Here is a 60,310-nt window from a genome sequence, read left to right on the forward strand (position 1 = left end):
AATATTAGTTTGTGCTTATGAAAGCTACTTCTCCTTATTCTCTTTTCAACTATTAATTTTGATTTCAATAGTTTCAAATTGTTAACTCCTAAACACTCTAACTTATTCATAAATCAATACTTATTTTTTAATAATTATATTTCAGCACCTTTATATCAGTTATAACGCTCTCAAACCAAGCCTTAAGGTAGAATCATTTATGATTTTCTCTTGTACATTGGAGTCCCGTGAAGACGGGGAAAATTGATTAGGAAAAACTTGGCCTTGACAGACTTCCATAAGCATTCCTGGCCCATGGGCCATGTTTTTGGGTTCTCTTGGACAGCAAAAGCAAAAGCCCAGTGGGCTGTCCTGCTAGATCGGCCCAATTTTTCTCTTAGTGTTTCCTGTGGGTCCATTGCTGCCAGTAATGGGCCTTAGTGCTGAACATTTGAGGCCCAGTTTTACATATCCGGCCGGCTTGGTCTGTGGAAGGACATATCCTACGGCCATGTGCAGGAAGGGACGAACATCTTAGCTCTTGGTCAGTTGGTTCCACACTAGCTTTTAATCGGACGGCTCATATCGTCCCAAACACGTCACTCATTCCGAAGTGCTCCATCGTCCCCTCCGTTTACCTTCTGGTGAAGCAGATCAGACTGAAAACTCTCTCACTGTCTCTTTCTCTCTCCTCTCCGCTCGCCGGCGAAGCAAAGATGATGCCGCCGGAGCTCCAACCGCGCTCCTTCCGGCCCTACATACCGTCGTCCATCAGCAGCCCGGCCTTCTCCTCCTTCAGCAATGGCTCTCCTTCCTTCTCCCCTTCCCAAAACCCTAGCCCCAGCACCGGCAGCTTCTCCGGCGGCTCCAGCTCCAGTTTCGCCTCCTCCCGGTCCATCAAGGGCTCCTCGCGCTTCTCCCCCACGGCGTTCGCCCATAACGCCCGGATCGCCATCGCCCTGGTACCCTGCGCCGCCTTCCTCCTCGACCTCGGCGGCGGTCCGGTGGTCGCCACCCTGACGCTCGGCCTGATGGTGGCTTACATCCTCGATTCGCTCAGCTTCAAGTCTGGCTCCTTCTTCGGCGTCTGGTTCTCTCTCATTGCAGCTCAGATCGCCTTCTTCTTCAGTTCGTCCCTCATCACGACCTTCAACTCTGTCCCCCTCGCTTTGCTTGCAGCATTCCTCTGCGCCGAGACGAACTTTCTGATCGGCGTCTGGGCCTCGCTGCAATTCAAATGGATCCAACTCGAGAATCCATCGATAGTTCTGGCACTCGAGCGGCTCCTATTCGCATGTGTCCCATTTGCAGCCTCGTCTCTCTTCACCTGGGCCACAGTCTCCGCTGTGGGCATGCACAACGCTGCTTACTATCTCATGGCCTTCAACTGTGTGTTCTACTGGCTTTACTCTATCCCAAGGCTTTCCTCATTCAAAGCTAAGCAGGAGCTGAAGTATCACGGAGGAGAGATCCCCGACGAGAATTTAATTCTCGGGCCACTCGAGAGCTGCGTGCACACGCTAAATTTGCTGTTTTTCCCGTTGCTGTTTCACATTGCGTCTCATTACTCAGTGATGTTCTCATCGGCGGCTTCTGTCAGCGACCTGTTCTTGCTCTTCTTCATTCCATTTCTGTTCCAACTGTATGCCTCCACGAGGGGCGCTCTCTGGTGGGTCAGTAAGAACCCTCAGCAGGTACAGAGCATTCGTGTCGTAAATGGTGCTGTTGCTCTTGTGGTCGTTGTCATCTGCTTGGAGATTAGGGTCATTTTCCACTCGTTTGGGAGATATATTCAAGTGCCCCCGCCTTTTAACTATCTGCTCGTGACGATCACAATGCTTGGGGGCGCTGCGGGTGCTGGTGCCTACTCCCTTGGAGAGGTGTCTGATGATTTTAGCTCCATCGCCTTCACTGCTTTGGCTGTTGTCGTCAGTGCTGCTGGAGCAATCGTCGTGGGATTTCCCATAATGGTATGTCTTTCAGATACCTTGTGCTTACTTTCTGTTGTAAATTTGATTTATGAATTTCTGAGTGGGCAGATTTTATGTCGTATCAAATGTTGAATTTATGGACAACTTATAGCTTGGTACTCGTTTCCCTTTGAAGAAATTTTGGATGGAAATTTCTATTGTATTGTGTACAGAAATGTAGCTTTCATTTCACAGGGGAAACTTGAAGGATAAACTGGGGTCAAGGGGCAATTACGTTGATGTATGGGCAATTATGAAACGTGACTACTTGATTTGTAGATTTGGAAGTCAGTTTAGGGGATATACTGAATGTGACACATGATGAAATTATGTTGATGTATGGGCAATTATGTGTTGGTTATGGTTTCTGATACGATCCTCTTATCTACAGTTTGTAGCATTAGCTATTGAAATATTTATTCTATAATTGTTTGCAAGGGTCTTTTATGTATATCTGATCCATGTGCTTGTGTCTATGTGTTCAACAGTTCTCATTTTCCTTTATAATCTTTGTTTTTTCAGTTCCTTCCACTACCAGCAGTTGCAGGCTTTTATTTTGCACGGTTTTTTACGAGGAAGAGTCTGCCATCATACTTCGCATTCGTAGTGCTTGGGAGCTTGATGGTCGCGTGGTTTGTAATGCATAATTTTTGGGATCTGAATATATGGATGGCAGGCATGTCACTGAAATCTTTCTGTAAACTTCTAGTTGCAAGTGTTGTCGTAGCCCTGAGTGTTCCTGGTTTAGCTCTTCTACCACCAAAACTTCATTTTCTGACCGAGGTTGGTTTAATCAGCCATGCATTGCTGCTATGCTATATTGAGAATCGATTTTTCAGTTACTCCAGCATATACTATTACGGGTTTGAGGATGAGGTGATGTATCCTAGCTACATGGTTATCTTGACGACTTTTGTGGGCTTGGCTATGGTGAGAAGACTTTCTGCAGACCATCGAATTGGACCAAAAGCCGTTTGGATATTGACTTGCTTGTACTCTGCAAAGCTCGTTATGCTGGTTATCACATCAAAATCTGTAGTTTGGATGTCTACTATCCTTCTACTGGCCATTTCTCCTCCACTGCTGCTTTACAAGTATTGAGATGACCTTTTCATCAGAGTAAATTCTTTTCAATGTTTCTTTATCATGTTGAGCTTATTGCATCATCAATACTCATGGCAGGGATAGGTCCAGAACTGCATCAAAAATGAAACCTTGGCAAGGTTATGCGCATGCTGGTGTGGTTGCTTTATCTGTTTGGTTTTGCCGTGAAACAATCTTCGAAGCCCTCCGGTGGTGGAATGGGAGACCTCCGTCTGATGGTTTACTTTTGGGTTTCTGTATTGTTCTGACTGGATTGGCTTGTGTACCCATTGTTGCTCTCCACTTTTCTCATGTCATGGTATGTATATTTCTCTTTAACTTCATTTTGAGTGGCTAAATAATGCTTTTAACTCGGACATAGGATTGCTGTATCTTTTTCCTTTATATATAGAATTTCTATATTATTGCTCTTAGACTGGATGTCAGTCTCGGCAAATAGATAGAGGCATCGAGAGTAGTGCCCCAGTTGGGGCCCTTTTTTCAGACTGGCTGACTGCGACTACTATGTAGATTTACCCCCAAAGAAAAGGCCTCTGAAGCACAATTTTTTTTTAAAAAGGGGTAAAAAAATATAAGGGTCCAAAATGAAGATACTTGGGTACTCTGTTGTGTTCTACTATGATTTTTTCTTGTTAAACTAATGGGACCATTATATGCTGCAGCCTGCTAAGAGGAGCTTGGTGCTTGTAGTAGCAACTGGACTACTATTTATCTTGATGCAGCCCCCAATTCCAGTCTCATGGACTTACCGGTCGGACTTAATTAGAGCAGCCCGCCAATCTGCTGACGACATTTCTATTTATGGTTTTGTGGCGTCAAAGCCCACATGGCCATCATGGTTGCTTATTGCAGCTATTCTGCTCACACTTGCTGCAGTAACATCCCTCAGATCTATGAAATACATTGTTGAATTAAGGACATTCTACTCGATAGCTATGGGAATTGCCCTCGGGGTCTATATATCTGCAGAATTCTTCCTCCAAGCTGCGGTTTTGCATGCCCTCATTGTCATCACCATGGTCTGTACCTCTGTATTCGTTGTCTTCACCCATTTCCCATCTGCTTCGAGCACAAAGCTCCTGCCTTGGGTATTTGCTTTGCTTGTGGCTCTCTTCCCAGTGACATATCTCTTGGAGGGTCAAGTGAGAATCAAGAGCATTCTTGGAGATGGTCTTGCTGGGGATATGGGAGAGGAAGACAAGAAGCTGACGACTCTTCTGGCCGTTGAGGGTGCTAGGACCTCCCTGCTCGGCCTCTATGCAGCAATATTCATGCTTATCGCTCTGGAAATTAAGTACGAATTGGCCTCATTGATGCGGGAGAAGGCAGTTGAGAGGGGCAGTGGGATCAGGCACAGTCGATCAAGTCAAAGTAGCAGCAGCTCTTCTGCTTTCCCTCGGATGAGATTCATGCAACACCGTTTGGCCTCTAATGTACCTGCCTTCACAATCAAGAGAATGGCTGCAGATGGGGCTTGGATGCCCGCAGTTGGTAATGTTGCAACCATTATGTGCTTTGCAATCTGCTTGATCTTGAACGTAAACCTCACAGGTGGATCAAATCGGGCAATCTTCTTCCTCGCGCCAATACTACTACTTCTAAACCAAGATTCAGATTTTGTTGCTGGATTTGGGGACAAGCAAAGGTACTTCCCAGTGACTCTGGTAATTTCAGGCTACTTGGTCTTGACTGCCCTATACAGCATATGGGAAGATGTGTGGCACGGGAACTCAGGCTGGGGTCTGCAGATCGGTGGACCTGACTGGTTCTTTGCTGTGAAAAATGTGGCCCTCCTCATCCTTACATTCCCAAGCCACATCCTCTTCAATCGGTACGTATGGAGTTACACGAAGCAGGCCGATTCGATGCCGCTGCTTGCCCTGCCCCTTAATCTGCCATCAATTTTGATAACCGACGTTCGGAAGATTCAGATACTGGGGCTGCTTGGGATCGTTTATTCCTTGGCACAGTATCTGATTTCTAGACAGCAATACATATCTGGACTGAAGTACATTTAGGTCGAATGCAGACTTTGTACAATATTTGATTTGGCAAAATTTTCAAGCAAGAGATCCAGTAGCCCAGGTTTGCCCCCTCACTCCGAATCATATACCTCGCCCAGGCTCATGATTGCACTGGATTGCCTGAACTGTCTCTGGATAAGATCCTTGTTGAGTTATGATGACTGTCTTCCTATGTTTCTCTTCAGAACGTTGGGTAGCCCTTTGGTCAATAGATACAGCAGATAGCTTTTACCTGAGCAATCTCAGTTGTAGTTCTCGAACTTTTTTCTGATTTCCATGATTCGGTTGCAACCCAGGCGCCGCTTGCTATCTATTCACATCTCATGCATAGTCAGTCACATGTACTTTATTCTATAGTTAAGATTCCAATTCGAGCACCCGAGCGCAGACATTCTTTTCTTTTAGTGATACTGTTAAAACGACTATGGAAACTTCCTGTTGAGTTTGACTGTAAAAGTTGGTGCGCTGGGCGGGATTTTGTTCCATTTTGATGGTCTGGCAGTCTGTTTCTTTTTCTTTTTTTTGTTGCTGTCAATGGTGTTCGGTGCCATAGCAACTGACTAGTCCATCGGATGCTGTATTTTACGGTCTGGGGCCCGCCATTAAACCTTAGATGCTGACCCCCAAGAGAATCAAACTCTGAATGTGGACCTGACCTAAAGCTTGTTGTCATTTTAATTCTGTTTCATTTCTTATTCCACCAAAAATAAGGAGTCTTCTTTCGGAAATCTACATGCGCTGGGAGCATGCAATAATTCCCAATTGTTGCTTATACTATCATGTAAAAAGCATTTAACAATGCATCGCTTAAATAAAATAAATATAAATAAAAGAAAGAAAAACCGCCACTATATTTGTGGGCCCTACGATATAGGCTAGGAAGGTGTTGCATGCGAGTGCGCCGGGCTCATGCAATAATTTCTGGACGGATCATATAGAGGCGACTGCCACGTACCAATGTTGGTGCTCTTCTCATCGAATAAGCCACGAGACGCCACAGGCAGCAATTACCACCACAAGGAAGGAAACAATGGCCTCTCCTCAGCTCCGACGAGTCCCAGTCTTCCTCACCCTCATGTTCTTCTACATCACCTTCGCTCCCTCTACATCCTGGCTGGTCGACGCCGGCGAGGACCCAGTCCCCGCGGTGTGGCCGGAGCAGTTCCATGCCCTGATGTTCATGAACTCCAGCGGCAACCTGTCCCTGATCGACCTCTGGTACGACTGGCCCAACGGCCGCAACTTCAACATCATCCGCGACCAGCTCTCGACCTCCCTCTACTACGACCTCGAGTGGAACAACGGCACCTCCTTCTTCTACAGGCTCGACCCCGCCTCTGAGCAGTGCCGCTCCGTGCAGCTCGAGGTGGGCATCCTCCGCCCCAACTGGCTCGACGGCGCCACGTACCTTGGCCAGCGCCGAGCGAACGGCTTCCTCTGCAATGTCTGGGAGAAGGTTGACTTCATCTGGTACTACGAAGATGTCGCTACCAAACGCCCCGTTCAGTGGGTCTTCTACACAGGTGGGCTGGACGGATTGATTTCAATTGCCAATTCATTGATCCAATCAGGTTGATTTGGGTGGAATATAGAAAGATTCGAGATTTGATATGGCGGTTTTGTCGAGTGAGATTCCCCAAATTCAACGCTGCATCCGTGCTCCGTGAATAAAATCTTGGACTGGTTCGAATATGGCATTGGATAATCGAGAAGTGCCTCTGTTATTGATGTTAAAACATTTGAGATTGAGGACGTTGATTGTTGAATGCTGTATATTGCTCGAGTGTTCATTTCAGTCTAGCTAATGCTGCTGCTGTGGTTTTCGGTTCCCTCATGGGTTAATTCGTGCAGGGAGAGAAGCTCATGTGATGGCATATGAAGTGGGTGCTGTTCTCGAGGATGCTAAATGGCAAGCCCCGCCCTTCTGTTTCACGAAGAAAGAAGCTGTGAAAGGACAGGACCCTGAACTTGCCATAACTGGGAGTTCTGGAGGGAATCCACTAGAAGGAGCGCTGAGAGGTTTTATGAATTTGTGAGCGTAAATGCTCATCTTTGTTCTCTTGAAGTTCTTTCTTTTCCTCTGTTGAATCGGTCTGTCCAGGTTCCTATTATGCTGTGGAATTGCTCTCTTCAAGTTATTAGTGGAAGCCGTAGGAAAAGTCGTTTTGTTTGCTTGATTATGCCATGGGGCATTTACTAAGAACAGCAAATGCCAAGAACTTGTCAGATGGCTGTCTTTATTCCAAGGAGTTCTAATAGGATGTGGAAGTGCAAACTCATGTAACAGTAAGAAACTTCACCATAGTAATGCCTTCTGAAGTTCCTTTTCTTCTCTCGTCCCTACTTTTATGGTCGGTCGATGCAGTGTACTGCTATTGCATATACATTAGGTTATTTTGCTGTGATTCATTTGCCCCAATACTAATTTATTTATTAAGAACATAAGTGACTATGGAGGAAAGTCAGCCACTATCGCCGGGCTAGAGAAGCAATGGCATATCCTTAGCTCGGACTAGTCCACCTGTTCCTCGTGTCTTCTTTATCTTCACTTCCTGTTCCCTTACCTCCACATGCCACTCCATCGTCTGGCTGCCTTGAGCGAGCACAAAGACCATTTTCTGTGGCCGGAACAGGTCCATTTCACTCCCTTATTATAATGAGACTCCAGCAGAGCACTCTCTCCTGTCATGACTTCCCAGTATGGTTGGCTTACAGGCCCGAACTTCAGTGCCGCACCTTGCACTTCGAGGTGGGTGTCATCCGCCCTGAGTACCTGTCTGGGGCAGTGCCAGGTGAACGGAGTACCCTGCAATGTGTGAGAGGAGGTTAACTGCAATGTATGGGAGAAGGTCCACTGCATCTGGAACGACAAGGATGTCATCACCAAGCGCTCATACTCTGGTTCTTCTATCCCGGTACTTAATCTCGACTAATTTGCAAATTGAACTTTTGTTATGTTATCATTACCAATCTGACAATGTTTCTGAAGGCATTCTTTAGAGATGTAGAGACCAGATTTTTAAGTTTGTTAGATGCTCTTTTGGAGTAAATAAATTATAATTAGTCTACCGTTCACAGTTTAATCTCCTTGACGACATCTGTATTTAAATATGACCAGATTAAAAACGGTTTTCAGGAAGTCCAACACATATTGCTCTACACTTATACACTAATGCGCCATAAATGAAACCTATGTATCTTTCTTGCAAGCCCATGAAACTTATTGACTTGTTCGATGTGGCAGTGGAAGATCAAGAGCTACTATTGACAGATTCCTGATGGCACCCGGCGATTTTTTCCTGGTGAGAGAAATTTATGTGATGAAATACCAAGCGGGAGCTGTCCTAGCTGACGCAGAGCTGAAGCCTTCATCTCACTGTTTTGCCGAGGACGGAACTGCAAGCAATTAAAATCCCAATCTCACCGGTGCAGCAATTTCCATGGAGGATCTGCTAGGAGTGTTAAGCGGTTTAGCAATCGTTTCGATGTAAATGGCCGTCTCTGGATAACATCATTGTTGAGTTATGGTGACCATCTTCCATGTTGCTTTTCAGAATGTTGAATAGCCCTTTGATCAAATAGATACAATAGAGGGCTTTTAGTTGCGCAATCTCGGTTGTAGCTTTCGAACTTTCTGACTTCCATGATTCAGTCGCCAACAGAGTAGTTGCATACTATCGAGTCACATCAGGAGCCCTTTTGTCAGTCCCTTGTTGTACCTCAGCTTTACTTAAGATTCCGATTCTGACACCCTACTTGTGCTTCACTTGAGTGTGTTTGTTTTTTCAAAAATATTCAACTCAACTCAACTACACTCCACTTATCTTAAATTCAACATCACAATCATTATTTTTTTTATTTTTTAAATTTTTTTAACCATTCAATTCAATTTTTAATATTAAATTCTCTCAACTATTCATTACTTTTTTACAATTCAACAACATAATCATTACTTAATCATTTCTTTCTCTCAATTATTTATTACTTTTTCACACTTTTTCTCATAATTCAACAATATAATTATTATAAACCAATTAAAATCAAAACTCAACTCAACTCTAAATCCAAACGCACTCTTAATATTCCAAGTTTGAATGATACCGAATATTACGAAAGCTTGTTTTCGAGTTGACCGTTAAGAAATGGTGCAATGGGCAGGATTTTGTTCCATTTTGTCTGTCTAATGTCACAACTTAGTCGGCAGTTTTGTATTTCACTTGTTACTTTGTCTTGCAAACGTGTACATTCTGCACGTGCACCGGAGCATGAAATAATTCGTATTCATGTCTTGGATTAGTTGAATGAAGTTGGGCTTTTGAATAATACGGTACATCAAAAAAAGAAAAAAAAAAAGTAAATACAAAGAAAAGTGATTGCGTGGGCCAGATGCATAAGGGGGAGAGGATGGCCTACAAAATCGGTAGGGGAGGTTACCTCATGCCTGCGCCCGGCTCATCCAACTATTTTATCCACAAAATGCATATGCCGACGAAGTTGCCACGTGTCAGAGATATCGTTGCGTTTCTCATCGTATAAGCCACAGATAGCAAATCCCCGCCATTCAGAAAGACAAGAATGGCGTCCCCTCGGCTCCGGCTGGTCGTTTCCTTCCTCTTCATCGTCTTCGCTTACCGTACATCCTGGCCGGTCGATGCCGGCGAGGACCCGGTCCCCGCGGCGTGGCCGGAGCAGTTCCACGCCCTGCTGCTTATGAACTCCAGCGGCGCCCTGTCCCTGATCGACCTCTGGTACGACTGGCCCAATGGCCGCAACTTCAACATCATCCGGGACCAGCTCTCGTCCTCCCTATACTACGACCTCGAGTGGAACAACGGAACCTCTTTCTACTACAGGCTCGACTCGGGCTCCGAGCAATGCCGCACCCTGCATTTTGAGGTGGACATTCTCCGGCCCAACTGGCTCGACGGCGCCACGTACCTTGGCCAGCGCCGAGCGAACGGCTTCCTCTGCAATGTCTGGGAGAAGGTTGACTTCATCTGGTACTATGAGGATGTCGTTGGCAAGCGCCCCGTCAAGTGGGTCTTCTACACAGGTGAGCATGACAGATTGATTTCAATTGCCAATTCACTGTTACAATCAGGTTGCTTTTAAGGGGATAAAGAAAAGATTTGAGCTTGATACAGCGGTTCTGTTGATGGAATTCATTGAATCAAATGCTTCATCGGTTGCTCCATTACAGTTGGGAGTTGAAAAAAAGTACGGGTTTTTCATGCTTGTGCACAATATGAATCCTGCTCGGGTTCTGTATTAGGACTGTAATACTTCTTGGACTTCTTTGAATGTAAGACTGGAAAGTCAAGAAGTGCCTCTGCTGTTGATGCTCCGGCATTTGGGATTGAGGATGGCGAATGCTGTAATCTGCTCTGAGTGTTCATTTCCTTATAGCTGATAATGCTTCTGCAACTTTTTAATCATTCTTGCAGGGAGAGAAGCCAATGTGATGACATACGAAGTGGGAGCTGTTCTCGAGGATGCTAAATGGCAAGCCCCATCTTATTGTTTCTCAAAGAAAGAAGCTATCAATGGACAGAACCCCGAACTCGCCATAACCGGGCGGTTCTGGGAGGAGTCTACTCGAAGGAGTGCTGAGAGGTTTTACGAATCTGTAAACATAAATGCTCATCTTGTTCCTCCACTCTCTCGACTACATTTGCATTGATTTTCTCTCTTCAAGGTCTTGTTTTTTGCTACGGAATTGGTCTGTCCAGGTTTTTCCTTTGCTGTGGAATTGCTCTCTTCAATTTATCAGTGGAAGCCTTATGAGAAGTTATTGCTGCTTTAGGACATTTAGTAAAAACAGCAAATGTGAAGAAGGAAACTAGTCAGTTGTCTGTCTCTATTCTGAGGAGTTGCAAGAAGATGTCGAAGAGAGCACTCATGTAACAGTACGAAGCTTCACCATACTGGAAGTTCCTCTTCTGCTATCATCAAGTCATCCCTGCTTTCATGATCGATCAACGCAGTGTAATACTGCTACAGTGCTACTGCATATGCATCAGGTTTTTTGGGTTTAATTATTTTATTTCCTTCTTGTCTTTATTTTTGGTCGAAGCAGAAGTTACCTTGTGGCCCTGATACTAATTTATGTATTAAGAAAGATCATAAATAGCCATGGAAGGAAAATCAGCCACTTCCACCACCCCAGAGAAGCAATGGCATTTCCTTGAATTACATCAGTCCTTGTCTTCCTCCTCGTCTTAATTTATATTTACTTCCACTTCCCTTATCCTGGCTGCCTTCTGTGGTGAGTGCAAAGACCTTGTGCCGTTGTCGGAGCGGTTCCACTCCCTCATCAGTCACCATGATGAGACTACAATGGTGCTCTCTCTCCCGACGTGACTTACGATACGGCTTTTGAAAAGAAATATAATTTATATATATTTATAAATATTATCTAACCTATTTTTAAAAATAGATATATAAAATACCAGATAATTCATATATACTTTTTCTTACTATATATACTAAAGGTTGTCCATGACCGATCTTGAAAAAAAAAACAAAAAATTAGTAAAAAATAAAAGAATGAAAATTTTCAATAAAAATGAGAGCAAAATCAAAGTATAAATTTAATCAACTCACTTGTATTTAAAAAAAGATATAGTTTTGAGAGCTCAAATCTAGCCGTAAACGTATTTTTTTAGAGCTGAACGGACTCATATTTATGTGTGATAATTAATATTTATAACTATCATACAAAATATAGATAAAATATAATTTATTTTTTGAAAAGAAATATAATATATATATATATATATCTATAAATATTATCTAATCTATTTTTAAAAATAGATATATGCAAAACCATAGAACTTTCGGTCGAGGTTTGTGGAGGTTCAGCTGAACACAGAGCGGTGCCAAGTTTGCTCTTTTAGCCAGAATGGTGTAGCCATCAACTCGGAGAAGAGGGCTGATTTGGCTAGCCGCGTGGCTAGCCGCGCGACGAATCATGTCAGCGGTGTAGTATTCCCACGACAATTCGTGGATTCTTTAGCCAGACAGCAATAGTAGAAAAGGAGGCTTTGGATGGTTTAAAATTTGGCTCCCAAAGACGAATAGTGAGGAATCTGTAGTTGATGAACCAGGGCTCGTCTCGGAGAGCACGGTCTCTATTCGCCTTGTTATGAAAGGTCGAGATGTAGAAACCAGTCCCATTATCAACAATGTCGAGACTGCCCGTTGGTCGCCAGAGGTTATGAGAGGTTTCCCAAAGAGCTGGATGATAAGGGATTCTCTCCATGGGGCGCGAATCCGCAGTGTCTCCTTCCTGGTCAGGAGTACTCGGGGTTCACCATCATCGTCCTCCTCATCAGGTGCAACATCATCATCGGTGTCGTCATCGGAGTGATGATCCGATGCAGAAGGCTTCTTCATAAGCCCCGGGGATGACTCCAGCTAACTTATCTTTATAGGAGATGTTTGATTGCAGTGAAGAAGAGATAGCAGAAGGAAGACGGAAGCTGGGAGGAAGAGGAGGGAGGGAGAGACGTCATTTCTTTTTATCTTGCTTCCATATATATATATATATGCATATATAGATGTGGCAATATTACGCGGTAATCATCCACTGTCTTATTAATTATGTGACCTTAATTTCGTCACGCAGGACACGTCGTCGTTAGACAGCGCAAGCATGTCCGATATAGTTATTCAATAATAAATGCGGAAGGCGGGCGACCTAATAACATCATGAGTACAAACAGAATGCGCAATGCGCACCCCTGCGCACGATAACCGGCAAACCGCAAACCGCCTATCTGCTGAAACAGTGAAGCTGAAACAAGAAGCTTCATTAGCTTATAATGACGTGATTAATGGCGGTATAATACTCCGACACACTGTTGCTTTCTACACCAAAAGAAGAAGAAGAAGAAGAAGAAGAAGCGGAAGCAGAATCGAATACCCATTGAGCTTAATTAGCTTTTTCCTCTGTAAATTACGCTGCTCTCTCTCTCTCTCTCTCTCTCTCTGTGGCCCCGATTCTTTCTGTTCGGCTGTACTTGCCTCCTGCTTGTTTCTCGGGAAGGTTCCGAGGATCGGGCGTCGCCCTCATCATCTGGTGGGCTGCGAGGTCTTCGCCCCCATCGTCCGTTTCGGGGGAGATCTAATCCCCGCCTTCCCCGCACAGTCTTAGTTGAGCTCGGGGTGAGTCAATGCTGCTTTCAGCTCTCTGTCAAATTCTTTCTTCTTCGCTCTCTCTCTCTCTCTCTCCCCCTCTGCTGCGAAGTGTGTCAATCCATTTCGAGCTTGGGAAATTTCGGGCCTTTCTGCTGTTGGGTGAGTGAAAATGGGATTCTGTCAGTCAGTCTATTTTTCTCCTGCACTTGATTGCCCGATGGAGCTGAATTGGATACAGTACTTCTCGAAATTCGAGCTGTCAATGACTTGATCGTTTTGGTGCATTCTCTGTCTTGGTTTGAGATTAAAAAATGGGTTCCACACCCCACCCCCCCAAACAACATGCTGTTTGTTGTATGGGACTTGAGTTTAGTGATGCTGTCGATATAAAATTTATGCTAATGTGCTTGCTCATCAATGCCCACCATTCCATTGTATGATCTTAGCTACTTCCTTGAAGGGCATTGAAATTTGAAGTTGATGCTGTTGTATTGCATAATATCGCAATTCATTTTATAGATACATTCTTGGACTCGCCTATACTGGTAATATAGATCTCGAGGGAAGTTTTGTAGACACGTGAATGTCACAATTCTCATGAATGTACTATCCCTTCAGCACTGAAAGTTTGTGCCCTCGTCTGATTTCTGCATCTTCTTCATTTGAACAACTAGCTCGAGTGGACATTCATCGGAAGGTGTAAAGATGGGTGCTTTGTGTTGCTGCGCACGGACTGATGATTCCGAAGAGTACGGTTATCCCGGTAACTCGATGTACAGAAATTGCATATGCTTGAGATTCTTCTTCCACCAGCTGTCCACTGGGGTATGTTAATCTCCGAGTTTTCAGATATCCACTGCCTTACATTTCAATGTTGCTGATGTTGATGGAGGTCCAATTCCTATGGCATCATTGTGGATTGGTGTTTTCTCTATATACCTTTGGATGCATAGTTCTGTGACAATTTATGCATATTGCCTAGTACTTTGACATTCTTGTGCAGTGTTTGATATGATATAGTCAATGTATTGGTTCTTTCATCACTCTATCTTTCATAGTCTCTCAATTTGCTTGAGTGGAGTGTCATAAACTTCTCATAGAAGCTTGTGTTTTGGGAGTAGATGATGCTTGAGTTGATGCTTTATTCCTGAGTTAGACAAACTTACTCCTTTACCTATTTTGCATCGATACATGTTTGTGGTGGACAACTGTGCAATGTTGTGAATTCATCGATCTGGAGCATGACCTGTATCTTAAGTGCCTTTTTCAGATTTAGATATGCTTACTGACCCTGTTCATCTGCCTCTGCAGTATAGAGGCATCTTCCATAGACTTGAAGGACGACCTGTCACTGCTCAAATCCAAGGAGCTACGTTGTCATCTTCAGCTATAAGTTCGCTTCCAGCAGATAATTCCATGAATGACAGCCATGGCTCGATCTCCAGACCTTTGCCTTATGACTCTGACCCAAGATACTCTCGCTTACAGCGTGATGGTTTGGTCTCCAGGCGTGAAAAGGCAATGTCTCATTTCCAAGAAGATACACAACCAATGAGAAGGAATCTGAGCAGTTCTGGCATAGAGGCTCTCGGTCTCGGGAGGAGGAGGAATGGTGTTGACTCAGAGGAAGATTGTAAATTTAGTCTTCTTGAGACCTCCGAGAAGGCTTTGACCACCAAAAGTGCTGATGGATTAATTTACGTGCAACCTTCATCTGAGGATGAGGATCTGTGCCCGACATGTCTAGAAGGTGAATCGGTTGTGCTATTTATCCACTCTAAATGCATATGGACTTGCATACATCTACCATTATATTTGCTTGTAAGAGAAAGGTTTGAGTCATATTTGCTATTTCCATCATTATAACCATTGTTCTGGGTCTACTGCAGAATATACTCCGGAAAACCCAAAAATCACAATGCGATGCTCTCACCATTTTCACCTGGGCTGTATATACGAATGGATGGAAAGAAGTGAAAGTTGTCCAATTTGTGGCAAGGTAATGCACTTTAAGGCTCTATAGGATCATAATCTGAATGGTGAATCGAGTATGATGATTAATCTAAAATGCAAGACTAATAGACTATATTTTCAGTAATATCCACTTGGAAGCAGTCAAAGTATGAAACATTATCTGGTCATGTGATGATTGTCTTGTCACCAATATCACGTACATATAGCGTTGATCATATTTCACTTCATAGCCTATCATTTGTAGATTGGAATGCAAATGCTATTAGAAATGCTCAGAACCATAATGAGCTTTTCACTATACCATTTGATTACATCTTGTCACTCTCTTGTTATGTTGAATCCATAATTTTCTTGCTGAATGTGCATCTGATATCGACCATTTCTTCCTACAGGAGATGGAGTTCTGCGAGAGTCCTTAGGTTTACTATAACTGATTTCGAAGCAAAGAGAAATATACACGGAGCTGGTGGATGTAGATAAAGCGGTCCTGCTTGAAAAAAGATTGGTATTGTGAAGTGGCGGTCTCGCTTATCCTTAAATTTCTTATAATTGGATCTCCAATTTGGCGCCATATTGTGACGTCCTGTATAGAGAATCGAATCTTTGTTGTTTGATTCCTGTTGTTTCAACTGCTAAAATGTATAAGTTTGTGATGGATCCCATGATTAATTGTAGAGAATAAGATACTTAATGCTGGTGTTAATGCAACGAATTCCCATAAATTGCTTGTATCTTGATCATTTTTATGTGCATTAGCCCTGTCATAGATGGTAGCCGTATTAGGCGTAAATATCACTTCTGCAATTCTAACTGAAGTCAGATGGTTGAAGATGCTCGGAGTAGTTTTTGCCACTAGTCTGTCCGATTATAATCATGGGTTTCACAGCATCGGTTTTCTGGTTCTGATGCGTTCTTGGTCATCTTCATGTGTACTATATTTTCATCTATATATATGCGTATGTATATATATGTATGGCATGCATTGTTGGAATTGGAAGAAAAGAGTTGTTGATGGTTTGCGAAATACCCTGAAGTGATGTCTCCCCAAAATTGGAAACTGATTTGGTGTGAACTACAAATGGAAATTTTGTCCTTAATTGCGAGGGCATAGCATTCGCATGAGCAAGTAGTGGTTGGAAAATGCTAAAGAACCATCGGCAGGCTTTTGTTGGGGCCCGTCTTTTGGTTTGTGTAATCGAAAGGAAATCTTCGATGATCCTTCCAAATTTGCTGTTCAGGCTTTGTTCCCGATCCATCGAAGATCATTGTCGAAAGTTTCGTACTTGTGTCGGCTAAACGATGATCAAATGGACATAAGCTGATTGATTGATAAGAATGGGAAGAAACTCTGGAAAACCTTGACAGTTCCCGAACTAGCATACACAATTACGACTTTTGCTAATGCTCTATTACAATTTTCTTCGAAGTTCATGATATCATATATCCTTCTAGGAAAATAAAATGTCGAAATGATGCGAAATCTGACATTATATCTGGAACTTTTCTGAAGAACCAATAGTCTATAAGACCGAAATGTTCCGTAAGAGGTTCGATCCCCATCGAATGAGATACTATCTCTTGTCAGCTAGGCAGGGGTGCCCGTCTTGGTTTTCACGGCTTGTTCCCCTGTGGCGGTCTTTTGATTTGCTCTGTAATTATACCGACGTGCTAGGAACACGAAGGCACAGAAGTTGATGAAGCTCATGACCGTAAGCAACCAGTAGAAATAGTCGAACCGTCCCGTGTTTATGTTCTGGGAAAGCCAGGAAGGCCGCCCTTCCTTGTCATTCCCGGTGACTGACTTAATGATACTGTTGAGAATAGAAGCCCCGAAGCACCCTAACCCACCGGCCAGAGCCGCATATGCCGATCCTATGCTCTTCATTGCATCGGGAGCCTCTTCATAGAGAAACTCCAACAGCCCCACGATGCAGAACACTTCTGCTATCCCGATGAGGCAGTATTGGGTCAACAACCAGTAGGCACTGAGCCTGGGCATCGGGGTCAGGAAGGTTACCTCATACCCATGCTTTATCGCATAGTTCCTCCTGAAAAACTCAAAAATCGCAGCCCACCCAGTGGAAATGATCGAGACAGCGAGACCTATTCCCACCCTCTGGAGCTGAGATGCGCCATGAGGATGGCCGGTTACCCGTCGGGACAGTGGGACGAATACCGAGTAGTACAGAGACAGTATGAGGAATATGCTAAGGCCTGGGAACACGGGCATGCAGGTCACAGGGAGCTTTAAATGACCCATGTAGGTGTTCATCGTGTAAGCCTGCTGGACCGAGAGGGTCAGGTATTCTGTCAAGACCACATTTAGCATTATCGTGCAGGCAGGGACCGGAATGAGTTTCAGGAGGATTTTCACTTCCTCGACTTGGGTCACAGTGCACAGCCTCCATGGACTCGGGTTCGGGCCGTCTTCCTTCAGCTGTAGAGCCGCCTTGTCCAAACACCTGCAAGGTCATAGTCCTTGTGTTACCATATCATCTTATCCCTTTTCTGGCTGATGCCGATATGTTACGATTTCAATTGATATCTAGAATAACTGATTCATCTTATAAGAGGTCATATATTGTGTACTACAAACTATACGTGTTTTCTCCGGATTGAGTCTTGCTATGTTTAGGAGAAAATATAGACAACATAACCTCGTGAAAAGAAGTACCTACCTGAAATCATCTGTGTGAGCAATCTTTCCACTTCCTTTTATTGCGGACTGCTTCCCCTCAACTTCGTAGAGGCCAATCAACTCGCTGCTCGAGAAAGCAGCTTTCCTCTTCCGAAAGGCTGCCGCTAGGACCTGTGCAACCCTTGTCAATGGACTTCCTCCGGGCAATCTATGCCTATATAGAGGAGTCCCGAAAAAGAACAGCAGGTTTGATATGGCCATTGCTATGGCTAGAGAACCGAATGCAGACCCCCACCCGTGTTTCATCTGTATGTAAACCACAAGAGTGAAGGCCACAATCGCCCCTATAGTCACCGAGAGGTAGAAGAAGTTGAAAAATCTGTCCAGGTGGGACTTGTATTCTTTGCTCCTCTCATCAAACTGATCTGCCCCAAAGGAAGAGACACAGGGCCTTATGCCTGCAGCTCCGAATGCGGTGATGTAGAGGACGGTATAGAGGTAGACCATCTGCCACGGCTTCGCAGGCTCACAATTACCAAGCAGAAGAGAGAGCTGATCGCATTGCTTCTGATTCGGCATGAATATGTCCATTGTCGCACATAAAGTTATGCCCGTTAATCCCTGCGAGAACAGAATATTATGGTACAGACTGCTGCAGAATCCCTTGAACAAATTTACTTCGCTTTACAGAGATCTAGTAGCACCTGATATAACTCACTTACAGCAAGATAGATGGTAGTGAAGATGGCTATTGTCCAATATCGACCGAGATATGCATCGGCTAGGAAACCTCCAAAGACAGATGATGCCTGTGAAATCCCGAGGAAATTGTTGACCGCATTAGACGAACTCGAGAAGGGCTTGTGCATGACGTAGAACATGAAGACGACCATGTTAACCGAGAGGCCGAAATAAGCCAATCTCTCTGCCATTTCATTCCCTATAATAGTAAAGCAGCTCTGCGTCAAACTAGAGCATATAAGACCAAATAAACACTAACTTGCCGGTGAGTATAACAGAATTGCCTTAAGAGTTCATTAGGTTTTATATGTAGATCCACTTCAAATCGTCTCTGTTCTTTCACATCGAGCAATGCCTAAGTCTATCTTAGTTCAAGCTTATACTCCCATTGATTGGAAAACACATTTGTTCAAGAGCAACGGGATCCTTGCTTTATCTTTTATGTTACGGAATCCGATATTTACACTACCAAGTATGCCCTAGAGTCCAGTAGCCAAGGTCAGACTTATAATATATACTGCTTACCGAAAATAAACAAGGCAGCAATCCATCCACCGGTTTTAGATAGATCAGGGATGGGCTTGCCATTTATGTTGACAGGAGTAGTTCCACCAGTATAACCACGCCCGAAAGCTGTTCTCCTGTCATCAGACTCGATGAAGAACACTTTGAGCTTCTTCCTCCTGAACGGCTCGGGATTTGCAGTTGAGTTCACGCTTGCTGCCGGTGTCCCGACCACACTCTCGGGTGACTTAATCTCACTCGTACCCATCCCCTCCACTCACTGAAACCCGGAAAAGCAAAAGACTTCAAAATCTTCAAGAAGAAACCCGACTGCCCTGAAACCGGAACATCATCAAAAACTCATGTCCCGTACTTGAAAGACGAATGGAAGCGACTGAACAGGATTTACATTAACGGGAATAGCTTGGGACAGGAAAGGAAAACACTCACTGCTGCCAAAAATATCTAAATGGACAGTCCCAACGAAAGCGTTCGGTGCAGACGGGAGTGAAAAGAAATACCCCAACGAGATGGAACAGATCACAGAGAGTCACCCAACTAACTCGGGGTTGAGGACTCAGAGGTATTAACTGTACTGACAAAAAAAGAAAAAAAAATGCAATTCATGTGAGACAGCAGAGGAAGGTTGGGAGTGGCAATTAATGGGGGCCAACAGCGTTGGCGGTTGCTCTTCAATGCCATCCCTTTCTCTGTTTTGACACTGCCTTGTCATCTGCCGACCATAGAGTTCTTCATTGCCGACTTATTTAAGTAGACTAGACCAATCTAGCCGCACGAAATTTAGACGAATGATGATCCGTAGACCAATAGAGTTCTTCATTGCTGACTTATTTCAGTAGACTAGACCAATCTAACCGCACGAAATTTAGACGAATTATGATCCGTAGACCAATAGTGTTCTTCATTGCTGCCTCATTTATCCGATCACAAAACCAGCAGGGTCTATTAGATTGATTAGCAGTCTTTCTTTGGTTAACTCCGACGTAGAGGCCGGAATAACGTGTGTTGTCGATATAGAATAATGTATATAAAATAATGTGTTGTCGTTCTTCTTCATTTTTCCACCCTTCATTGATTGGACCTGCACAGTCCATTAATCACATTGGCCCGAGCTGAAATTTAATGTGACCGATTGATTACTCACAACTAATCAATTAATGCAAAAGCTCGAGATAGATAATGGGACCAAAGAGATATTCCCCGTCGTCATTGAAATCAAATGATAAGTGCGATTTTGGTTTTACATTCAAGCATTCAGTTACCAAACAATTGAAGACAATCTTCCCATCATGGGACAAAAGGAAAAGAGTCCTAGTAGTTGATGATTGTGCAGTTTTTGTTGTTCATTGAGGCATACACAAAATTGTTGACCGGCCACGGTCCCCCTGGCTGTCAATCCCAAGCCCAAGAAGAGAAAGAACAGGAGTGTGATGTATTTGCAGCTCTAGGGGAATACGTATGCAATTCACCAACAAATATCGGTGCTTCGTGAAATAGCCATCTTTAGAGTCCAAGGCCTTGTAAGGGAAAAGTGACACGATAAATTGTTACAAATACAAGCTGAAAATAATTCCCCAACTGAAAAGCTTTATTTAGTTTGGAGACTAACCTCGTCATGGGATCATAAGGGTGGACCTCAATAGTGCATCAATTCAGTATAATTTTAAGAAGTTCAATATCAAACAGCAGCGTCTTGTCTATCAGCCCTTGGTTCCTCAGGACAAAGTCCAGAGCTCGTTGTCCCTGCCAATGAAAGCGTGTCATAGGTGGGCATAATGTTACACAATGTTTTGAGAAGACAAGAAAAAGGTTGGGAGAATCACCGAGAAGGTAGTGGGTCTTGGACCCTTTCTGTTGAAATCATTCTCAGGATACCCAAGTTCTGGGGGCACTATGATCCTGCAATACTGTGAATAATAATGTTAAATTTTGCATACGACCTGCATGTATTTAATTTGGCTCAGCATTGGACTTGCCCAACAAAGGTAATAAGACTTGATATTATGAGACCGCAGAGAACAAATATAGCATTTAAACCTTGAATTACAAAAAAAGATCTCTCTTTCCTATCATCAAAAGCTGAATATTTGTTATTCCAAGTGAATCCTACACACAATATGCTTAAAGCTTGGGCATCGAAAGTGCCACGGGTTTGAAGTTATACCCTATAAAACAGTTTTGAGGTTCCCCTTTCATCGACCCAAAAAAAAAAAAAGCAGAAATTATATGTCTTTACATCTGTTTTATGAAAATCCATCAGGTGCAAATACTGGAATATTACTTGCATGATGATCTATAAGGCAAGTGCCAGAGGATCAGTGTACATGAGAATCTATTATGTGAGGCAGTATCCTATTCCAATAAGTGCCTTCTGCAGAAATTTGTCAATAGCTGGACTGAATATTTATAAAGTATATGTTGGAGAGGCAGATGCATCACCTTCTAATGCCCCCCGGGGCCATGCCAGAAACGGCTTCTTCAAATGCTTGAATTACCTACAAATGTCATGCACAAAGAGCCATTAGACGCTATAGAATTTAGAAGTAGCTCTTTCTTTTTTTATTTTTTTAGCGGAAAATAAGAGAACAGCCTAGTGATGCGGGAGCTGCAATGACTCGTCTCAGCAACGGACTACTCCACTAATGGTCTACGAAATGAAAATGTTTCCAATTAACTCAGAGAAGCCAATTCTAGTTTAAAGGAATACTCAGACCTCGTCAGATCCTACCCTGAACTTGAAGAAGTCCTTATCATTACCCTGCAAATAGATCAACCAAAGGCGAGTCTTATAACGAATAAAAATTGAGAGTTCAGACAGAAGACTTAATGTATTACACACCTCAAAGGAACCACCTTTTGTCTTGTTCCGAGCTTCAAATATGCGGCCATAATAACCTATTGTGTAACCATCCCAATCAACCTGAAATGTATTAATCATGCATCAGTGTTTTTCTGTTCCCCCCCTTATAAATCTCCACAATTCAGTACACTGTTTACGTGGAACGATATATGATAGGTATGTCGTGAAACTATATAAATCTATGCTTACCACTACAGTCTGTCCCACTTTTGGCGTGGGACCACTCCCAACTCGTAAGTCCTGCATTCACTTTGAAACAGTGAATCTTGACAGATAAAATAAACCAAGGAAACTCTTCTGGTCTAGATAAAGGTAGAAAAAAGAAGCACGTCAAACTTCAAAGGCACCGCGTGATATAGTACCTTGTACTGAAGACCCGACTCTGTTTCCGTGTAATCTGGGAATCTCATTTTTGTCTTTCCGTAGTCCTTCCCCCTAAGCGCCGGCACTGCACCATATATAGTCACGGTATCAATCAATGGAGAAATCATACAATAAATTTTTATCTACACCGACATGAATAAGCCATTCTACCGATTAGCATGGGGCAAGTAAAATAAGTATATTGCAATTAGTAGTTCTATCATCCATTGGCGAGCTCATTGGCTCTCCAATTATAAACTAGCAATATCCCAAAGCACAAACTAGTGGTAATGCGAGCAATTGCATAGAGGTAAATAGCAAGCTGCCATAAATGGAGAGGATAGAAGGAAATTACTGTCAGCGAATTCTTCAGCGAAACCCTCTTTATTTCGGGAATCGATCAGAAATGCCAGAGAGATCAATGCACTTGAAGATGCCAAAACTTTTCTCCGAGCGAATCCTCTGGCGACGACACTTTGCAGGCCACAGCCTTCCTCTGCGGGAGAAGACAACAGGTTAACCTCACGGGAAACGAAATGCACACTACACAGTCCAAAGCGACCACAGAGAGGGAGAGAGAGAGACCAGACAGTAAAGGTGCTTGGGAAGGGGGCAACTGGCGGGGGAGATGCGCTGATTTGGGCCTAACTGGTCCAAGAGACCCCTGAAATTCTCCAGAAGGGAAGAGGAAAATTGTGAAGAAGCTCGGATGGCTATGCGTCGCGATGAAACAACTGCCACAGAAAGGAACAGTATGAAAAACTTACGATTGCTGAAGCTCTTCTAGTAGACGACAACATGACAGGCTCCGGCAGAGCTGCAGCAGCTGAAATGGACGCCATTGTTAACACAGACAGATAGAGAGCGAAAGAGAATGAGAGAGACAGAGAGAGAGTCGGAGACGGAGCGAGCAGCACCGAAGAAGGAAGGAGAAGCATTTCGAGGGATGATAACGGCCTCAGATTTCCCGGGCTAACACCGTGCTCCCGGTGCACGTACGACCGTTAAGAATATGGCGGCGTCGGCTTACAAATTCTCTTCTTCTTGGACCTAAACGGGCCCAGTCCAGAATTTGGCTCGATTTATGGGCCCTCCAATTAAGCCCATTTTTTATTTTGGCGGGACAAATAAAATTATGAGGGAAGCTATCTGAAAGCTTTTGATCCCACCCAAACTTAGTGCGTTTGGTTTTAGAGTTGAGTTGAGTTGAATTTTAATTTTAATTGGTTTGTAATAATTATGATATTGAATTATGAGAAAAAATGTAAAAAAGTAATGAATAATTAAAAAATAATAATGATTGTATTGTTGAATTGTAGAAAAAATAATGAATAGTTTAAAGAATTTATTATTAAAAATTGAATTGAATGATTAAAAAATTGAAAAAGTAAGTGAGTGGAGTTAAAATTAGAGTGAAAATCTTAGGCCTTATTTGGATTGAAAGACACTTAATTTTAACTTTAACTTTAATTCAACACACTACACAACAAAAACACACATTTTTCAAGTCAAAAATTTTAACTTTAACTTTAACTCAACATATTACACAACAAAAACACACGTTTTCCAAGTCAAATTTATAATTCCTTTTCCACAATCAAAATCAAAATCAAAGTTACTTTTTAACTCTGAAACCAAACGCACCGTTAAAAGTAACTTTGATTTTGATTTTGATTGTAAAAAAAGACAAATGAGATGAGAGTATAAATTTGATTTGAAAAACATGTGTTTTTATTGTGCAGTGTGTAGAGTTAAAGTTAAAATTTATCAGATTACGAAATCAAACGGGCGGCTTTTTCAATTCAAATACATACTTTATTTAGCAAAAAAAAAAAACTTAAAATCACCTCAACCAACCCGATGGTATAACTTTATTTTAGGACTATGCAGGGAAAGATGGAAGCCACTTGACGATCGGCCCACCTCGTAAGTAATTGCTCAGGGGAAAATACTTGTCAGAGAATTGCGATCATAAAATTATCACTCTTTCCATTTCGACATTCGAAGAACAGTGCGCAACGAACAAACAGAGCTACATAGGAAATCAGTAGACTTTTAGGAGAAGAGAAAACATCTGACCAACCACCACCAAACCCAACTTGCGATTACAACATTGGCCTCCCTTCTTCCATGGTCATCATCATCTACCAACTTTACTCCACAATCATAGTAACGAGCTCTCTTCTTATTCAGGTCCACAATGAAAGCTCTTGCATGGGGGAGTTGGCTCTTACAGGCTAACCAGATTGAGTGAGTTGGCCTTCTCCTGGAGGGTGTCGAGGAGGCTGTCGAAGCTCTTCTTGAATGCATCCACACCCTCGAGCTCAAGTTGGTTCCCCACGTAGTTCCAGTCAATGCCCAGCTTCTCGAGTGCACTGTAGATCCCTTCGGCCTCGGAGACGTTCGAGTCGATTGTCCTCGAGACGGTTCCATGGTCGACGAAGGCTTGGAGAGCTTGGTCGGGCATGGTCGAGACCTATTCCAAAATTATGCACTTTCATTAATGAACCAGAAAAGATGAGAGGATTCATGATATTTCACAAATGATCCAAATATATATGTAAGATATTGACGACTTACTGTATCGGGTCCAATAAGAGGAGCGACATAGAGGGTGTCGGAGTAGGCTGGGTTCTTCACACTGGTCGAGGCCCAGAGCAGTCTCTGCTTCTTAGCGCCCTTCTTCACAAGAGCCTCCCATCTCGGACCAGAGAACTTCTTCTGGTAAAGCTGGTAAGCTAGAGCAGCTTGAGCCACCGCAGCCTGAAATTTTTCAATTTCACCATTAGCACCATCATACCTCTAAAGAAAGAACGCCACTCAAGAATTTGGATGTGAGAAACTGCAGCATACCTTCCCTCGGAGATCAAGAGCCTCGGGCGTTCCGATCTTCTCAAGCAGCTTATCAATGAGGGTGTCCACACGACTCACAAAGAAGGAAGCGACGCTAGTAACTCTTGAGAGATCATCCAAACCGGAAGCCTCAAGACCATCCAAATAGGCATCAATAACCGCCTCATATCGAGCCAAAGAGAATATGAGCTGCCCATATAAATATAAACAATTGAAAAGAATCGTCAAGTTCCCACAATTTATATGTTCCGAAAGGAATGCACTAATGGAATAAACTTACAGTAACATTGACACTGATTCCCTTTTCGATTACTTGCTTGATCGAGGGGATGCATGGGGCAGTGGCAGGAATCTTAATGTAGACATTCGGGCAATCAACCACTTTATGGAGCCACTTTGCAGCCTCAACAGTACCTTCGGTGTCATCAGCAAGTCTTGGGGAGACCTCCACAGAAACATAGCCATCGCCACCGTCTGTCCGATCATAGATCGGCTCAAAGAGCTTGCAAGCATCTTGAATGTCCTTTACCACAAGCTCCCAGTACGCGCTCTCGATGTCCTTTCTCGATTGAACTAGTTCCCTGCAAAATTGAGTGATGCGAACCATGTAAGATAAAGACAAAATAAGTCATACTTGGAATCACCGACTCGTTGTCATTTATCAAAAAGATCCAACATCAAGATACAATCTTGCAGCAAGAAGAATTTAGCACAAAGGATAATCCAATCAAGACAACTGGTATTTTTTCAAAGAGCAGGTAATTAGAATTTCTTTTCCAGAGAAGATAATTAGCATCTGGTATTTTTTCAAAGACAGGACATTCCATCCTATCCAATTGATCTCTGTTAACTCTAAGCAATGTCCTTATTCATCAGAGAATCCTAGGCTACCACGAGTAGCATATTAATGAGTCTAACCATAACATATCACGGCAAAAGTAACTGTTGAGTGAAAATAGAGAGCAAGCAGTAGTACTTGAATTGATCGTTGTAAGCATTTGAAGACGATATCGCTTTCTGGAAGATCTGCAATATTTACACACAAGAATCTCATCAACCATTGCTACCCAATATTCAATTAAACACAAAAGACAGAATTGCATATTCGATTACCGCAGGGTTGCTAGTGACCCCTCTGACTCCACTTTCAATCAGAGGAAGAAGGTCGGTCACGGGACGGCAGAGGTTGTCATACCACGGGCTCTGCCCCTCGCGCTCGTACAGATCATGAAGAACCGTCCTCTTTGCTGCGCTTCCATTCCCCGAACTTTGCGAACACCTGACACTGTAGTATTCAAGTATCTCCATTACTTAACGATATAGATGCTAAGAGATGATAAAGCAAATAAAGTGAGTAATCAGAAATTCACAGAAATGGGGCTCCTAAGTATATTGATTTGAACTACCCTGATAGTTAATTTCCATGGATGTTCCCAACCCCTTTTGCAGCAAAAAAAAAAAAAAAAGAAATCCCGACAAGATAAAAGATTTCACCAACACAAGATGACTCATTTGATCAGACCAACCAAGATCTCACCAACGGGGAAAAAAAAAAAAAAAAAAGGTCTCAAATTTTTCGTGAGGGATCATTACTGCCCAGAAAGAATATATCGATCATAGAGGGAAGAAGGGAAGCTAGGACGAAGGGGGGACTTACACCAGGGACACATTAGACGGGCGGCCGCCGCGCACGGACAACCGGGAAGCGGCAACCTTGGAGGTGAAACCGGCAGCCTTGTGCAGATCAACGAAGCACTGGGGCTGAACCGACCTGGGCCTGATCGAAGACGGGAAAGAAGAAGAAGAAGAAGAAGGGGTCGCAGTGGAGAGCTTGGAGATGGTAGCCATGGGGATCGAAGGGGAAGCTGGCGTAGAAGGAAGGGGTTTGGTGAGGGTTAATGGTGGTTGGGGGAGGACTCTCTCTCTCTCTTCAACAGAGAGGGGGCGATACAAACGAGGAATATAGAAGGTGGTGAAAGGTCACGCGACGTAAATATATACAGAGAGCCAAGTGGCACTTAATTAATTAATTAATAAGTGATTAAAATTATGAGATTTAGATAAATACGGAGAAGGAAATTTAGGAGAGCTGAGCTGCACCTTTCGGTTGACTTAAATAGGCAGGTAGAGGGCGGAGACCAAGCCAGCAAAGCAAAGCAAGAGAGAGTTAGGAAGAAGATGAGAAGATGAAGATGAAGAAGAAATAGTGGGAAGGAAGGAACATTTGGTGGTCTCTCTACCTCCACGACGCAATTGATGGAAATGCTCTCTCGTGCTTATGTCAAGGTTTTACCTATTTATTTGCTTAATAACATAAAGAGTAAATTACAATCACGTATCATAATATTTCAAACAGTTTCTCAAATTTATCCCACTTTTTAAAAAATTTACTAATGTTTTCGATAATTTCTCAATTTTATTTTATCCTTTAAAATTTTACATTTAAATTTTTTCTAAGGATATGATAAAATTGAGAGAATTATCGAATGTTGGATTATACGATGTCATTTTTCATAAATGCAATAGATATATAGAATATTAAATAGCTGAGAATACCAACGTAGATTGATTTAAGTGATTTGGTGCTTATTCTCCTTAAATAAGATATCGAATTTTAAAGTAAAAAAATTCACATTGAAAGGAAATATATTCCTTAATAGACCGACCTATCTCGAACTGAATTAGTCCGTATTCAGCGGACTTCCAGTATCGAGGTTCGCATTAAAAAAAAAAACTAAATATAAAATGTCATAAAACTCATGCTTTCATCATCTAGGAACCAAGACATTTCGTATTTGATTCTCATTAGTAAGACAACTCAACTCATTTTTTTTCGGTATTTTGATTCATGTGAACTATCCGGTAAAAAAAAATGAAGTAACTCTTGAATCTTATTTGTTAGTTAGTCTATGTAAAAATTCATATTGCCAACACAGAAGGGTATAAAGTCATTCACGAGATTTCAAATGTGTTTGGTTTTAGAGTTAAGTTTTGATTTTAATTAGATTGTAATGATTGTACTGTTGAATTATGAGAAAATATGTGAAAAAGTAATGAATAGTTGAGAGAAAATAACGGTTGTGTTGTTAAATTGCGAAAAAAGTAATAAATAGTTTAGAGAAATTAATATTAAAAATTGAATTGAATTGTTAAAAAATTAAAGAAAAAGAAAAAAAGTAATAATTATGTTGTTGATTTTTTATTGTGTAGTGAGTATAGTTAAAGTTAGAGTTAAAATTTTTATATCTTGATTGCAAAATTAAACGGCGTGCAAAAATCCCGAATCGAATATGGAGCTAATAATTCTTGATAATACAGATTCGGGCTAATCCCATATGAGCTTTGCCTAAAGGATAAGAATGTGAATGGGAAAAAGATTTAGGTAGAATCGGTTTTGGTAGATTCAGAAAACCGTACCATTCTGGTTGCGCCATAAATTCGAAAAGGAAGGGAACCATAGTTGCTCAACAAATTAAATGCACCAAGAGACATGGAATTCACATTTCATTTCTCTTCTACTTGCCATGCAATTCTTCAACATCCTATCCATCGGAAACACGACCAGCCGTATGCACAGTTGATTTCCAGCTTTCGTGCCATTTATGTCATCTCCAAGTTCTCAGTAGCAAGATCGCGCCGTGGTCCACACTGCTGCCACTGATCATGCCTTCAAGGAACTACCATAAGAGAAGTTGGAACATTTACTAGCCCGATGAATTTTCTGAACTTCATATGGTCTTAGGGAGCATCTCGAAATCACTTGAAATTATAACGTAATTAATCGTTTGCCTAGGATTGGGGAATGGTGAATCACCCTATCCGATCTGATGAATATTATCTAACAGTACAATTTGTATAAATTATAGTGAGATTGACAATCGGTTCAAAGGGTCGGGACCTTCAGTTAGGAACAATATATATTTCAGCATGGCTTGCCCCCAACTGTCCTATGGAAGTAGAAATTTACACAAGAACAGATTTATTTATTTATTTATTATTATTATTATTTTGTTGGGGTCAAGTTTTACGTGCTTACCAACAATTGGTCAAACAAATTGAAATTTCACCATTTTCCCTTTTGCCTTAACCCATCGCATTTTTCCTCACGTGATGAGCACCTGCTTTAGGACTCTCTGTCCGTGCAGCCCATTGCAACTGAAAATTTACCAAATTTCAAAAGGGAGGGAAAAAAAAAAAGAAAAAAAAGAGGCTACTGATGGGTGGCTGGTGGTAGTTGAAATATATATATATATATATATATATATATATATTAAAAAAAAGTGGAATTTGTCATAATTTTTTATTAGCAGAAGAAGAGTAGAAAATGGAGCACAATATGGGCTGTCCCTGTCTTGGTGATTTAAGTTGCTTAATCTGACCCTTCATGCTTTGGATATCAAACTTTCTTTTCCGACCCTTTTGTATGTCCAAGGCTTACTTCTGGAGCGGTGCAACATTGAATCAACCTGTCGAGAATTCAGCTACGATTTACTAATTTTGCATGCTTTAGAATTTACGAGTGCGCCGAGTCCAATACTGAGATATGAGCATATTTTTCTTCATAACCTACGTGTATGAATCATCGCTCGAATGGAGGACTTCATTGCCTCTTTTTCAAGATGTCCCTCCTTAGTTAGACGCGAACATCAACACTAAGGTTCACATATCCAAAGTTTGTGTTACACGGTCCATGGAACCGATACATCAGAGCTCACAGCAATACAATGAAAGCAGCAAATCCTCTATTAGATGAATGAATCCTTTTCTTAATCACATACAAGAAATTATCTCCAAGAACCATCCGCTTACATACAAAATGATACGAAATCGCCGCATCAGAGCCTGTGTCTTTACATCGAAGGAGCTATAGAGTATAGACAGAAGAGATATTTGCTTACTACCAAGGTTTCATGTCCCCCACGGGCCCTGCTGTCCAGTTCAGCATCTTCTCCCCGGGTTTCAGGAAAACATTCCTGCTGTGCGGCAACTTCCGAGCTAATCCATTCAGTATCTGATGGAAAGCGTCTCCAGGCTGAGCGGGCTGGGGAAATAGCATAGACCGTTTCATCGTAGGGTTTGCGAGCAGCCTCTGCTTCCTCAGTATAACATCGGGTGGGATGGACACGAGGATCGTGTCCAAGTTTGGTACATCCTTTTCATCTATAAATACCCCAATTTCTTCCCATGGGATGGCGTCAGCGAATGGAAGAACGATATCATCTGCTATGATCACTGGGATGCACCCAAAGACTACAGCTTCTACAAGCCTGGGGCTCCACGGGGCCCAACCCAATGGGCACAGGCAGAAGATGGCCCGTTGCATGTCCTCGTAATAGGTGGTTGGGTGGTCCGTCGAGATGTCAAACAGTGGGTTGTTCTTGAAATTCTCCCAAACAGCAGCCCTCGCACCTCTGCTAGGTCAATGGCAGTTAGTGCAGTAATAATATATGAATTCGATTTCGGAGAAAGAATCTACGAAGACTTTCAGGGAAGGAATCTCAGGCAGTTGAAGCCAACTGCACCATGTGCAAGTGCTATTTAAGAGCAAGACATGCATCATTGTGGTTATTTCTTAACTAATTGTTGTAGATAGCCAACGATTACTATCAACAACAATGCCAGTCTTCTCCAACCATCAGATAAAGAATCAGGCGATACCATCCGGGGAATGTATCGAACTAAAATGTCTACTGCAGGGATACTTCGGAGATCGGTAAGAAGTCATGCTAAGTTAAGCAAGGAAGTAACGAAACCCATGCTTAGTTAAGCAAGGATGTAACGAAACCTAAGAACACTATCTGACCCAATCGATCTACTGAGCTAACAAACACCAAAAATTAGTTGCCCTGAATAATGGGTAGGTAGGATCCATTAATATACTGCTACTTAGCTACCGAACAGCCGATTGGTTTTGATTTACAGTTACAAGCTAGTAAGACTGTTTTCACTAGTAAGAAAGTGAGGTTCCATCATGTCTCACTACTTTTGGAGGATCAGAATATAAGAATACAGAAGAAATATACCTCGCATAATAACCACCTTCCGGATCGTTATTAACGTCATAAAACAAGCCACGGAAGTAGACAAAGATAGACCGAGGAGTATCCACGGGAATCTGGTGGGTCTGCATTTTCTGGGGAGGAGCATATGGGGGAATGGTAATGGAGCCTTCGTTTAAACAAACGTGATTTCTCTGTCCGAAGGTCTGAACCAAGGTCGCTCTCTGGAGAAGCGGGAGAATTCCCCTCTCAATTGCTTTCTCTTCCTGCAATGGAAGAAGCTCTGCAGTTAAGAAAGACCGAAGATGTAATCAAGAAGGAAGCACATATATCAGATGAGATGTAATTTACCTGGTAATGGAAGCAGGCTCCAAAATCATGAGGCACAACGAAGAAATGATCAGCGCCCTCAGTCCGATTCCAATAAGGCCAAGTCGTGGAGATGAGCTGAATCGCGCTTCTCATCATCCTGGGGGACTTGAAGGGCAAGGGAAGCCCAGTGGGAGTAAGGTCACACGTCGTGTATATAGGCGTGTAGAACCAGTCTGCTTCCTCAGGATTGAGAGTCCGGACGGGACTCGATAACAGGAATCTGTGCATATAAATCTCGGCAGCAAACATATGATTGAGGCATCTCGGGTCCTTTTGGAGGATCTTCTTGTTATACTTACTAGGAAGCTCATAAACAAATACTTTCAACCTCCCCACTGGATCATCTTCCAGGACGTCGCCAGCGCTCCCTGCAAGTTGAAACCCGAATTAAGTTCAATAATAGTCACCCATAGCTCCACAAGCCAATGGAATATGGAAAAATCATCAATGTCATACATCAGCAAAAGACAGAACTGCAACTCCATCCTCGTATTCATCACTACCCGAAAAGACGAATCCCGTAAACCCATGAAAATCAGCAGCTATGTGGAAAGTGTCAATATCTCAAATTAGCTTCAATTTATTCCTCAATGGTTACACAATATCGTTCCACAGTACATGTTTTGGTTCCAGATCAAGGAATTCCCTGCCCCCCAGGCTGCCAACCACCCACATTGTTTCCAGCAAAAAGCTCGTTCCTTTCGAACTGACCTCGTCCGCACATCAACGACAGACACAACAGACAGCTAACGGCAAGAGAACACGAAAGGTCTCATACCCGAAATGCGCTCAGTGCGCGGCCTCTGCTCAGCTCCGCAGCTCCACAGAAGAGCACCGGCGAAGAAAACCGCCACAATCGCCCTCCAGCAAGCTCTCATTTTTCGCGAAACCCCGCGACGACCCGGAACCCAGAAACCCAGTTAATCGATAAAGGGTCTGCGGGAATTGCTTCTGTGAGGGGCCAGAGAGGGAGAAAGGGAATGGTTATATGAGGAAGGGGAAGCTCATGCGGTGGGACGTCGGTGGGGCAGTGGTTGAGGGGTTACCTTGGAGTTAAGTCCATGAAAGGGAATATTAAAAATGAGGGAGAAATGTATGGGAGGGGATGACGGAAAAGGAAATTGCTTGAAGAAACAGAGAAGTCGCCATTTTTGTTGATCGAATGGAGGATTGAGTAATGGTGAAAGCTTCGTTTGCTTTGCCGGTTCGATGACCAGTCCATCTCAGGGACAGAGAATTAGAGACTCTCTTCCACCAGAAGTTGGACCTTCGCGGCTTTTTTCTTATGGGGAGCCGGTGAGGGGGGGAGTGATCCTCTACGGCCGGACCCATGGCAAAAGTTTGACCTGAGCACCGATAGAAGAAAGAGAGAAAAGCTATTCGATTTAATTGTTGGATTGTTTAGGGACTTCTTGTAGGCGACTCAATTAGCTCATTAAAAAAAAAAATGCAGACGACAACCCAAAAAAAAAAAAAAAGATATGACAATCTTCAAGGTGCATCTAAGCAGTCCAATAGTTGAACTGTAGATTTTCTCACATAAAAAGATTACATAATTAATCTCCAATTGGATCTCGTGAATGAAAGACGAATTTATTAAGTTTTTCAAATAAAAATTTGCGAGACACTTGAGAATAGAAAACCAACAGTTAAATATGAATTGAGGGAAAAAAATGACAATACAAAATTTGTGGGTTTTTTCGATGAAGAAAGTGCATAAATTCTTTGAGGAAAAACATGCATAAATTATACTTAACTGTATCAAAAATTCATTGATCTAGTTTCTCGATAAGAATATTGATCTTTTATATAAAACCTATTACTTTAGGAGAAAATAAGGTGGCCTCCACCTTCAACTAGATAAATATGGGTGCTTTGTAATGGCGCATGACATTAAAAGGTTTCGGATATTATTTTCGCTAATATTGTTTTCTTCATAGTGACATCCGAAGTATCAAAAAAGCATATTTGCGTCAGAAGCAGCAAAGTTGTACTGAGAAATATATAGCACTCAGCTGCCATGCATCCAAAAACAACAAATTAATTATTCTAAATTTGGTGCCTTAGCTATCACACATAAGTAAACGCACAGCAGACTAGCTTAAAATGAAAATCTTGACTATACTGATTTTCGACATACTCCTTTTTTTTTTCGATATACTAATTTTCAATCTCATAATCTCCACAATTTGAGTTACAGGTGAAGAAACATCCACCTTCTTACCTCTAAAAACTCCGGAGCTCCTTTCTTTTCAAACATAACAAAAATGTTGAGACCAAGAGGACTTAAGGATGAGATGAGACTTTCCGTATCCGACGAGCCAATATTACTTGTGATATTATTTTTCGAAGAATAACATTTGATATTCAATTCACCTAACACATCTTTTCACACCTCTTTAGTTAAAACACGAGTAAAAAAGTAAATAATCTCTTGATATGGTATTAGCTTCAAAGGAGTCACAAAGTTGATTCCCATTGAAGCTGCCCCATTTAGCTAATCTTGATTTTGTGGTAAGCTTATCCAAGATTGCCAACCAAGAAGAAAATGATGCTCGCAGAGGCATGCCGTTCCCGTGCTATTTATTTACTTGTTTTTTTTTTCCCTTTATTAATCCCATCGACCTCTTTTTGTAATCGAAAAGGACCCAAATCAATAGATATATAGATAGATATTTAAAACATAAAATTAAATATAAATTAAATATTTATGGGATGTTTTGGGCCTTAATCTTTTATGGAGTTGGCTTGGACTGATTCGGCCCATTATCTTGGACTCATGTGCTCAATTAATGGGCCTCAGCCGATGCCAACTTCGAATTGGAAACCCGTAGAAGTGATTGATTGGTGAGTAATCCCAAACCGAACGTCAATAGCTTGTCTAATGGGCCCGATCGGTCATTTAGACGCCGGGATTAATCATCAACGTATATCGGTCGAACGCTCTGTCCATAATCAGGTCTAGCACGAAGCACGCCGTGCTAGAAGGTCTAGAGAACCCAACCTGTGGCTGAGGGTGCCGGAAAAGATTCTGGATCCGGTCGCGAACGGCAACATCAGCGGGAACCATCACCATCTCACCGTACGAAGACGTGTATGGATTGATGTCCACATGCTTCTTAAGCGGGTAGAGGGTGCGTTCATTGTGCTATAACGTGCAGCAACCACCAAACCTATGGCTATGTAGTTTATACAGAAGTTGGAAGATCTATGACATATGGGCAGCACTTCTCCTGTCTTGAGGCAACAACATCTGCCTAGATTAGGCACAATTTAATGGCCCCCGGCATCTTGCTGGCAAGATTGACTTTTCATTTTATACAGCTACTTGTCTAATTCCATTAGTTTCTGGGGTAGAAACAAGAGACATCATCCGAGCCACAGAAAATATTGTCTTGGAAATTGTCTAGTCTGGATACCGATAAAGTATTCGAAAATATATGATTTAAATGATAAAAAAAATTTTAAAAAGACGAAAATATAAAAATATCTAAATCTAAAGAACCTAATGTATAATTTTTTATATTTTAAAATAATGAATTTCTTATTAAATAATCGAGTTTTTGCTATTTATTGAGTTTCTTATTATTTTGTCACTAATAAATATTCCACAACTTGCGACGTGACAATTTTTATTTGACCTGTGCAAAATTCTCCTTTTAAGCAGGCACCGAACATACGTTTATGTCATGGGCCAAGAGTTTGATGCCCGTGCGGGCGTCTAGGGATACGAGCACCGAAACTCTCCGGACCAGCCCTCCCCAAGATTGGCAAGCTAACACAGATATCCAACCAATACGAAATACAACACTCGGAGCACGTACCTGTAATATAGCAGTTCATATTAACCCGCGTACAATGAAGGCAATCAGTACACGGTCATCAGAACACCAATATCGCACTTGGGGAAGGACCGGAATGCCGGCCCATGACATTCTCCCCCACCCAATTCGCAAACGTCCTCGTTGCGGGCTTGTCCGCACAGCGGTCCCAATGCCTTATATCGCCTTCACCCCACACCACATCCCCTGTGGTGTCAATACCTCAGCAACAACATTGCCTTCACTCACCACCCCGCCGTAGTGGTGTCAGCCCCTGAGTACTTCAGCGTCCACTACACGAACTCCCCCACGAACAAAGGACGCAAGGACACATCAAGCTCCATGACTGTTTATGCCTTCGCTGGTTGTTGCATGATGTGTCTTCCCTAGCCCGTCAACCAATTAGATCGTCCAAGTGAGATACCACAACCAGCTTCCTTGCTGAACGAAGACCAGAAACTCTCGACACCCAAGCTTGGAGTCTCAACGCTCTCCTCTCGTAGGAAATCACTCCCCCGCCTAAGCCGAAGCGTCCCAATGCTTGTCGCTGCATTCTCGTCGACCCCACGTCAACATGGATTTCTCCCACCAGGACTAGCTCTGATACCACTTGTCACGGGTCGAGAGTTTGATGCCCGTGTAGGCGTTCAGGGATATGAGCACCGAGGCTCTCCAGACCAGCCCTCCCAATATTGACAAGCTAAAACATATATTCAACCAATATGAAGTACAACACTCGGAGCACGTACCTGTAATATAGCAGTTCATATTAGCCCACGTACAATGAAGACAATTAGTACACCATCATCAATACCAATATCGCTCTTGGGGAAGGACCGGAATGTCGGTCCCTGACACAATGAATCATTGGCTCGGTTTTCTGCTGTAAAAGCTGGAGATGGAAACGGGTGTCTGTGGCCCTGCGGAATTGGAAAAATCTGATCCGTTGGAAAAGGCAAATCTTGTTCTGTACTTCAGACGTTCACTGGTCAGTTGAGAAAGATCAGCAAGTCAATAATGGAGTCCCCCAATTACAAATTGACCCCGACCCACTCATCCCATTCCTCCGCGCACAGCACAAAGCCCCAAATCCTTGACAGTTGCAATAACCCACCACTCAAGCAAACAAACAAACTTAAGGCAAAACGAAAAATCAAAACGAAGAAAAATCAAGTCTTTAGCTGTGAACAGAGGAGTCGGTCCCCAACCTCAACTGTATGCATTTAAAGTCTTCTTCTTCTTCTTCTTCTTCCTCCTCCTCCTGATAGCTGCCCCCACTGACCCTTCAAGGAGAAGGGGAGAGGAATTGTGAGTCTGATCTGCATTGGGTTTCGTGAGCTGGAAGGAGGAATGGAGAAGGAGGTCAAAGATGAGAGCTTCGGCTTGGCAGAGGAAGAGCAGGCATTCGAACAGAGCAGTGAGATTGAGAGGAGCAAGATTGGGATCATGAGAGCCTTCGTTGAAAGGGAAGATCCCTCTTCCAAGGTTCATCTTTCAGCTCTCCCTCTTCATTTACCGATCTTGCCCTTTTTCTTTTTCATTTTTTTTAAATTTTCTCAGTGTGGCTGTCTTATATCCAATTAGATTGTTCAGTGATCTTCTCGTTCTGTTCTTACTTGTGTTGGGTCTTGGATTGATGTAAGTTTAGTGGCGAATGTGTGGATTATATGTCCCTGAGATAATTTTGAGGGGAAGGCTTCGGATCGGACTTGCATTGTAGTTCTCGATGAGTGACTGCTTCTGGCTTGTCGAGATGAATTTTGCAGCACGTTCCTGACTTTCTGGAGATGTATTCTGAGCTTTGCTTTTTTTTCAGGATGTGGATGATTACATGTTAAGGAGGTTTCTGCGAGCCCGTGATCTAGACATCGAGAAGGCTTCCAACATGTTCCTAAAGTATCTCAGCTGGAAGCGGTCTTTTCTCCCTAACGGCGGCTCCATATCTCTGTCGGAAATCCCGAACGAGCTCGCCCAGAACAAGTTGTTTATGCAAGGTCTCGACAAGAAGGGGCGACCGATAGTGGTCGTGTTTGGGAATAGGCATAAACCTTCCAAATCGAGTCTAGAGGAGTTCAAGCGTATGCTTTTAATCTTATCCAGACATCATCTTTAGTTTTCACTTCCTTACCCTTTGGAGTTGTGATCTGACACGAGGTTGCTGCGATATGCAGGTTTCGTAGTCTTTACCCTCGATAAAATATGTTCAAGGTGACTTTCTTTTTCATCGATGAACTTCACAAAAATGGCTCTTTTATGTGAAGCAATTGATGTATCCATGTATGCCATAAGATTCACAGTATTTTGTCAATCCCTGGCAATCGATGGGAAGAAAATCGAGTCTATTTTCTTTCTTTTCCTCTTTCTCATCAATCTTTGACCTAATTTAGCTATGCCTATATATATGCTTATTTCGGATTTCTGGATCTTTTAGAATGCCCCCGGGAAAGGAAAAGTTTGTTGCCATAGGAGATCTTGAAGGGTGGGGGTACACGAACAGTGATATCCGTGGCTACTTGGGAGCTCTATCAATCCTGCAGGTTCAATCTTTTAATGAGAAAACAAGTTCCCTCGCTATTTACTCTCTGCTAAATCGACATTCCATGTCGATAGCTGCTGATACTGGCAATTTACCTAGTTTGTTTCTGACGGTAGGACTGCTACCCCGAGCGGCTCGGGAGATTATTCATAGTCCACGCACCTTACGTGTTTATGACCGCTTGGAAGATGGTTTATCCATTCATCGACAGTAACACCAAGAAGAAGGTTTGGTATTTCCTTTGGTCGGGGTATCGATTTGTGTGTGATCCCCCAACTAGGAAATGATGCTGATTTGCGTCTTTTTATTCGTTACTTCAGATCAGCTTCGTCGAGAGCAAGAAGCTGAGGAGCACTCTGCTGGCCGAAATTGATGAGAGTCAGCTCCCTGAAATATATGGAGGCAAGCTTCCTCTAGTTCCCATTCAGGAAGTTTGAGGAAACTCCTCTAGCAACTGTACCGATCCAAAACATGTCCCGAATCATGAGATGATACAGTATTCATTATATATTGAACTTTTAGAAGATGTTTAGTTCCTTGTTTCCGTGGAGAAAACCCCTCGTTTTGTAAACGATGACTTGTATTACAAGCTCGAGTACTCAAGATATCATATCTACACCCTTTCTTCATGTTCAAGAACAAGCTCGGTTAATCAGATTGAAAGCCTTGAAGGGCGACCGACTCGATATCCCGATTTATGCTGTTTATGGAGTAGAGTAATATCATCGCCACAATGACAGTTCTTCAATTGAGCTTTTGAGTTGATTATTTGAGGATAAATGAACAGATCATAGCAAACATCTATGTAATTGTTGATTAATGAAATATACCCAAAAAAAAAAAAAAACAACAACAACAACAAACAACAAAAGTTTGAATCCTTATTTTCCTGGAGAGGTTATTTTTCGCTGGGACATTGATTTGGTCGTGCATGCGGAAAAGTTCGGTTGTTTAAGAAAAAGGCAGGGTTTAGCATAGTACGGAGTGATGAAAGGCCCATGAATGATGTTTACAAGCTCCACGGCCGCCTCCTCAAGACCACCGGCGCAGTCGAGAACAGCCCCGCTGCCCTCCGCCGCGTCCTCCTCTCATGCGCCGCCTCCGCCCCGGAGAGCCTCACCCACGCGCGGGCTCTCTTCTCCCGCGTCCGGTCTCCCGACACCTTCGCCTACAACACCATCATTCGGGCCCACGCCCACTTCTCCCCCTCCCAGGCGCTCGTCTTCTTCCTCCAGATGCTCCGCTCCTCCGTTCCGCCCGACAACTTTACCTTCCCCTTCGTCCTCAAGGCCGGCGCCCGTCTCCAGGCTGCCGTCGACGGTGTCCACGCGCTGACCGAGAAGCTAGGCCTTGGTTCCGACCTGTACGTGCAGAACGCCCTGGTGAGCGCGTACGGCTCCTCGAGATCCGTCGAGTCTGCCGGGAAATTGTTCGACGAAATGCCCCAGAGGGACCTCGTCTCCTGGTCCAGCATGATCTCTTGTAAAGCCAACAATGGCTTCCCCTACGAAGCTCTGACGCTGTTCCAGCAGATGCAAATGACGGAAAGAACCAGGCCCGATGAAGTCACCATGCTCAGCGTGATATTGGCAGTCTCGACCATCGTAGAGCTCGAGCTCGGAAGGTGGGTGGAGACTTATATGCACAGGACTGGTTTAGCACTCACTGTCCCTCTCGGTACCGCCTTAGTAGACATGTATTCAAGGTGTGGCTCGGTCGAGGAATCGATGAGGGTGTTCGATGCCATGCCGGAGAGAAATGTGCTGACTTGGACTACCCTGATTAATGGGCTCGCCGTGCATGGGCTCGGAAAGGAGGCCCTCAGGGCCTTCGATGAGATGAAGAGCTCCGGTGTCCGACCTGATCCTATCACCTTCAATGCAGTCCTAGTGGCCTGTAGTCACAGCGGACTTGTGGATGAAGGATGGAAGGTCTTCGAGAGCATAGGGACCGAACACAGGATGGAGATCACGCTTGAGCATTATGGCTGCATGGTGGACATGATGGGGCGGGCCGGATTGCTCCAACAAGCATGTAATTTTGTCGAGAAGATGCCGATACGGCCCAACTCGGTCATCTGGCGAATCCTGCTCGGGGCATGTGCGAACCACAGTGATGTCAAGTTGGCCGAACAAGTAAAGGAGAGGATTCGGGAGATTGACCCTCACCATGACGGGGATTACGTGCTCCTGTCGAATGTCTATGGCGGGCTGGGCAGGTGGACCGAGAAGTCCCGCGTGAGGAACTCAATGCAAGAGCTGAGAATCAGTAAAAGAGTGGGATACAGCCTGATAAGTGTAGATCGGGAGATCCACAGGTTCGTCTCAGGGGATAATTCTCATCCTAGTTGGGGGAAGATCTGGAACATTTTAAGTTCGGTGATCGAGAGACTGAAAGCTGAAGGATACTCACCCCGAACTTCAAATGCGCTTCACGATGTAGAGGAGGAAGAGAAGGAAAGCAGCCTCAGCTTTCACAGCGAGAAACTGGCAGTAGCTTTCGCGCTGCTAAGCTTCAAGGACAGTCGGACGGTAAGGATCATGAAAAACCTGCGGATATGTCGGGATTGCCACTCTTTCATGAAGCATGTCTCGGGTACATTCGGGAGGGAGATCATCATCCGTGACCGGAATCGTTTCCATCATTTCAGGAGGGGTTCATGCTCCTGTCGAGATTATTGGTGATGACACAATTATACCAAATGGAGGAGGGGCTTTATATTATTGTGAGAATGATCTGTAATGTCATATTCGATTCAATTGAGGATCGTACGTTATGTAACAGAGCAGTTAGCAGATGTCTTACTCTAGTTTCTTGGCACCGCACGTCTACTGCCGCCACCACATGTGCTCTTTTGCGCGGGGCAGTGGTGTCGATGGCACGGCTCTGTACACTTCCAACTCCGCAACAGTGGCCCATGCCGATCTCGATGCAAAATATCCTACATGATGTCAGCAAATTATTAGTTCAGTAGAATTTAATTCCAGTAGCCGTCTTAGCTCAGCCGGTAGAGCGCATGGCTTTTAACCATGTGGTCGTGGGTTCGATTCCCACAGACGGCGTTTAATTTTACCCCACGTTTTTCAGTCGAAATGGGCTGGGCCCTAAGCATCTCAGTCAATTGGACCGAGAATATTTCAGGCCCACCTCCTACTTTCCTTTTCTCATCCTTCGCCGTTCTCTTGTTTTGCAACGACTGACTTGGACGTCTTTTACTTCAGTAGCTTGTTTGTTCTCTTCCACATCTGTAAGTTGAGAGGACCCCGGGCAGATCGTCGTGAGCTAATTCGGGATACGTGTTCGTTTGCTCGTATTGAGGTCATGCATCGCAATAACTTTGGGGGCGGGAGTAGATCCTTATGATAGAAATTCTGTCTGTAAATCATTCTCCTTTCCCGAGGTAAAAAGTTAATGGTTTCGGATCGATTTTGTTTCAATCAGCCATGAGCATTGTCTCATCGCAAGGCTCCTCATGTATCGAGCTTCATATATCAATGGGTATTCTTCTAGCGAACCTGCAAATGACACTGGAAATAGACAAGGCAACAGGCAGGGATGGCCCCGAAAGATTGCTCACATCCAGCAATGACTACAAAGAGAATCTCATCAGAACTTTTCGCCTGGAGAAATTGTCTAATTTCATCGTTCTTGCTCTCATTACTTTACCTTACTATTTAGCCCACCTTAATCCGAATCGAACAGCAGCACAGAATCCCAATGTTACTCGGAGCAGAAACATTTCACAAACATAGAGGAAAAACACATCGGCCACCAACCCAATCCTACGGAACTGGAAAAGAGAAGATTGCAGTTTCTTTCTTCTATTCCATCATGCATTATCATCGAGGAAGAAAGGAAAAAGGTCACAGAAAAAAACTCGGGTGTGTAATGTACGAAAACTACACCAAATGGTTGGTCTAACGTTGTATAGCATAAGAGACTTAATACATAAATTAAGGTAAGAATCTCTCTTTTGTGTCTACCCGCTTACTCATCATCAGCAGAGGCAGAGGAATGATGGGGGTAAGCCGCCCAGATGTCTGCCCATGTCCTTTGCCCATCAGTTAGGCCCTTCACAACCAATGCCACCTCATCGACGCTGATTCGGACCTGGTCCTTGCTGTCCCTCTCTCGGATTGTCACATCTGATTCCGAATCGGCAGTTATCGCAAAGGGAACACCTAGCTCATCTGTTCTCGCGTATCTTTTCCCGATTGTATTACCTGTAGAAATCAAATGCAGCCGGGGGGCTAAATGAAAAAAGTGCCAAGTACTACAGTTCCACAAAGTGTACACATGATGGAAAAGTAGACGACATATATTTAGGTGTATAAAACTCAGAGCAAGACATTTGTCTCGAAAATTACCGCTCATGTCAATTATGTGTGAAACTCCAGCAGCAGTCAGCAACTTGCTGATACGTTGAGCTACTGCTTCATACTCCGGCTTTTGGATCAATGGGAAGACTGTGCATTTGATCGGGGCCACGAGCGGAGGGAAGCGGAAGACATTTAATTGCTCTTCCTTATTCTTGCCTCTTCTGTAAAAAGAATGCTCATAAAGGCAATATATTATGCGCCCAATACCAAAAGAAGGCTCAATTACTGATGGTGTGAAAACTCGCTGGTGTTCCTTCTTCTTCTCTTTAGAGATCTTGACCATGCTAGCCTTGATAGTTACTGTTTCCCCGAGGGTGCATACAAGGAATTCATCCGCTCCTTTAGATTCTAAAGCAGCTTTCATCTTCATAGCTTCTTCTTCGGTCATTGCCTAGTACCAAAGAAATTGCGCAACAAATTGAGAGCTGTTGCATTGCTGATATTATTTTGCTCTCGAGGACAAGATAGAGCTAAGAGGTTTTCTATTTACCTCCAGTGCTTCAACTACATTCTTTTGACTTCTACTAAAAGCTTGGCCAAGCTCCTTTTTGTTTGGAGTTATAACCAGTTTCTGCATTCATTATTTGACTGTCAAGTCGTAACAGAATTTAGGAAATATCATGCAGGAATTGGTATGATTCTCACCAATGGAACCAAGACATCATAGCTTTGTAAATGATAAGACAGAGACAATACATAGAATGACAAGAGTGAAGTGTTACCTCTACTTCTCTTGGTTGTGTGAATTTTTCGGCAGCAACAAGAGCAACACCACTTTTCTCCTGCGCAACAAGAAAAAAACTACTGTGTCAAGCACAATTCTTGGCAATTTACTACCTAACTCACACAAAGACCCCTGCGAGTAATATACAGATCCGCCACTGTTAACAACGAGCCCAATCTATCATTTTCTATCATAAACCAATCATTTCCCACAAAAAAAAAAAGGCAGTCAGTCACAGGTTCTTACCGTGTGAGCACGCAGATCATATGCAGATCTATCTGCAATGCCGACACACTCGATCCAACCATACGAGCATTCAATCTCAGCATCCCAACAATCCGCAGCATAGTGGGCCATTTCATTTGCAAGATGCTGCCTGAACCGTAAACGTTCTTTGTCTATACCAAGGTGGGTTAAGAAGAGGTATACTCTCCCAATGAAATAGCCAAGAGTTTCATTGTTAACGGTGCCCTGAGAATGAGGTTCACAGCCTCACACACAGACATGGATGAAAAAATAAAATAAAAAAAACAGATAAATTTCACAACACAACTTGAATGAACCTTCGAAACTGCTTCACCCAGGCACATTTTTGTGGCAGATTGGCCAGACATTTGTTGCTCCCTAGGGAACATCAGAAACTCCAAATCAGCAACTTCCTGGAATTTGGGGTGCGATTTGTCTTCCGGATCAACAAAATGCTCAATCTCAGCCAGTGTGAACTCCCGGACTCTCAAAAGACCTTGACGTGGAGAAATCTATACATAGAGGAAGCACTATTATTTCATTACTCATCTGATCGAATTTCAACAGTAAAACTGCAAGATCGTTGACTCTTGAAAGTAAAATTACTACAACAGAACAAGCTTTTCTCAAGCTCATTATTTTAAAAGAAACGTATTAGGAGAATCTGAGAGTTGTAAACTAACCTCATTCCTGAAAGCCTGACCAATCTGGGCTGCTGCAAAAGGGAGCCTATTGCCATTGTAATAATACAAATCCTTGAAATTCACAAATATGCCCTGAGCAGTTTCGGGGCGCATAAACCTGCAGAAATCAAGAATGGCTGGGCAATAATGAGGAAGAACATAGTAAACCAATGGCCCCATAACACATTTCAATAGTACTTTGACATAACAAGGTGCCAAGCCACTTACCCACGGAGCAAGCCAGAAGGGCCGATTGATGTCTGGAACATCAAATTGAAGGGATATGGATCGGAGAGAGGATTCTTCGTGTCCGGAGCCACGATACCGTACTCCTTAATCTTAGCGCCAAGCTCGTCGGCGGAGAGATCGTCCAGGGTGGCGAGCACATGCTTGAACTCTGCAGCCTTTTCCGCACTGAGGGTCAGGTCCTTTTGAAGCTTCTCGTTGCAGAAGTCCTTGAGCAAGTGGTCAGCCCGATAGCAGGTCCCGGTCTTCTCATCCTTCACCATGAGGTCAGTGAACTTGTCTACGTGACCGGATGCCTTGAGGACGATCTCCGGCGTCACGCACGGGCAATCAACCTCAAGCATATTCTCCTCCAGAACAAAATGCTGCGAGCAAAAATAGTAATTCTTCAATTCCACTGATTTGCATCATCGATCAAGCAAATAAAGGATTGTTTTTTTTTCCCAATTCGATCCTAACCTGACGCCAGAAGCTGAGGACATTGGCCTTGACGGCGCAGCCGGGCGGGCCGTAATCGTAGAGCCCGGCCACACCGCGGTAAATCTTGAAGGAAGGAATATAGAAGAGCCGCCTCTCGAGAGTGTTGACAACGGCCTGACGGAATTCCTCCCTGGAGAGGGAGCTGCCGTCGCCGCCGCGAACGATAGCTTGGAGCTGCTGCTCGATCGAGGACTTCTCGAGCTTGAGGCTGTTGAGGGCCTCGATGGCGGCGTCGATCTCAGGCTTGGACGCCTTGGCGGCCTTGAGAGCGCGGACGGCGTTGCCTCGGGAGTCGACGGCAGCCTGCTTGTCGGCCAGAGCCTTGCGGAGGGACTCCTCGGAGGGTGCTGCCATTGGAGCTAAACGATGCAGAGAGAGGAAGCGAGAGAGGAGGCGAGGAATGGACGAATGTCGGCCAATGGAAGGTGATGAGGAGGAGAATCTGGCGACCACTGATCGCATGCGACAGTCACCCCCGGCTTGGCTCCAAAGAAAAAAAAAATAAAGGAAAGGGAAAGGGAAAATATCTACTAGGGTTTTAAGAGGGTAGAAGTGGAGGAATGTTTTTTTTTTTTTTTGGGGAGTTGTTTGGATACACACTCAACCCCATCCTTACCTCGGATTACGACAAAAAAAAAAAAAAAAAAAAAAGGAGTAGGATTGGGTCAATGCTAAGTCACAACTTTTAGACAATTGCGGACCGAAAAGGTATCGACAGAGGTACGCCTAGGCTGGTTGGACGCGCATGATATGAGCCAAGCTCGTGATGATTAACATGGGGGTCAGAAACGGACTCGTCAATCCTCGTAATTTTTCCTCTTTTTATCCAATCCATCGAATGGCTCGTCATGCTTAATAAGGTACTCAACGCTTGTACCGAATGCCCAGCGCAGTGGCATATCAGCTCTAACTGAATTCACAGATATTGTAGCGACGGTTTTTGACCGTTCATGGCCTCGATTGAAGCGGTTTAGTTTGGTTTGGTTGGTTGGTGGGGCTACTAATCCCATCCGCCTACATTAATGGGTTGTTTTGCAAAACAAAAGAAAAAAAAATTCCATTTGATTCTTGAAAGATCAGTTTGTCAATAATTTGATCCTCCAAATATTAATTTTACCAACAATTTTGTTCATCAATGAATTTTGCCAACGATTTGTCCTCAAAAGATTAGTTGGCCGACAATTTGGTCATTGAAAGATCAATTGGCCAACAATTTGGTCTTTGAAAGACCGTTCTGGCAAATAATTTAGTTCATACGTTAATTGATTGTCGACGCCGTGACAATAATTTGACCTGGAAGCTGATATGACACTCCTTAATTATTGAAAAATTATTCTTTTAATTCCCAAACTCCGATATGACATCGTTTTGATAAGATTAATCTTTCGATGACCAAATTGTCAGCAAAATTCATTGAGGAACCAAATTATTGATAAAATTAATTTTTTGAGGACCATATTGTTAGCCAACTAATCTTTTGATGACTAAATTGTTGGAAAAATTCATCGAGGGAGCAAATTGTTGATAAACAGATCTTTTGACGGATTGAATGTTTTCATAAAACAAAACGATTTGACAGCACCAGATTCACATATTTCCAGCATTAATATTCCATTCTATGGGCCTAGTGGTCCAGCATAGAAAAAGTCCATCGGCCCACGTTGGCCCAAACTCAGGTACCATTTCCACCTGACTCCAAAATATCTGGCTCAACAACTCATTGTAGCAGGCCGCCGACGAATTTGAGTTTCGACGAACATATCAACTTTTTGCAAAATTAGTCGAGTAAAAACCAATGATCTGCCGATAAATAGTGAATGGAACAGTGTTATAAGACTAGGGGTGCTTGGGTTCGGTTTGGTGTATTTTTGGCTTAAATCAAAAGCAAACTACAAGTTCGATTTTTTGAAAATTAAAAACCATATTCATATCCAAGAATATTCTGTCAAAAATAAAACTAAATCACAAATTTGAATTTTTTTCAATTCGGTTAACTGAATACCGCTTACCCTTTAGAAAAGTTCGATAATCCTTCAATCATACATAATAATAATCCATCAACATGAGTTGAGAGGCATTGAATTTGAAGTGTCGCATTGATTAATTTTTTCCTTAATCTTGTCATTGACTTAAAATATGGAGTAAGTTGGATTGGGGGCTCAATGGTCCATAAGGCTTTTAGTAAAATATAAAAAAAGTTCAAATTTATAACGTATGTTCACCACATTCAAGAAAATTACTCCAGAGGTACAGAAAGTTTTGAAAAGTCTCACGATTGGTAGAGCTGGTAATTCTTGATATGACATAGATACGACACGGTGTTAAAGGGGTTCGGATTAGACATTTTTTTTTTTATATTTGAGCTAAATGGGGTCTAGTCCGTTTAGACACGATTAATAAGCGTATCTTACAGAGTTGAACCGGTATAACCTGATTATACACGATATAACATTTTTATTTAGACGTGTTTAATCGTGTTGTTATAATCTGTAACCCGTTAATCCATTTATAACTAAAATTACAAAAATGACCTTACTAACCCTAATAGCTAATTTGTTCTCTACTTCGCCTTTCGTAGCTGCCTCCTTAGTTTTTTCTTTCTTTCTTGACACTGACAGAGAGAATTGCTCTCAGACACGACTTACACTCAGAGCAAACGAGACGAAGAGATGACCTTGAGCCCTCGACCACTTCAAGTGCCACGGTGATCCCACCCCGACGCGACGTCGTGATCCCGCGGTGAATCTCTTTCTCTACTCTCAATCAATTGAAGTCAAATTGAGTTCTCGATTGTCAACTAAGCCTTAACCCGATTAAATCTCTTTGTGCAACACTGATGCAGCCCCAATCGGAAAAGTCGTCAACTCCGAAGGTCGTGCGGCCCCCTCTCTCCCCCCCGGGGACCCTATGAACTAAAGGCTGAAACTAATAACTTGTCGAGCTCGAGTTCGACTCCTACCCTTGTCTCGCTCCGCTAGCTCTCCACGAAGTCTCAACTAGCTAATTGGTGAGTCTCTCAAGTCTTTCTTGATTATAGATTGTCCTATTGGAGTCTAATTTGCAAAGTCCTAACCCTAATTTGATTTGTAGTTTCCTACGTAGCAAACTCTAACCCTAAGTCCGATTCTGCCCATTTCAGTTATGTCTGCTTGCATCTCTATCATGTAGGTAATTGGAAGCCTGACGGCCTCCAGCTTGCCCTTTTCCCTTTTCGAGCGCTTCCTTTGCGAGATGTCGCGGCCGCTGTAGCTCCCTGCTCTTCATCTGACCAGCAACAAAGCCTTCCTCGAAAGAGAAGACTTGGTGACATTTCTTACTCATGATCTAGACTGTTCACTCCTGGACTGTTACGGGATGTCGTCCCTATTGTTTTAGAGATGTTTTGCTTGGCTTTGACGATTGAAAATCATGCTTGAGTGCTGAGTCGATTGATCAGATGGTTCTTGGTGCAATTCGGGTGTGATTTAGATTGGTTTGGACGATTCGAGGTTGGGCTTGAAGGCTGAATCATATGATGCCTCTTTGTTAGAAGGTTTTAGCTCGATCTTGATAGTTTAATCTCGAGTTTAAGTTACGGATTGTTATTAACTGCGTTAAGATGGCTTGGAAAAATATTCATGAGCTTGCTTAATATTTGCATTAATTGTTATTAACAATGAGCTTGTTTTTCCAAAGTTATCAAATGCATGATCTACATGTCCATGCCGTTGTAATAAAAGGTAGCTTACAGTTACATAAGCTACTCTCTCCTTTACAGGCTATCGTCGATAGGTCCGGGGGGGGAATCTTGGAGTGCTCGACCCATTATTGGATAAAAGGCATATCGGTCTACTCTTTCCTAGGAGAATGTGTATTTAGCTTGTCTTTTAATTTCATCTTGGACCATTGTTCTGACTTGGCTATCAATGGTTATAACATGGTTTGGTGAGACCTAAGTTGGTTCTGACTTGGCTATCAATGGTTATAACATGGTTTGGTGGGACTTAAGTTGGGTTAACTGAGGAAGACACTAGGTATGTTTACGCAGGTTTATGTCATGTCTAAGTAACTGGATTAACACGGATAAACAGGTCGTGTTTAAAATCTAACTCGTGTAATAATCGTGCTATGTATGGATACATGTACCTATTATGACACGTTTCAATAAACATGTTTAACATGTCGTGTCTGAGTTGACAATGATATAAACAGGTCGTGTTCGTATTTTCAGAACCTAACTTGTTTAATAATCGTGTTATATACAAGTTATGACTTCGATAATACACATCTATTTAGACAAGATACATATAAACACGACACGACACGACACGAATTACCAGGCCTAAGGATTGGTACAAAAAGTTTTTTTTTCTTCACCAATAGTGTAAAAAGTTCGAAAAACGTAACTATTAATTATATTCCTTCAATTTAGGCTTAACACCGTCAGCTTCTGCCTACATGGCGAATGATATGTCTCACCGCTTTCCAACATGGCACAAATAAATAATAAAAAATCATTATGTAAATTTTTAATTAAAAAATAAATAAAACAAAATCCATTTTTTCTCCTTTCTCTTTTCTCTCCCCTCTATTTCTTCTCTCTCTTTCTCTCTCTCTTTTCTCTGTCACACGTCTCCATATTCTCTCTGCTCTTTCCCCCCTCTCGTCTCTCTCTGTTATGCCGACTCTCTCTCTCATCTCTCTCTTCCTCTCTCTCTCTCTCTGTCTCGCTCTCTCATCTCTGTCACGCTGTTGAATAAATAAGTCAAAAAAGAAATCTTGAAAAAAACACATCATAGATTCACAATCCAATCTCCTGCTACAATCATTACATAGATGAACAATGAAAATTTCGACTTCAAATCGAGAAAGCCCCACTAGATTATTTGCCAATGAAAATTCCAACTTCAAATCCCATTAATGGTCTGCCAACCGACCATAAAAGACCAATTACCAGCTTTTCCTTTTCCTTTTTTGATGCGGACTCACTGAGCCACCTAGGGCTCATGAGACCCACGGGTGGGCTCGCGCTAGGGTCGAGAACCCAACCCGAGGGGTCGTGAGCCCTGGGATCAACAAGCCCAGGCTCTGGGGGACTGCGTTCGTAGAGACCCTAGGTGGCTCAGGAGCCATGGGGGATCGTATACTGTTCATCTTCTTTAAACAAAGAAGATGAATAGTGTTTACTTTTTTAAATTTTATTTAATATATTATTTGAATTCATCAGAAAAAAAGAAAGAGGAGAGAGATGTGAGAGAGAGAGGAGAGAGGGAAATGAGAGATTTTTAAAAATTGGATTTTTATTTGATTTATTTTAATTGAATTCCTCCTTTTTGGGTTAAATACTTTTTTTTATTAGGATGGAGAGGGAGAGAAAGAGAGAGAAGAGAGAGTCTGACGGGAGAGAGGAGAGTTTTTTTTATTTGATTTTTTATTTTTAATTAAAAATTCACAAAATGATTTTTTTTTTGCGTGACGTCGGAAGTGGTGAGACACATCATTTGCGTCGTAGGCAGAAGCTTGCTGAGAATATAAAAATCAATTGGGAAAAGTTAATCCTACATCGAAAGTATAAAACAAAATAGAGTGGTTTATATGGGATTGGATTTCACAACTTATCAGCTCGAGCTTTTAAGTTGAAAGTTGAGTTCAAGCCCATGTAAGCCTTGTAGAATTTAAGATGGTATCAGAGCCCATGGTAATAATCATGGGCCGCGTACGCACAAGAGCCCACACCACGCTAGTGAATTCCGAGTCCGGAAGTAGAAGCCCGGCTCGTAGTCATTGACCCCCCTCACTCGAGTGTGGAAGAAGAAGCCCACCTCGAGGTAGTTAAGGCCCGAATCCGGAAGAGATGAGAGACCGGCTCGAGGTAAGTTGTTGAGGGCGGGCGGTTAAGGTTCACGTGACTCGTGTAGGTAAATCATAAGAAAGACCACACGTGCCACGTGAGGGCGGGTGCTGAGAAGATAAAAGTCAATTGGGAAAAGTTAATCCCACATCGGAAGTATAAAAGAAAATAGAGTGGTTTATATGGGATTAGATCTCACAACTTATCAGCTCGAACTTTTAAGTTAAAAGTTGAGTCCAAGCCCATATAAGCCCGGTAGAATTTAAGAAAGCTGACGGTGTTAAGCCTAAATTGACGGAATATAGTAAATTGTTATATTTTTCAAACTTTTTGTATTGTTGGTGAGAAAAAAAAATTATACCAATTGTGAGACTTATCAAAACTTTTTGTTCCATAGATGCAATTTTCCCCACCACATTCATAAATTTTAAGAAAAATCGCAACATCACCAAATCCAAAAATTTTAAGAAAAATTTCAGCATAACAAAACCACAATTTTGGATATTCGGTTTTTCGGACAATTTTGAGCGCTTCTATGTAGGACCGAATATCCTTTCGTCATGAATGATGACATAGGTAGAGAACTAGAGATGTGGTAGGAGCGGGAAGTCAAAATTCAAATGTAAACATTCAGATTCAGAAAAAAAAACCATAAATATAAAGCAAAACTTTAATTACGGTGATTAGAACATACACCGACAAACAATAGCAGCAATATGTGAATCCGGCCCGCAAGTCATCAACCCACCGCAGCAATCCAGCTCCATATCCACCACCCGATTGATTTCAAATTGCACAACCAAATATGGCCGGAAACTTTGACAATAATATATGTAATAGGCGAAATCCGAGCTATAATGCACTCAAATGCATACATAACATAATAGCGTTTAGGTTTTTAGTGTTGAACATATCGTAGTTACGATAATTTAGAGTGCGTTTGGTTTCAGAGTTAAAGTAACTTTGATTTTGATTGTGGAAAATGACAAATGAGATGGTATTTTAAATTTGACTCGGGAAACGTGTGTTTTTGTTGTGTAATTGGTAGAGTTAAAATCAAAATCATAATTCTAAAATCAAACTCTGAAACCAAATGGACCCTTACCTGTTGTGATCGCATCCGAGGTATGGCATGCAATTCTTCTATTTTAGATAGTTGGTTTGGTCCCTCGACCGGTGGCCCTGCTGCCACTATTTTATTTGGCCATGTACCATTGAGCTAATTTCTTCCCCTTTCGCATGCTTTACTTTTGATTGAAGCCCTTTTTCTTGGTGGGAAAGCCGAAAATGATTTTGGCAAGGTGGGCGTATCTAAGAACCAGTCTCTTCATTATTTTTCACAGGGGCGGTGCTAATTCCCCCTCCCCTCCCCTCCTTTTTTCTGGTTCTGGCATTATCGTTCGAATTTCATCATATGTCTCCAAATAAAAATTCTAATAATTAATAAAAGAGCATGTATGAATAGTTCCACATTGAAAATCGAATTTACAATCTCTTGATTGACAAGTGAAAGCATATGCAATTACAATATATCTTCTTTCTCAATGTCTCGCGATCTTAATTATCGAAAATAATGGACTGTGCATGGCTCCATTGAACTCCAAAAGGACTTCACATAAAGAATGGGAAGCCGCGAAAGAGGGTGTTAGCGCTACGCAAGGGTACACGCCGCGCAATGATACACGCCATCACTTGTCAACCAACAGATTTTAGGTTCAATTCTCATTGTGAAATTACCCGTGTTCCTTTATTGACTATAAAGATTTATTTTCTTATATAAGGTCAATGAACCTCCCTTATAACTGAAAAAAAAAAACAATGAGAAACCTGTCTGATCGTTCTTGAGGGGTCAAACAGGTTCTCCAGAATTATAGAATTTTCATTTTCACATGAATAGAATTATGCCATGGAATTTTTTTTGTGGTAGTATGGCAAAAGAAACCAAAAAAGGAAATGTCGAAATAAACTGTCCTACAATAAAAAAGAATTCCAAAACAAAAATTAGACTTTAATCAATTGCATGCTTTTTTATTTTCGGCAGAATTGCATGCATATTTAAGTATATCCCATACAAGTTCTAATAAAACCTTTCGCTTCATAGCTCTGCCTTAATAACCAGGATCCAAGCTCTTACCCTTACCTCGAAAACCTGAACTCGACGACCCCTGCTGCTGAGTCGAAGTTGTGGAAGAAGATGGGGTTGAGGATGAAGAAGAAGAAGAAGGCGAAGAAGTATGCATACCAAGAGTTGTTCCTTGACTTATGAAGCTGATATTCGAATTAATGAGGAGAGGGATGTCAGTGTTATTGCTCGACAAAAGTTGTGCGTACTGAGTCAAGTCTGGGAAATGAACTTCCTGTGATGGCATGGAAATGGGAGGATTATTTGCTTGGGAGGAGCTCATCACGACCTTGGGAGTATCGTAATAGCCAAGCCCTTGAACTCGTTCGGGGAAATTCATCTTAGCCTTGGCGCCTTTAAACCTGAGAGCAGCTCTATCATAGGCCATGGCTGCTTCCTCAGCCGTCTCGAAGGTCCCAAGCCAAACCCGAGCGGCCTTATTCGGGTCACGAATTTCCGCTGCCCATTTCCCCCAAGGTCTTTGCCTCACTCCCCTGTAATGTCTTCTCCTCATGGTGCTCTCTGAAATGCATGAAATATAATTAATGTTCTTATACCATCTAAAATCTCGAAATATCCATAACTTTCTTTTGCATGATTATAATAATTTCCTCTCTAAGTCGATCCAAGCACATGAGAATTATTTCTCGCGGCTTTTTAATAGAATACGAATTCAAAACTTCTAGTAATTAAACTAGAGCAGAATCACTTACGGTTAGATACAATCTCTCAATATAATACAAGATATCAATATATACTTGTGTCATTTCTAATAAAGTCCGTCGCTCCCCAGCAAGTTAAAGATTCATGCTCTGATTTGGTTGTGGATTCAAACATGAGATCTCATAAGGAGGAACGCCATGCCAATTAAATCGAAACTAGTTGAAACCCGTGTATTGTGCAGTAATATTTTATTGAACATTTTTTTTACAACTAAATATAAATAATCAACCCATATGACTCGAATAAAAATAAGTGGAAAACATATATGTACCAAGTAGATATCACAGTACTATAAATTATATGTGAAAGATGTAAGGAGTGAAAATTATCTTAGCAAATATATATATATATATGTGTGTATATATATATATGTGATGCGACTCCCACAGACATGTATAGAGCAAATCAACATGTAATATGAAGATATCATGTAGGGAGTAAAGTATAGGAAAAATTTTCACCAAAAAAAAAATACAGGAAAAACTGAAACAAATAAAGAATATGTACGTATAAAATGATTTTATGTTTCATCGATTTATCTGATATTTAGTGCAAGGAATTTGAAATAATGAGTTCTTGTGAATTATTGAGATGAAGTTTTTATTTATTAAAAAGGGTAAATAATTATATCTTAATTGATGCAAATACTATCGATATATATCTAGAATTTCTTGAATACAACACAAATAAAATATGGTAAAGACTCATTATTTAACTGAATTTGAAAGGTCAATTAACGTGAAGTTAGGGAATTTATAATTTGACTTAATTACTTTGTGCAACATCATTCCGCATCTTTCATATGTTATAATAATTGATTGGTTTTGTTTATAAGCTCAAGCGACTAACGCATAATCATATATGTAAAGGTACCTATTTAAAAAAAAAATTCGTTTACTGTGTAGGTGGCCTGAATATTTCCAAATGCCATCATTGTAGAGCAATCCCTAGGAATGCGTTCTCATTGCCGACAATATAAATGTGAAAAACATGCGACAAAGATATATATATATATATATATATATAGGATAGACTGATAGCCTCCCAAAATTTTCACATTATAAGGAAATTTATATATTATAGTTCAATTTTCTATGAAAATCCTTGTGTTCACGCATCTAAATCGAAAGTATTATCATTTATGCCTTGCCCAAAGAGTTTGGGCCCCTCAAGTGAAATCCTGGGACCGGCCTTAATATATACACATTTTTGTCTGGTGTTCCATGCATCGATATGGCTGAGACGCGTGGTCGACATAGTTCCATTTGTTTGATGCCTTACTAAAGAGATGGCAATTAAATAATTTTATACTGAATTCAAAGGGCTGGCTTGATTAATTCAAGCATATATATCTTAAGGGTGTGAAGAGAGAGTTCTTCACGTAAACTTTTGGAAATGCAATGAACTAAATAAAAGATATATTATATATGTATTTCGCTATATATATATAGGATTCTGAACTTTTGGATATGCATTGAAGGATATACCCATATTCAATCTATACAATTAAATGTTTCAATCTTATCAGGTTGCCCATCCTAAGAAAATATTTTATACTTTCATTGCATATATCGCGTGATGTATTAATCATAAAACAAATTTGAAAAATGTGTGGAATGGGCCGATTCGATATAATATAGTTGCTCTCTATTACACTGATGTGGTTGAATTGCACCACAGATATAAAACCAGAAACGGGGAAATATCATTTTATTTTAATAGAGTACAGAGGACGGGGAAAATCCGATGAACTAAAAGAGAAGAAATTGAGTTCCAAGGATCGGCAAGTAATTACTTCTTGAGGTTTTACAATCTAGCTATACCGAGATCATAATATTATAAACCGCCATTAGCGAGCAGTAGGGACAGGTTCCCGAACGCTCTGAGTTCCTCGGATATATGACTTGGAGTTGCATAGCAAAGTGTCAACCATGTCGCAAGGAAAAGGAATAGACATCACGAAAAAGAAGGGTTTTGAGCAAGATATTTGTATATATACATATATATTTCGATCTGAAATCAGATACTTGTATGTCCGGGCTTCTAATTTAGATATTAAGTTAAAGGACCCCCTTAAAAGGAGATTAAAGCTTGATGCCAGATCGACTAGGGAAAAAAAGTTCGATGTAAGCGGTAGTTCTGGCAATTTTCATCTGATATATATAACACCTAAGATGTCGTTTAGATGTTTATACATATCGATCAGCCCATACCTTGATCTGGAATGAGATGAGACGAGGCAGTCTCCCTCTCGATGTGAGCTACTCTTGGAACTGCCATCCGGGTTGAATCAATCATAGTCACCGGCCTTTGATCATGGGGACTGCTTCCCATGACTTGAGCAAGAACCGCTACCATAGCTGAAGCATCGGTTTCCGACCAAGAAGATGAGTAGCCATAAGGGGCGAACTCGTTTTCTTGGTCGTCGGTCTTCTTCTCCACCGATGCTTCCGAAGGAAGTGGCCTCTTTCCATGCTTCCGATGATCCACCTTTTGAATTCTTGATGCTTATTGATCAATTAGCTAGCTAGCTGGTCTTCTAAACCCTCATGAATGCGCTTCTGTGTATCTGCGTAGGGTTTGTTTTCTAGGGCATAAAAGGTGTGCACTTCTTTTTTTTCTTTTTCCGATTACAAGAGGGGCTCTTAGGGTGAATATAATGAAATAAAAAACCTAACAGCTAATAAATCAGTATGACAGTCTCATTACGAGTATCAAACATGCGTGCATGAAACATCTTAATTACCAAGTAAGAGCATGTGTCACTACGCTATATGCCCCATTTAATTTTTTTCCTTAGAAAATTGGTGTGTTATATTATATACGCTATATATATATACACACACATATAACTGATTGGGTAGACTTGCTCTTTTTTTTTTCCCTAATGAATTTGTAGCAAAGGAAAGAAGGGTTCCAGACTTGACATTTGATCCTTATATTTTGAGATTTCTCGAGTCACGTTATTTTCTAAGTATATTTATAACAAATTTATAAATTAATGTAATGATAATTATTTTTTTATTGAGATAAATTAGACAATGCTAATGCACTAAATAAAATAATCTTAATAGTTCTAACATGAAGAAAAAAATTAAAACTCATTTTAAAACGGTAAAAAAAATTAATAAGATTATTATATTTTTCGATTACCAGGGAGACCCATAAGATCATCACTCTTTCTCTTGTGATCTTCATACACTGAAAAAAAATCACTACTCTTTATATTAACCTTGTATTCAATATTATAAACTCGTACGATTTTTATTAAGTGCAGGATCATATAGGAAAATCTACGTTGAAAAACTGATTAATGCGAATCTCCGCCATGAGATCTTCTCATCCGAGAAATGATCACAGATAAACTATAAAATTGTTGTGATCTAGCCGGAGCTTAAAAGAACGAAAAAGGAAAAACAGGTTTTCACAAAAAATAAAAAGAGGAGAGTCCCGAGTTGCATATATATATGTATGTATATATTGTGTATATATACATCATTCTCCAAATTGGATTGTGGAAACAAAATCACCCGGCGACCAAAATAGTCAGCATTGTCGGAACTCGTAATGGGGACAAATTTGGCTTTAGCTATATTCAAACATCGAGAAAAGTCAAAAGTGAACAGTTATTATAGAGTGCAATGGCTATCGGAGTCAAAGAAAGGAGCGTTTAATTCATACGTAATGATAGGATAATATGGAAAAGATACAGTAAATTGAGCAATTGATCCTCCAGAGGAGATTGAATATATATCAAATTTACCTCGCAATTTTTTTACATCATTTTAGACCTTCACTTAATAATTATACATCACATTCGTCGTTCGGTCCAATTCCATCCAAATCCTTGACTAATCATAGGGGCAAACCTCAATTCCCCCATAGATTAATCATATATTATTAAGTAACGCCAAACTTTCAATGCTCAAATCAAATCAGTCACACATTCATCCGCAAGAAGCAGAGGGAAAGAAATTCTGGAACAGATTCGACTGCTGCGAGAGGCACAGAAACCATCGTTGATTAAAGTAATCGTGGAGGAGGAGCAGATCCCCGGAGCTGAGCTGCGAAACGGCGAGATCGGTCTCCGGCTCCGTCAATCGGGTACTCCAACGCTTCGGCCCCAATGCAGAAACGAAACGGAAGCCTCTGCTCTCTCACTTCTCTCTCTCCTTCCCTCTCCCTCTACCAGTTTCTTGGTGGAGAGCAATGTGAAAAGATTCTGAAGGGCAAGGACGGCGATGCCAACGAAATAGATAGCTATTATTTCATTTACAAGCAATAATAATCCCAACTACATTGCTAATCCTTGTCGGGTTTAAATGAAAGCTCTATTCTTTGATTGGGGTGGATAGGGTGTGTTTGGTTTCTAAAAAAATTTCTACTCAATTCAACTCAACTCCATTTATATTCAATTCAATAATACAATCATTACTTTTAAAATGTTTTTAAATATTTAATTCAATTTTTAATATTAAATTTTCTCAACTATTCATTACTTTTTCACAATTCAACAACACAATCATTACTTTCTCTCAACTATTCATTACTTTTTTTTTTCTCATAATTTAACAATACAATCATTACAAATTAATTAAAATCAAAACGCAACTCAAATATTACCTTACTTTGCCTTGTTATCTCTGATCTATCGAGTCCAGGTTTTGCTTGAATTAAATTTACTTCGGCTTTCGCTCTTTTTTTGTTTTTTGTGCTCATCTTGTACTGTTTGGGTAATTTTAGGTTCTTCCAAATCCTTTTTTATGTTGTGTTTGTGATGATTTAAGTCTCATAAGTCTTTTGTTATAGCCGATACACTTGCTGGCGAGAGGGTGCCTTTGGTGTGAATAAAAAATATTTCGAGAAAACGAGGAAACAAAAAGAGAAGTGATATATTCAGCCGAAACAAAGAAGAAGAAAGGAGGACAGAGTAAAGAATAAAAATTAGGTCAACGTCAGATGAATCCGTCAAGGATTTAGACGGAAGGATGAATGTGATGTATAATTATTAAGTGAAGGTCTAAAATGATGTAAAAAAATTCTCAAGGTAAATTTGATGTATATTCAATCTCCTATGGAGGACCAATTTGTCAATTTACTCGAAAAGATATTTGAAACTCATTCCCGATCGATCTCTCTCCTCCAAGAACGTCATCGTCTAGGTTTAGCCGGCACGTTCATCGCGATTTTTCTTCACTGTAACGCGACAAGATTTATAAAGTCAAAATTTTAAGAAATGGAGAAAACTCTGATATAATTCGCATATCGTTTTCTTAATTTTCCTTTCAAACTTATAACTTACACGATTTGAAGCGAGCACTTCCTATTCTTTTTGTGGGTAGTTGGAGGGTCAATTGTTTGTTCAAACATAAATATCTATATAGGAAAGTTTTTGTTTTTCTACTTGTTTATAAGGAAGTCCATAGATCCGCCGGGATTGGAGAAGAGAAAATAACGAGTACAACTTCACCAAAAAAAGTACCAAAAAGATTCAATTGATGAGAATTGATATGAAAACTATATATATATATATATATATATATTTAGAACACCTAAATGAAATGAATGAATATGTTATCATATACTTTATTTATTATTTACAATGAGTTAGAAACATCATTTCATTTTTAATTATTTTTAATACAACTATCATATATTTTCTTTTATGTTCTTTTATGTTTGCATGTTCAGGTTGATAATGCCTAGTCATATGCAGAGGACCAGTATGATGAGCCCCAGCTACATATGTGCCATCTGCAGGAGGCAACCTTGTTAATGGGTGGAGAGTATTGGTAGGAGGTGGGATGATATCTATAGGTCGAAACAGTTCCATGAGGAATTCACCTGCGAACACAAGAAGAAAAAAAACAGCAATATAAAAGTAGCAGCGACAATTTCTTTACTTATTACTTGAGTTAGTAACAACATTAGAAAGCGAGCAAGAACAGCTCCGCAAAATATTCCTCGGCAGTATGAAACATAATCCTACCTGATTACTTTGAAGCTCTTGCTTAAATTTAGAACCACTATAATTTTCATTGATGGCATGCCTGAAGAAACACTCAGGGACTGGTAAACAATCCTTGAAAATTTTAAACGTTACCTACACTAGATATGCATTATCCCTATCAGAACTTGTCTCTGCATTGATGAGGCATTAATGCTTGTGATAGGAAGATCTGTATTGGCATCAGAGCAGTAACAACCAGACAAAATTAAGGGACAGAGATTAATCTTAGTTTCACTTGTTCAAAATATCAGAAAAAACTATGAGAAAAATCCAAAATCCGCAATCTTGATTAAGAAAGCCATGAAAACACCAATGAGCATAAGCAAGACCAACAATAACATGTTCCAATATCCTGATGTTAAGCACAAATAACACTTTCATACCTAAGTAGCTCATGAATTTGGAAGCCTAAAAAAGTCACCATAGCTTAGCATTATAATACCATCTCTTGGTGTATTTTTACGCTTTTTACTCCCGACATCATTGAGTGCCTTAAGATAGGGAAATCAACAGCTAATTCACATCCATGACTCATATCATCACCTCAAGTATAGCGACCATCGATACCTAACTGATAGCCACCATAACTAAAAACACTCAGATCACAATTGGACTGAATAAGCAGCTATTGATAGGGGTGTCTATATAGCTACAACAGCCACTCTGTTTTGCCATTCACAATTTAATGAACCTCAAATGGTAAGAGTATTAAAGTTGCATATACCTGTGTCAATATGAAATATATGCTAAACGCATTTCTAGGTTACTCAAATAAAAGAAGTGTTCAAGCATAGGCTTGCTGGTCCAAATGCACCCAGCTCTAGTCAAGCCTATTCCATACTAAGTTAAATAGCCAAGATCATTATATATATATATAGGTATAGTAGGGATAAGAGTGATTCAAGCGGAAAGATTCCAATGCCCAAGTTCAGATCACGCCATCATGGTGTTCTACAAGAAGGAATAGTT

General features: G+C 41.7%; 11 protein-coding genes and 1 non-coding gene across 17 annotated transcripts; 6 read left to right on the forward strand and 6 right to left on the reverse strand.

Moving 5' to 3' along the window:
- The first annotated feature begins 607 nt into the window (after positions 1-607).
- LOC116210561 lies at positions 608-5,562 on the forward strand. Its single transcript, XM_031544463.1, has 4 exons — positions 608-1,949; positions 2,472-3,043; positions 3,132-3,351; positions 3,716-5,562. The coding sequence occupies exons 1-4, from the start codon at positions 696-698 to the stop codon at positions 5,069-5,071; spliced, it is 3,402 nt and encodes a 1,133-aa protein (XP_031400323.1). The 5' UTR covers positions 608-695; the 3' UTR covers positions 5,072-5,562.
- Positions 5,563-5,970: 408 nt separating this feature from the next.
- Positions 5,971-11,322, forward strand: LOC116210564 (uncharacterized protein At4g14100-like). Its single transcript, XM_031544468.1, has 3 exons — positions 5,971-6,600; positions 10,522-10,690; positions 10,807-11,322. Exons 1-3 carry the CDS (start codon positions 6,108-6,110, stop codon positions 10,859-10,861), a joined length of 717 nt encoding a protein of 238 aa, XP_031400328.1. The 5' UTR covers positions 5,971-6,107; the 3' UTR covers positions 10,862-11,322.
- Positions 11,323-12,776: 1,454 nt separating this feature from the next.
- LOC116210565 (E3 ubiquitin-protein ligase At3g02290-like) lies at positions 12,777-15,921 on the forward strand. 3 transcript variants are annotated; one of them, XM_031544471.1, is made up of 5 exons: positions 12,777-13,029; positions 13,891-14,041; positions 14,528-14,966; positions 15,106-15,215; positions 15,583-15,898. In XM_031544471.1, the coding sequence occupies exons 2-5, from the start codon at positions 13,922-13,924 to the stop codon at positions 15,607-15,609; spliced, it is 696 nt and encodes a 231-aa protein (XP_031400331.1). In that variant the 5' UTR covers positions 12,777-13,029; positions 13,891-13,921; the 3' UTR covers positions 15,610-15,898. The 3 variants fall into 3 exon arrangements, with proteins under 3 accessions (XP_031400331.1, XP_031400329.1, XP_031400330.1); XM_031544469.1 differs by having other exon boundaries at positions 12,782-13,243; positions 15,583-15,921; XM_031544470.1 differs by lacking the exon at positions 12,777-13,029 and adding an exon at positions 13,238-13,375.
- Positions 15,922-16,490: 569 nt separating this feature from the next.
- Positions 16,491-19,681, reverse strand: LOC116210562 (protein NRT1/ PTR FAMILY 6.1). Of its 3 annotated transcripts, none has more exons than XM_031544465.1 (5): positions 19,524-19,681; positions 19,095-19,408; positions 18,551-18,768; positions 17,869-18,449; positions 16,491-17,652 (listed from the first exon to the last, which is right to left on the reverse strand). In XM_031544465.1, exons 2-5 carry the CDS (start codon positions 19,339-19,341, stop codon positions 16,776-16,778), a joined length of 1,923 nt encoding a protein of 640 aa, XP_031400325.1. In that variant the 5' UTR covers positions 19,342-19,408; positions 19,524-19,681; the 3' UTR covers positions 16,491-16,775. The 3 variants fall into 3 exon arrangements, with proteins under 3 accessions (XP_031400325.1, XP_031400326.1, XP_031400324.1); XM_031544466.1 differs by having other exon boundaries at positions 19,095-19,403; positions 19,524-19,666; XM_031544464.1 differs by having other exon boundaries at positions 19,095-19,655.
- Positions 19,682-20,269: 588 nt separating this feature from the next.
- Positions 20,270-23,259, reverse strand: LOC116210563 (peptidyl-prolyl cis-trans isomerase FKBP19, chloroplastic). 2 transcript variants are annotated; one of them, XM_031544467.1, is made up of 11 exons: positions 23,085-23,251; positions 22,903-22,981; positions 22,673-22,813; positions 22,317-22,402; positions 22,144-22,194; positions 21,934-22,014; positions 21,808-21,852; positions 21,534-21,589; positions 20,918-20,993; positions 20,704-20,837; positions 20,270-20,611 (listed from the first exon to the last, which is right to left on the reverse strand). In XM_031544467.1, exons 1-10 carry the CDS (start codon positions 23,157-23,159, stop codon positions 20,742-20,744), a joined length of 786 nt encoding a protein of 261 aa, XP_031400327.1. In that variant the 5' UTR covers positions 23,160-23,251; the 3' UTR covers positions 20,270-20,611; positions 20,704-20,741. The 2 variants fall into 2 exon arrangements, 1 of the variants encoding a protein (XP_031400327.1); XR_004157520.1 differs by lacking the exon at positions 20,270-20,611 and having other exon boundaries at positions 20,762-20,837; positions 20,918-21,001; positions 23,085-23,259.
- A 1,021-nt stretch (positions 23,260-24,280) lies between these two features.
- On the reverse strand, positions 24,281-27,246 carry LOC116210859 (transaldolase). Its single transcript, XM_031544963.1, has 7 exons — positions 26,828-27,246; positions 26,284-26,455; positions 26,147-26,196; positions 25,451-25,751; positions 25,171-25,359; positions 24,898-25,080; positions 24,281-24,793 (listed from the first exon to the last, which is right to left on the reverse strand). Exons 1-7 carry the CDS (start codon positions 27,016-27,018, stop codon positions 24,548-24,550), a joined length of 1,332 nt encoding a protein of 443 aa, XP_031400823.1. The 5' UTR covers positions 27,019-27,246; the 3' UTR covers positions 24,281-24,547.
- Positions 27,247-29,803: 2,557 nt separating this feature from the next.
- Positions 29,804-32,785, reverse strand: LOC116210860 (probable beta-1,4-xylosyltransferase IRX10). Its single transcript, XM_031544964.1, has 4 exons — positions 32,320-32,785; positions 31,521-31,909; positions 31,194-31,435; positions 29,804-30,581 (listed from the first exon to the last, which is right to left on the reverse strand). Exons 1-4 carry the CDS (start codon positions 32,417-32,419, stop codon positions 30,068-30,070), a joined length of 1,245 nt encoding a protein of 414 aa, XP_031400824.1. The 5' UTR covers positions 32,420-32,785; the 3' UTR covers positions 29,804-30,067.
- A 3,678-nt stretch (positions 32,786-36,463) lies between these two features.
- Positions 36,464-38,537, forward strand: LOC116210863 (phosphatidylinositol transfer protein 3). The gene is made up of 6 exons (XM_031544968.1): positions 36,464-36,847; positions 37,179-37,440; positions 37,534-37,570; positions 37,794-37,899; positions 38,015-38,125; positions 38,219-38,537. Exons 1-6 carry the CDS (start codon positions 36,713-36,715, stop codon positions 38,333-38,335), a joined length of 768 nt encoding a protein of 255 aa, XP_031400828.1. The 5' UTR covers positions 36,464-36,712; the 3' UTR covers positions 38,336-38,537.
- Positions 38,538-38,709: 172 nt separating this feature from the next.
- Positions 38,710-40,695, forward strand: LOC116210862 (pentatricopeptide repeat-containing protein At4g21065-like). The gene has a single exon (XM_031544966.1). It carries the CDS (start codon positions 38,897-38,899, stop codon positions 40,580-40,582), a length of 1,686 nt encoding a protein of 561 aa, XP_031400826.1. The 5' UTR covers positions 38,710-38,896; the 3' UTR covers positions 40,583-40,695.
- Positions 40,696-40,887: 192 nt separating this feature from the next.
- TRNAK-UUU lies at positions 40,888-40,960 on the forward strand. Its single transcript has one exon. It is a non-coding gene; the product is annotated as a tRNA-Lys (tRNA).
- Positions 40,961-41,647: 687 nt separating this feature from the next.
- LOC116210861 (glycine--tRNA ligase, mitochondrial 1-like) lies at positions 41,648-45,186 on the reverse strand. The gene is made up of 9 exons (XM_031544965.1): positions 44,636-45,186; positions 44,159-44,541; positions 43,931-44,048; positions 43,565-43,759; positions 43,248-43,472; positions 43,000-43,059; positions 42,768-42,848; positions 42,266-42,668; positions 41,648-42,121 (listed from the first exon to the last, which is right to left on the reverse strand). Exons 1-9 carry the CDS (start codon positions 45,116-45,118, stop codon positions 41,886-41,888), a joined length of 2,184 nt encoding a protein of 727 aa, XP_031400825.1. The 5' UTR covers positions 45,119-45,186; the 3' UTR covers positions 41,648-41,885.
- Positions 45,187-52,396: 7,210 nt separating this feature from the next.
- On the reverse strand, positions 52,397-55,934 carry LOC116210638 (ethylene-responsive transcription factor ERF113-like). The gene is made up of 2 exons (XM_031544590.1): positions 55,545-55,934; positions 52,397-53,130 (listed from the first exon to the last, which is right to left on the reverse strand). The coding sequence occupies exons 1-2, from the start codon at positions 55,687-55,689 to the stop codon at positions 52,595-52,597; spliced, it is 681 nt and encodes a 226-aa protein (XP_031400450.1). The 5' UTR covers positions 55,690-55,934; the 3' UTR covers positions 52,397-52,594.
- Between the last annotated feature and the right edge of the window lie 4,376 nt (positions 55,935-60,310).

The sequence above is a fragment of the Punica granatum genome, chromosome 6 (genome assembly GCF_007655135.1).
Source record: "Punica granatum isolate Tunisia-2019 chromosome 6, ASM765513v2, whole genome shotgun sequence".
Taxonomy (NCBI): Eukaryota; Viridiplantae; Streptophyta; class Magnoliopsida; order Myrtales; family Lythraceae; genus Punica; species Punica granatum.

Bases quoted from the DNA above. Each gene is read 5' to 3' on its own strand.
- LOC116210561 (XM_031544463.1), top strand. From the start codon at position 696: ATGATGCCGCCGGAGCTCCAACCGCGCTCCTTCCGGCCCTACATACCG. The intron at 1,950-2,471 runs GTATGTCTTTCA...TTGTTTTTTCAG, and splicing joins TCGTGGGATTTCCCATAATG to TTCCTTCCACTACCAGCAGT. The intron at 3,044-3,131 runs GTATTGAGATGA...TACTCATGGCAG, and splicing joins CCTCCACTGCTGCTTTACAA to GGATAGGTCCAGAACTGCAT.
- LOC116210564 (XM_031544468.1), top strand. From the start codon at position 6,108: ATGGCCTCTCCTCAGCTCCGACGAGTCCCAGTCTTCCTCACCCTCATG. The intron at 6,601-10,521 runs GTGGGCTGGACG...TCATTCTTGCAG, and splicing joins TCAGTGGGTCTTCTACACAG to GGAGAGAAGCCAATGTGATG. The intron at 10,691-10,806 runs GTTTTACGAATC...TGGTCTGTCCAG, and splicing joins ACTCGAAGGAGTGCTGAGAG to GTTTTTCCTTTGCTGTGGAA.
- LOC116210565 (XM_031544471.1), top strand. From the start codon at position 13,922: ATGGGTGCTTTGTGTTGCTGCGCACGGACTGATGATTCCGAAGAGTAC. The intron at 14,042-14,527 runs GTATGTTAATCT...CTGCCTCTGCAG, and splicing joins TCCACCAGCTGTCCACTGGG to TATAGAGGCATCTTCCATAG. The intron at 14,967-15,105 runs GTGAATCGGTTG...GGTCTACTGCAG, and splicing joins GTGCCCGACATGTCTAGAAG to AATATACTCCGGAAAACCCA.
- LOC116210562 (XM_031544465.1), bottom strand. From the start codon at position 19,341: ATGGGTACGAGTGAGATTAAGTCACCCGAGAGTGTGGTCGGGACACCG. The intron at 18,769-19,094 runs GTAAGCAGTATA...TTACTATTATAG, and splicing joins TGCTGCCTTGTTTATTTTCG to GGAATGAAATGGCAGAGAGA. The intron at 18,450-18,550 runs GTAAGTGAGTTA...CTGTTCTCGCAG, and splicing joins TCACTACCATCTATCTTGCT to GGATTAACGGGCATAACTTT.
- LOC116210563 (XM_031544467.1), bottom strand. From the start codon at position 23,159: ATGGCGTCCATTTCAGCTGCTGCAGCTCTGCCGGAGCCTGTCATGTTG. The intron at 22,814-22,902 runs GTCTCTCTCTCT...CTTCTCCCGCAG, and splicing joins CCAAGCACCTTTACTGTCTG to AGGAAGGCTGTGGCCTGCAA. The intron at 22,403-22,672 runs GTAATTTCCTTC...TATATGGTGCAG, and splicing joins CGCTGAAGAATTCGCTGACA to TGCCGGCGCTTAGGGGGAAG.
- LOC116210859 (XM_031544963.1), bottom strand. From the start codon at position 27,018: ATGGCTACCATCTCCAAGCTCTCCACTGCGACCCCTTCTTCTTCTTCT. The intron at 26,456-26,827 runs GTAAGTCCCCCC...TGAATACTACAG, and splicing joins CCGTCTAATGTGTCCCTGGT to TGTCAGGTGTTCGCAAAGTT. The intron at 25,081-25,170 runs GTATGCTGCAGT...GAAAAATTTCAG, and splicing joins CTCTTGATCTCCGAGGGAAG to GCTGCGGTGGCTCAAGCTGC.
- LOC116210860 (XM_031544964.1), bottom strand. From the start codon at position 32,419: ATGAGAGCTTGCTGGAGGGCGATTGTGGCGGTTTTCTTCGCCGGTGCT. The intron at 31,436-31,520 runs GTAAATTACATC...CTTCCATTGCAG, and splicing joins GAGCCTGCTTCCATTACCAG to GAAGAGAAAGCAATTGAGAG. The intron at 30,582-31,193 runs GTATATTTCTTC...TTGACCTAGCAG, and splicing joins GAAGGTGGTTATTATGCGAG to AGGTGCGAGGGCTGCTGTTT.
- LOC116210863 (XM_031544968.1), top strand. From the start codon at position 36,713: ATGGAGAAGGAGGTCAAAGATGAGAGCTTCGGCTTGGCAGAGGAAGAG. The intron at 37,441-37,533 runs GTATGCTTTTAA...TGCGATATGCAG, and splicing joins GAGTCTAGAGGAGTTCAAGC to GTTTCGTAGTCTTTACCCTC. The intron at 38,126-38,218 runs GTTTGGTATTTC...TCGTTACTTCAG, and splicing joins ACAGTAACACCAAGAAGAAG to ATCAGCTTCGTCGAGAGCAA.
- LOC116210862 (XM_031544966.1), top strand. From the start codon at position 38,897: ATGAATGATGTTTACAAGCTCCACGGCCGCCTCCTCAAGACCACCGGC.
- LOC116210861 (XM_031544965.1), bottom strand. From the start codon at position 45,118: ATGCGATCAGTGGTCGCCAGATTCTCCTCCTCATCACCTTCCATTGGC. The intron at 43,760-43,930 runs GTTAGTTTACAA...CTCTATGTATAG, and splicing joins GTCAGGCTTTCAGGAATGAG to ATTTCTCCACGTCAAGGTCT. The intron at 43,473-43,564 runs GTTCATTCAAGT...CCTCATTCTCAG, and splicing joins TGGGTGAAGCAGTTTCGAAG to GGCACCGTTAACAATGAAAC.
- LOC116210638 (XM_031544590.1), bottom strand. From the start codon at position 55,689: ATGGTAGCGGTTCTTGCTCAAGTCATGGGAAGCAGTCCCCATGATCAA. The intron at 53,131-55,544 runs GTATGGGCTGAT...CATGCATTTCAG, and splicing joins TCATCTCATTCCAGATCAAG to AGAGCACCATGAGGAGAAGA.